Source organism: Mastigoproctus giganteus, chromosome 11, assembly GCF_048544385.1.
Source record: "Mastigoproctus giganteus isolate SK-2022 chromosome 11, ASM4854438v1, whole genome shotgun sequence".
Taxonomy (NCBI): Eukaryota; Metazoa; Arthropoda; class Arachnida; order Uropygi; family Thelyphonidae; genus Mastigoproctus; species Mastigoproctus giganteus.
In genome coordinates, this window is record NC_143585.1 from 102,380,835 (window position 1) to 102,448,134 (window position 67,300).

Sequence of the window (67,300 nt, forward strand, 5' to 3'; positions counted from 1 at the left end):
ACACATTTCACCATAATAACATAAACACCCACAATTCAGCTATCGGTATTATCGCAAATGCAATTAGATCGAGTTTACTACCCGTTTGTAACAGATTCCGCTAGCAGGAACGCAACTGGAAATTGTTTTTATTTTTTTATGGTAGTGACCTCCAGAAATGTGTTTTAGTAAAATGCGAGCTGGCGAGAGGTGATAATAGTGTGTTTCTGTCGTTACTGCTTTGTTTATTCAGTCGCTACACGCGGGCAGTTTTGTTTATGTGTATCAAGTGTGCATCCTCAATTTTGCCCTTTTTACTGTAATTGTGTTTTATTCCCTAAAAATGAGTAAAATACTTGAGAAATGTGTGAAAAGGAAGCGTGCTACTGACAACAGATTCAGATAGAAAAAGAAAAGCAGTATCGGTAGACTGTCAAAATTTCTTACAGGGAAAAACTTGTAGCAGCCTTATTTTTATTATTATTAAACATATGGTGCAAGGAAGCCTGAGGCTTACGTTGCACCAGCCAAAAAAAATTTCTGAGTTATCGCGCGTGTGTGTGTGTGTCTGAGAGAGAGAGAGAGAGAAGGAAATCACCAAGAAAGAGAAGAATGATGATATCCAGCTGAGGACCCTGGGTGTGCCAAGCCCATTACTCACCAGATGTGAGCCCCTGAGGTTAAATACTAGTGTTTATGGCCAAAATCACACCAGCCTCCGGCCCACCGTGGTTTTCCGGGTAAGGCTTATGGCCAGTCCGCCTCTGTCTATACAGGAATAAAACGAAATTGTGAAACGCTTTGAGTGAAATGAAGAACATGTGATATTGCGCTTATCGTATTGAAAGAAGTTCGTTAGGGCACAAAAGGTGATATAGTTGTACACGTTGGCACTAATGATATTAAGAGTAGGAGACCGGCGGAATTACTTAACAAGTACAGGTCACTGTTGAAAAAAAGCCGTGAATTAGGGTTGAACTTGAAAGTGTCTGCAATTCTGCCCAGACACGATAGGAGGGAGTATATGATGAGAGCCTTGTCGATCAATTCGGCCCTGGAGGGATTGTGCAAGGCTCAAGGGGTAGAATTTTTTTCAGCCTAGACTGTACTTGTTAACAGGAGAGATTGCTTCTACAGGGATGGGATACACTTAAATAGAAAGGGTGCAAGAATTTTTGCTGATGCTGTCGAGGCAGTGTTAGGTGGGTCGGAAAACTGCTAGTTGGGGGGGATACAAGGACTAATAGATTAACAGTAGCCAGTGGCAGAGGTGGAAGTGATTCTTGCACTGCTTCTATTGAAATGAGCAGAAGTCTGAAAAACAAGATGCAGGATATTTCAGATGTTAGAGTAGCTAAGAATAGAAACAGGTGCATGTATACCTGCGTGTACACCAATGCTAGGAGTTTGGTAAATAAATTTGATGAATTTGAGGTATTGCTCAAAACATCAAAGGCAGATATTGTTGGGATATCAGAGACGTGGTGTCACACAGATATAAGTAATGCGGCACTGGAATTTGGGGAATACAATGTGTATAGAAAGGATAGACAGGACAGGAGGGGAGGAGGGGTTATGCTATTAATTCAGAAACACATAAAGTCCAAGGAAGTGAAGCCAGTCGACATCGATGGACAGGACAGTGTCGAGTCAGTTTGGTGTGACATAAGCATAGGGAAATCAAAATTGAGAGTAGGAGTGTGCTATAGGCCTAATGACTCTGATGAGTATAATAAGATATTGTACAGGGAAATAGAGTGGGCCAGTAAATCAGAGAGTCTTATAATGGGGGACTTTAATTTCCCAGATATTGACTGGAATTTGTGGGTTGGTCACTCGCACACTAGCAAGGCTTTTGTGGATTTATTGGATGATTGTTTTCTACATCAGCATGTTCGTGAGGCAACAAGAGGGAGCAATACTCTTGATCTGATTATCAGTAGTGATTCTTCATGCATTAAGAACCTGCAGATAAATGAACCACTAGGTGGCAGTGATCACAGTGTGTTGAAGTGGGATTTACTCAAGGAGGTAACTACCATCAGAGGTAAAGGGAAGGGTTTTTGTTTTCGTAAAGGCGACTATGATGGTCTGAGACAGTATTTAAATTCTATACAGTGGGACCAACTGATGATGTTACCAACAGCAAACTCAAAATGGGAAGCATTCAAGGAACTAATCTTGGAGGCTACCAGGCTTTACATACCAACTAAGAAATATTGTTCAAGGTTTAGGCCTAAATGGTTGTCAGATGAACTAATGAGACATGTGGCAGAGAAGAAAAATGCATGGGATACATACAAATTAATGGGTGACATGGAAGCCTATGATAGATATAAGTTGGTCTGTAACCAAGTCACAAAGGAGATTAGGCAGGCAAAGGCAGACTATGAAAAATCCTTGGCAAAGGATGCAAAGAAAAACAGAAAAGAGTTCTTTACATACTTGAACTCGAAAAGGAAAGGGATGAATCAGATTGGTCCACTGGATATTGATGGTTCAACAGTTGAGGATCCTGCTCAGGTGGCTAACAATCTAAACGAGTATTTTGCATCTACATTCACGCATGAGGAGTTATTGAGGAAGGAGAATGATGTAGGTAAAGTAAACATTAGCAGTGAGCTGGATGATTTTGTAATAACTGAGAGGAAAGTGGAGGAGAGATTGTTGAGGATAAACATAAAAAAGGCACCTGGGGTGGATGGGATCTATCCAGTTATATTAAAGGAGGCAGCAAAGGAAGTATGCAAACCCCTAGCCATAATTATGAGAGCTTCTTTGGACTCAGGGGAGGTACCCATAGACTGGAGATGTGCAAATGTAACCCCAATTCACAAAGGAGGATCAAAGGCTGACACAAGTAATTATAGACCTGTTAGTTTAACTTCTGTTCCAGGTAAATTAATGGAGGCACTGGTTAAAGAAGCACTGCAGGATCATCTAGACAAGAATTCAGTTATAGCTCAGACGCAGCATGGTTTTGTTAAGGGCAGGTCTTGCCTGACCAATTTGATTGGATACTATGATGTAGTCACAAAAGAACTGGATGCAGGGAATAACTTTGATATTATATATTTGGATCTTAGAAAGGCTTTTGATACTGTTGCACATGGAAGACTGCTGCACAAATTGGAGCAGTGTGGCATTGGAGGCAAATTGCTGCTATGGATAAGGGGATGGTTGAGTGGCAGAAGACAGAGAGTGGTAATCAATGGACACTGCTCAACGTGGACTAATGTTATTAGTGGAGTTCCTCAAGGTTCAGTGTTGGGTCCGTTGTAGTTTTCGGTGTTTATGAATGATATTGATGATGGGATATCAAGTTTAATGTCCAAGTTTGCAGATGATACAAAGGTTGGCAGGGTCGTTAAGGACAATACTGACGCTATGCTGCTGCAAAAGGATCTGGAAAGGTTGAACAGATGGGCTGAGAGGTGGCAAATGAGGTTTAACATCGACAAATGTAAAGTGCTGCATATGGGAAACAGTAACCCCAGAGCAACGTATCAACTCTGCGGTACTACACTGACTGTGGTGGAGAATGAAAAGGACCTGGGGGTAATTGTGCAGGCAGATATGAAGTTCTCTGAGCAGTGCAGACGAGCTGCAAGAGTAGCTCATGGTGTCTTGTCAATGATATACAGGAATTTTTCTAGCAGGGATAAGGAGGTGATTATTCCCTTGTATAAGGCAATGGTAAGGCCACATCTTGAGTACTGTATACAGGTCTGGAGGCCTCATTTCAAGAAGGATGTAGAGCTGCTGGAACGGGTACAGAGAAGGGCAACAAGATTAGTAAATGGAACAAAGGGTTGCTCTTACGAAGAAAGGCTTAAGTTTTGCAAATTACAGAGTTTGGAGACTAGGCACCGGCGAGGTGATCTGATAGAGGTGTATAAGGCTTTGAATGGTTTGAGCATGCTCAATGCCAATGGGATTCTTCATCTTTCTCAGAATAATCACCTCAGAGGGCATAAATTCAAATTGAGGAAGGACGGATGTCGGATAGATGTGCGGAAATTTGCCTTTGGCCAGCGGGTGGTTGGTTGGTGGAACCGACTTCCATCACTTGTTGTTGAAGTTGATAGCCTAAACAAATTTAAAGCTCAACTGGACAGGTATTTCGAACGAACGGAGGGGTGAAATGGGAGTGGGTTTTTTTTTTTTTTTTTTTGGCTGATGCTGAATAAGCTTGCTTTCTTGCATCATATGCCTCTGCTAATGCTAATGCTAATGCTAAACAAAGGTCCGCTTGTATATGTCAAAAGGTTTTTTTGGCGCCCTCTTGAACTGCCGCCCGTAAGCGACGCTTACCTTGCCTACCTACTTGCGGCGGCCCTGTGGAAGGCAGTGCATTCACTCGACATCGGTGGCCAGTGCAACGTTAAATCAGTTTGGTGTGACATAAGCATTGGGAAAACAAAACTCAGAGTAGGAGTGTGTAATTGGCCTAATGACCCTGATGATTTAAAAAGAAAACTATAAAAAGGAGGGCGCTAATAAATCGGAATGCCTAATAATGGGGGATTTTAACTTTTCAGATATTGAGCGAAAAGTGTGAGTTGGTCCCTCACACACCAGCAAGACTTTTATGGATTTATTGGATGACTGTTTTCTACAGCAGCAGCATATTAGAGAGGCAACAACTTCTAATAATCAGACCAAGAGTATTACTCTTGATCTGGTTATCTGATGTTAAAAACTACAAATTCTAAAAGGGATGTATTCAGGGTAATAATCGTAGAAGCTAATTGGCTTTTCATGCCAACGGAGAAATACTGTTCAAGGCTCAGACCTTAATGAATGTCAGATGAAGTATTCAGACAGCTGGCAGAGAAGAAAAATGCATGGGTTGCATATGAATTATCAGATAATACAGAAACCTGTGATAGATATAAAGGCTATACTCCAGAATTTGGGTACAAGTTTCTCTGCGCAGTGGGTGTGGGCTTAAGCCACGCCAACTGGAGATATAGTACGGTCGAGTTCTGTGATTGGGTGATTACTGTGAATGCGTAATTTTTGTTTCATCGGATATGAATTTAGTTTGGTTTAGAGGGAAGAACAAAGTTATCATTTGCATGTATGTGAGAATTGATAAGGTGAGTTTTATTTGTATTCAAGTAGTTCTATTTGTTGGGTACCCTTCCTTTTGATCGTTGCGAGTAGCAGTAATTGACATGCCCAGCCCTCGCTATCTGCAGTCTTAGTTAGAGTGTTTATCTCCCTCCTTACCGCTGTTTTTATAGCGCAAAAACGAGTTCCCTATTTGAAAACAGAAGTAATGGATATTTTAACGAAAGATTATGCCCAGCCTCACTATCTGCAGCTTTCGTCAGGGTGTTTATTCCCCTCCTTACCGCTGTTTTTATAGCGGAAAACGAGTTCCCTTTTTAAAAACAGCGGTAACGGAAATTCTAACCAAAGATTATGCCGACCCCTCGCTATCTGGAATCTTAGTTAGGCTTTTTATTCCCCTCCTGACTGGTATTTTTATAGCGAAAAAAAAAAAGAAATCCCTATTAAAAAAGAGCTGTAGAAGATATTTTAACCAAATATTAGGTTTTTACAAAAATATCTTCTTTGTTTAAAATATCTTTTACTACGGAAGAGATTTAATAAAAAAAACGGACTTGTTTTCAAAATTGTAATTATTTTCGCTTATTTTAATAAGCAAATTTGTAGTTTCTCTTTATGTTTATTTTGGCTTTGATGTATTACGATATAAAGTGACTTTTTAGCATTAGTAGAGGCACTTGATGCAAGAAAGCAAGCTTATGCAGCATCAGCCAAAAAATTAAAGGAAAATAAATAAATAAAAAATAACCACTTCCACTTCACCCTCTGTTCGTTCGAAATACCTGTCCAGCCGAGCCTTAAACTTATTTAGGCTATCAACTTCCACGACAAGGGATGGAAGTCTGTTCCACCTACCAACCACCCGCTGGCTAAAGGCAAATTTCCGCACATCTATCCTACATCTGTCTTTCCTGAATTTGAATTATGCCCTCTCAGGTGATTATTCTGAGTAGAGGAAGAATCCCATCAGCATTGAGCATGCTCAAACCATTCAAGGCTTTATACACCTCTATCAGATCACCTCGCTGCTGCCTAGTCTCCAGACACTGTAATTCGCAAAACTTAAGCCTTTCTTCGTAAGAGCACCCCTTTGTTCCATTCACTATCTTGTTGCCCTTCTCTGTACTCGTTCCAGCAGCTCTACATCCTTCTTGAAATGAGGTCTCCAGGCCTGTATACAGTACTCTAGGTGTGGCTTGACCATTGGCTTATACACGGAATAATCACCTCCTTATTTGGCGTGTTACATGTGGGCGTGGAAAGCAGTAAGTAGAATTGTCAATCCCTGATTGTTTCTGACGGTTAGTCGAAATATGGACTTGAACCCAAGATCTGGAGTATTATCGACATAAACTAGTCTGCAGTCAAGACACAGAAGTTAGGCAAATCAAGGCAGATTATGTGATCTCTGGCAAAGAATGCCAAGAAAAGCAGCAAAGACTTCTTTGAAAGTCTTTGTTGCTTTTCTTTTAGATGGAAAGGGTTGAATTGGACGACTTGATATCTATGGGTTAACTGTTGATGGCCCTGCTTCATGTTTGAATGTAGACGAAAATTACCTATTCAGTTTGCGAACAAATTGAATAGGTATTTTTCGTCTACATTACACATGAAGAATTCTTTAGGAAAATGGATGCCAGAAGTTTATCGAACTCTAAGGAAGACCTAAATGAACGTTGATTAGGTCTTCCTTAGTTGTAGAACTGAAAGGAAAATTGAGGAGAAATTATTGAAAATGGACATAAAAAAAGCACCTGGGCGAATAGAATCTATAAATTTATATTAAAGGAGACAGCCAAGGAGGAACGAAAAAAATTAGCCATAATTACGAGAGCTTCTTTGGATTTTTGAGAGGTTCTGCTGAGAGGTTCCTGTGGACTGGAGATGCGCTAACCTATCCTCTATTCACAAAGGATGGTATGGGCAATTACAGACCTATTTGCATAATTTCTGCTACAGGGAAATTAATGGAGTCGCTGGGAAAAAATAAAGTAATAGAGTCCCTGGTTAAAGAAGTAATGTAAGACCATCTAGGGGAGAATGCAGTTACACTTCCGTCACAGCATGCGTTTGTTAAGGGGAGACCTTGCCTGAACAATTTGATTTGATATAATGATGCAGTAACAAAGGAACTGGATACAAAAAAATAATTTTGATATCATATGCTTGAATTTCAGGATACTATTTGCTTTTGATACTATTTGAGACCAAATAATTCAGCCACGTTGTGAAAACGACCCATACGAATCCCGCATCGTTGACGGGATTCGAAGAACTGAGGTCCTTTCCATCCAATGTGGGGAGGACGGCGATCCTATCAACTTCTCTACAATTGAGGGCCTATTAATTTTAGGAGACCTGAATAATTAAATTCATCTGCTCTGCATTGTGTATTACGTCCGTACATTGCGTGTGTTCTGTGGTCGATTTAGCTGTTTTGCTGGACGAAAAACCCGAGTTTACGGTGGGAAAAACCTTTTCATCTATGCATGAGGCCAAAACTCAGCCACGGAATGAAAATAGCCCATTAAAGTTCCTCGCGTTATCGACGGGATTCGAATCCGGATCTTTTCCACCAACGATGGCCTTTTATTTATATGTCTTCATGGCTAGCACAACTGGTATAATCACCGTCCTCCCCAAATGTCGTAAAAATAGCTGAGTTGGAAACCTGCGAATGATGCGAATAATTTTTGTGTCTTTTTCACAAAATGCTGAGTTATTCTGTCTCAAGTGAGGGTATGCACGGGTAGTACAGTGGTATCGTCACCGGGTGGGAAAGGCCCGGGGTCAAATCCCGTCGATGACGCGGGGAACTTTTTTGGGCTGGTTTTACTCTGTGGTTGAGTTAGTCGGTCTGAGGTGTAGATAGCAAGGTTTTCTTTTATCCCAGCAATACAGACATATCGACCATAGATATGTCTGTATTGCACAAAATTAACAGAATAAGACACAGCACGGCATATGAATTTAACTATTCGGGTGGCCTAATATAACAGTTTGGTCTGAAGTGAGGGTAACATGATTTTTCTCCTGAAAACTCGGGATTTTTCGTCCAGAAAATCCAAAATCGAGCAGAAAACACATGCTATTTATCCACATATTATATACGGCTGAATATGGCCTTAGTCGCTGATGTTCCTAAGGTTTTATATAAAAAAAAACGCACACAAACTAACTACATTATATAACTTAACCACTAAATTTCTTAACTATTGAACGAGAGACCAATTACTCAGTTATGACATCCTCTTCGGGCTATAGTATTTTTATTGTCCCATGCTTATAAGTTTTCTAAAAAAATCTTGTTGCACAGGACTATTTGAATGGCGAGGTCTGTTACTTCGCCTTTCAAATAGTCGTGTTATAACATGCAAAAAACATAAAACAGGCCTTAGATGCAACCAATCCAGTTGTCCCATCATTCCTGTCTGCGCGGGTAGCTCAGTGGTATCGTCACCGTCCTCCCCACACCGGGTGGAAAAGACCTGGGTTCGAATCCCGTCGATGAAGCGAGGAACTTTAATGGGCTTTTTTTCACTCCGTGGCTGAGTTAGTTGGTCTCAGGCGTAGATAGCAAGGTTTTTCTCCCCAGTAACTGGGGTTTTTTCGTCCAGCAAAACAGGCAAATCAACCATAGAACATACGCAATTTACAGACACAAATACGGGTTAATGTATTTAATTACGGGAAACCCTAAAATAATAATAATAATAATAGTCCCATCATTTCTCTTTTTAAAATCTCTGGCCTTCACAGTGTTCTGTGTTTCACAAACAGAGTACACAACACGGAGATGTGGGAAACCCCTTGGGCCGTTAGACAATGAACACTTTACACTTTGTCCTATCATTCCTGGGGAGTTGGTGGATCAAGATGTTTTGCAAAACCACAAATTGTAAATAATGTACAGTTACTCTTCAGCGGCGGATAGGGGAAACCCTGCAGCCCGCAGAAAATAATAAAATACTTTGTCCCATAGGAGTGTTTGGGCGTGTAGCGCAGTGGTATCGTCATCGTCCTCCTCACACCGGGTGGAAAAGGCTCGGGTTCGAATCCCGTAGACGAAGTGAGGAACTTTAATGGGCTTTTTTTCCCCTCCGTGGCTGAGTTAGTCGGTCTCAAGCGTAGATAGCAAGGTTTTCCCCCAGGAACTGGGGTTTTTCGTCAGCAAAACAGACAAATCGACCATAGAACGCACAGCACGGCAGATGAATTTAATTATTCGGGTGGACTAAAAATAATATATATAAATTTTTTTAATTCCACAGGAACGTCTGCGCGGTAGCACAGTGGTATCGTCACCGTTTCCCCACACGGGGCAAAAAGGCCCGAATTCCGTCGATGACGCAAAGAATTTTATGGGCTTTTTTCGCTACTTGCTGAATTAGTCGGTCTCAGGAGTAGATAGCACCGTTTTTCCACCGGGAAACTGCGGTTTTTCGTCCAGCAAAGCAGGCAAATCAACCAGAGAGCATGCAATTTATAGGCACAATACACATGGGTCGTTGAAATTGAATTTTCCAGGTGATTCTAATATAATAGTTTTTTTTTTTTTTAGGTCCCGCAGGAGCATGCTAATGTTTTTTTTTTTTTTTTTTTTTTTATGTGAGTGGTGAAGTTGGTTTTAGAATAAGTGCAACTGCATTTGGACGTATTCAGTTACTAAATATTTAAAGTTATGCAGACTGAAGAAGTTACACTTATTCAGCATTCACAGTTCGTGGGGTGTAAGTAAATTATCGCTGCGAACAGGTGTTGCTATGATGTTCATTTTGTTGAATGAAAAATCTGAACTACATGATGTGAAAACATGCAATCCTCGACCGAGGATTACATGTTTTCACATCATGCAATCCTCGGTCAAACATCATGCATTTTTAGTAAAGGTACGACCGTTTATCATACCGTCACTAAAAATTTAGTGAAGGTATGATAAACAATAAAATTTCTTCTTATCTGGCGTGCAGTGAACTTCGACTTTTTCCACTCGGTGTTGAAAAGGCAAGGGTTTTTTTTGTTCCAATGAAAGTACACTAGTCATCTCCAGTGCACTTTTCCCGAGGGTTCCCAACGTAGGAAAACTTCTCTACTGGTGTAAAATCACATTATCTAAATCAGATTGTTCAATTTAAATCCAGATTTTTATTAAGACAATTTTATTTAAAATAATTTATATTAATAAGATTTATATTGTTCAGTGTAAATTAGAATACCCCTGAGCCTGGCTCCCTGGCATTTATTATCAATTCTATTGTTATCTATGGAATTGACTACGCTTATCAATTCTATTGATAATAAGTGCAGCCAATTCCATCCAATTCTGATCCAACGACTGTATTACTCGTTTCATCAGATTTGGTGTAGTTGGCTCCACTTACTATCAATTGGAAGAAATGAAATATATGCCACGTGCACGTTGTATGTTCACTAACGCGAGAGACCTCTATCAGAGAAATAGATGAATATTGTTGCCTTCACGTTTGTGTTACCTGTATGTGTGCAAAGCTTAATGGTTATTCCAAGGTGGATAATATCTACTTTGGTACACAGATTGTGATCTGTGCATTGAGATAACGCCTGAGCATCGAAATTACAAATGTGTTATCAACGTGGTGATGTTGCTCGGTGGGAAACAGGTCACGAGGTCACGTGAAATTTTATTGCTTCTTAGGACGTTGTCTAGAATTTTTACAATTGAAATTTTGTTTGTAATCCTGGTATTTTCCAGCTTATCAGGTAATGGATCTATTGCCCTCACCCCTTCTTTTTTTTCTTACGGTCCTTGAGAAAGTGTGCTTCCGTACTTGGATACATTAGTATTGTTTGTACGATTGAGCATATTCGAATATTCTCAAAAATGCGTTTTAACTGTAACCACTACTTGTGCATTTTTGATTCTTAAACAACGAGATATGTGGGGGAGGAATGGAATCAAAGCTGGATTTATCAAGTGCAGTTACTCCAGAACCCGCAATATAGCATGAAATCATGGAACATTGTATATTTATCAGTGATATTGATGAAGATATATCAGGCTTAATGTCCAAGTTTGCAGATGATACAAAAGTTCGCAGGGTTGTTAATGACAGTATGCTACTGCAACAGAATATTATTATTATTATTAATACTCATATGGTGCAAGGAAGCCTGAGGCTTATGCTGCACCAGGAAAAGAAAAAGAGAAGAATGATGATATCCAGCTCAGGACCCTGGGTGTGCCAAACCCATACTCATCAGATGTGAGCCCCCGGGAAAAGTGGGCTGAGAACTGGCAACTGAAGTTTAACATTGACAAATGCAAAGTACTGCATATTGGTAGAAGTCATCAAAGGCAGATTATTGTTTGGATATCACAGACATGGTGTCAAACAGACATAAGCAGTGCAGCACTGGAATTTGGGGAGTACAGTGTGTACAGAAAGGTTAAGGTTAGTTAACAAACAAAATCTAAGGAAGTGCATCCAATTGATGTTGGTGGACAATGCAGTGTTGAGTCTGTTTGGTGTGACATATAAGCACTGGGAAAGGAAAAATGAGAGTAGGTGTGTGTTATGGGCCTAATGAATCTGATGAGTATAATGAGCAATTGTGCAGAGAAATAGAGTGGGCCAGTAAATTAGAGTGTCTTATAATGGGGGATTTTCATTTCCCAGATATTGACTGGAATTTCTGGGTTGGTCACTCACACACTAGCAAGGCTTTTGTGGATTTATTGGATGATTGTTTTCTACATCAGCATGTTCGGGAGGCAACTAGAGGGAGTAATGCTCTTGATCTGATTATCAGTAGTGATTCTTCATACATCAAGAATCTGCAGATAAATGAACCACTGCCGACCGGGCTAGCCAGGTGGGTAAAGTGCCTGCCGGGCAACCCAAAGGTCGCGGGTTCGATTCCCGCCTCGGGCTTGGATCAAAGTACTGCAAAAACCTTGGGAGGTGCACTATGGCCACAGAAGCCGATGCGCCAACAACTACCAAACCAAAAAAAAAAAAAAAAAAAAAAAAAAATGAACCACTAGGTGGCAGTGATCACAGTGTGCTGAAGTGGGATTTAGGGTAAAGGGAAGGGTTTTTGCTTTCATAAAGGTGACTACAGTGGTCCGAGACAGTATTTAATTTCTATACGGTGGAACCAGTTGATGTTACCAACAGCAAATTCAAAATGGGAAGCATTCAAAGAATTAATCTTGGAAGCTACTAGGCTTTCCATACCAACAAAAAAATATTGTTCAAGATGTAGGCCTAAATGGATGTCAGATGAATTAATTAGACATGTGACAGAGAAGAAAAATGCATGGGATACATATAAATTAACATATAACACAGAAGCCTATGATAGATATAAGCTGGTCTCTAACCAAGTTACAAAGGAGGTTAGGCAGGCAAAGGCAGATTACGAGAAATCTTTGGCAAAGGATGCAAAGAAAAACAGCAAAGAGTTCTTTACTTATGTAAACTAGATGGAAGGGGATGAATCAGATTGGTCCACTTGATATCAATGGTTCAACTGTTGATGATCCTGCTCAGGTAGCTAACAAACTAAATGAATATTTTGCATCGACATTCACACATAAGGAAGTTATTCAGGGAGGGAAATGCCAGAGGTGTATTCAACTGGCAGTAACCTAGATAATCTTGTAATAACTGAGAGTAAAGTGGAGGAGAAATTGTTGAAGATAAATACAAGAAAGGCACCTGGGGTGGATGGAATCTATCCAGTATATTAAAGGAGGTGGCAAAGGAAGTAAGCAAACCCTTAGCCATAATTATGAGAGCTTCCCTGAACTCAGGGGTGGTACCCATGGACTGGAGATGTGCAAATGTGACCCCAATTCACAAAGGAGGATCAAAGGGAGACACATGTAATTACAGACCTGTTAGTTTAACTTCTGTTAAATTAATGGAGAACATTACAGGATCTTCAGTTATAGCTCGGACATAGCACGGGTTTGTTAACGGGAAGTCTTGTCTGATTAATTTGATTAAATACTATGATGTGGTCACAAAGGAACTGGATGCAAAGAATAACTTTGTTATCATATATTTGTATCTTAGAAAAGCTTTTGATACTGTTGCAAATGGAAGACTGCTGCACAAATTGGAGCAGTGTGGCATTGGAGGCAAATTGCTGTTATGGATGAAGGGATGGTTCAGTGGGAGAAGACAAAGTGGTAATCAATGGATGCTACTCTTCGTGGACTAATGTTATTAGTGGAGTCCCTCAGGGTTCAGTGTTGGGTCCATTGTTGTTTTCTGTATTTATAAATGATATTGATGATGGTATATCAGAGTTAATGTCCAGGTTTGCAGACAATATGAAGGTTGGCAGGGTTGTTAATAACACTAATGATAGTACACTGCTGCAACAGGATCTAGAAAAGTTGAGCAGATGGGCTGAGAGGTGGCAAATGAAGTTTAACATTGAAAAATGTGAAGTACTACACATGGGAAGCAGTAACCCCAGAATAATGTATCAACTGTGTAGTACTACACTGACAGTGGTAGAGAATGAAAAGGACCTGTGGGTAATGGTGCAGGCAGATATGAAGTTTTCTGAGCAGTGCAGACGGTCTGCAAAAGTAGCTCATGGTGTCTAGTCAATGATATACAGGAATTTTTCTAGTGGGGATAAGGAGGTGATTATCCCCTTGTATAAGGCAATGGTCAGGCCACACCTTGAGTACTGTATACAGGTCTGGGGTCCTCATTTGAAGAAGGATGTAGAGCTGTTGGAATGAATACAGAGAAGGCAACAAGATTAGTGAATGGAACAAAGGGTTGCTCTTACGAAGAAAGGCTTAAGTTTTGCAAATTACAGTGTCTGGAGACTAGGCATCTGTGAGGTGATCTGATTCAGGTGTATAAAGGCTTTTAGCATGCTCAATGCTGATGGGATTCTTCCTCTTGCTCAGAATAATCACCTGAGAGGGCATAAATTCAAATTGAGGAAAGACGGTTGTAGGATAGATGTGTGGAAGTTTGCCTTTAGTCAGTGGGTCGTTGATTGCTGGAACAAACTTCCATCTGTTGTTGTAGAAGTTGATAGTTTAAATAGATTCAAAGCAGAACTTGACAAATATTTGGAACAAGTGGATGGGTGAAATAAGGGGTTTTTTTTTTTTTTTTTTTGGCTGATGCTATATAAGCTTGCTTTTTTGCATCATGTATCTTTGCTAATGCTAAGTAACCCCCAGAGAAACATACCAACTGAGCAATATTAGACTCAGTGGTAGAAAATGAAAAAGACTTGGGGATAATTGTGCAGTCAGATATGGAGGTTTCTGATCAGTGCAGACAGGCTCCAGAGCAGGTCATGGGGTTTTGTAAATAATATACTGGAATTTTGCTAGTAGGGATAAGGAGGTGATTGTCCCTTTGTATAAGGCATTGGTTAGGCTGTGCTTTGAGTACTGTACACAGGTCTGGAGGCCTCATTTGAGGAAAAATGTAGAGTTGGGGGAACGAGTACAGAGAAGGGCAACAAGACTGGTGAAGGGAACAAAGGGGTCCTCTTACCAAGAAAGGCTTAAGTTCTGCAAATTGTAGCGTCTGGAGTAGGCTCCTACGAGGTTATCTGAGGTGCATAAGGCCTTGAATGGGTTGAGGAGGCTGAATGCTGATGGGATTCTTCCTCTTGTTGAGTTACAAACCTGAGGGGACACAAATTCAAATTGAGGAAAGACAGTTGTAGAACAGATGTGCAGAAATTTGCCTTTAGCCAGCAGGTAGTTGATTGATGGAATAAATTTCCATTTGTTATCATGAAATAAATTCAAGGACCAACTGGACACTTTTAGAGCAAATGGATGTGTGAAATGGGATTTTTTTTTTTTTTTTTTGGCTTATGCAGTATAAGCTTGATTTCTTACATCATATGCCTCTGCTAATGCCAACAATGAAATTACTGTTGTTCCAAGGGTCCCCAAACATATTTGCATCAAGGTGCCAGATTTTCTAAATCCTGCACTGGGAGTGGGAGGGGATAAATATATAATATTGCTTAAAAATCAGATATAAAATAGATGATTCATAAATTACCCCTGTTAAAAATTAATGGAATCCGTGTGCTATTATATTATATTATAATTAACTGAAAAATATAATGTAATGTAATGAAGCTGCTGTAGATCTCTGTCATCTCTTTTTTTATACATCTCTTTGTTTATTTTGTCATGTTCATTGAATTTCAAATTATTGCAACTAAATTAAGTTCCCAATTATAGTGTGCTCCAACAAATTAGTAAACTGTTTTCGGTATTTCAAGCTCCTGGAAAGCTATTTTAACTAAACATTTTGATGTTATTTATAAATTGTGTTTCAGAAACAGTGCACTGTGCCAAATAAATGAATAATAAATTGCATTAAACAAAGAAAAGACAGGCAAACGTAATAGTTTATCAAATATTTATTTGCGTGCATTAAATCCAAGTAAAATTATTGTAATATTTAACGATCATTCATTTTTCATGATTTTTAAACAGGGTAGCTTTATGTTGCAACAATTACATATCAAAATATGGAAGACTGCTTTCTCAAGTACTGCAAAGAAGTAATTTAGGATGCCTAACTGCAAAATTACTAATTTTTGGACTTGTTAAATTTAAATAATGATGAATAAAAACAGATAAACAATTAAATGGTCATAAATTATATGATGCAATCTTTCTTAAGCTGCTTTCATGCCAAGCTAAAGAGGCCCTTTTTTTTTTTTCTTCTTGTTTTTTTTTTTTTTTGTTTTTTTTTTGCACGTATTTGCCATAAGCATAATTGCACAGCTCCATATATCAGTAGAATATTATTATTATTAGCTATATGGTGCAATGAAGCCTGAGGCTTATGCTGCACCAGCAAAAAAAAAAAAAAAAAAAAAATTCCCGAGTTACCCTGAGAGAGAGAGAGAAAAGTAGAAGGAAATCACCAAGAAAGAGAAGAATGATGATATCCAGCACAGGACCCTGGGTGTGCAAAGCCCATACTACCAGATGTGAGCCCCTGGGGTAAATATTGAGATACATTTTAAAAAATAAGCTAAAGAGTGGTCTGTTAGCCTCCTCCACACAGAGGATTGTAAAATGGATATAGGGTATGAATGGCAAACCAGTGGCTTGCATAGGAAAATGTATGGGCACAAGGTACTCTGGTGGGCAGGAACTCTGTGGCCAGGGTACCTGCCCACCTACCAGGGTACCTGAATACCAATGATAGGCCAATAGCTTTGAAACGGTGCCGTCTGGAAGTGTTACTTATTCGAGGTAGTGCAATACCATGGCAACTCATTGTGAAGGAAGAGCACAATATGAGATACAGAAAGCAGATGCCTCCCACATTAACCGATATTATATAGATATTTAACCTTAATATATTCAGTCCGCATTGTTTTCCACTTTTAATGCCTAATTTATTTAAATGAGAAACAAAAACTTATTTTGTTTCTTCTTTAATAAACAAACAAAACTCCTTTAATTTTAGAATGTATTGATGTGCTATCACTTTAATATTTGATTTTGATTCTCTGACTTTGGTTTGTTGTGATTTCCTTGTTAGATAGGATAGAGCCAGTTTGTCTTTTGCCAGAAACTTGCTGAGTTGCTTGAAGTGCTAACATTAATTCTTAATAAAGTAGATAACAAAGGCAAAATTTTACTTATGAACAAAAGTCAACTAGTTATTTTTCAAAATTTTCCATCAAATGAACTCTGAAATTGTACAGTTGGTAACATGCAAGGAACCATGTTAACTGGATGCACTGAAATAGATTTAATATGCTTCTTAACTAAGAGCATTACTCCACCCCTCCTGCCCTGTCTATCCTTCCTGTATACATTGTACTCCCCATATTCAAATTCAGCATCACTAATGTCTGAGTGACATCATGTCTCTGCTATCCCTACAATATCTGCATTTGATGACTTAATTAGTAATTCAAATTTATAAAGTTAATTTACAATGCTCCTGGCATTAGTGTACATGCAAGTATACATGTACATGTTCTTACTCTCAGTTACCCTTACACTGACCATATATTCACTTGTTCCATGATGACCCAGAGCAGGGCCTGAATCCCGAACACCTTGCTTTCCAGGCTACTGCATTTTCCAATAGAAGCAGTGCAAGAATCACCTTCACCTCTGACTGCGGCTGTTGTTGATCTATTAGACTGTGTACCCCCCAAGCTAGCAGTTTTCCGACCCACCTATCACTTCTTCAATAGCATCAGCAAATATTCTTGCATCTCTTCTATTTAGTTGTATACCACCCATGTAAAACAGTTTCTCCTGTTCAAGCATGGAACAATCCCACAAGCCTTGCACATTCTCTATATGGCCGAATTGATTGACAAGGCCCTCAGCATTTATTCCCTCCTATTGTGTATGGGTAGAATTGCGCACTTTCAAATTCAGTCCTAACTTATGACTTTTTCCTAACATTGCCCTGTACTTGTTAAGTCATGAAAACCTCAGTAACTTTGCACAGCACTACTGTTTTTCATGTCACCATCACTTAGCTTGTTGATGAACAAAAAAATTTCAACTAAAGATGACATGCTGTTTGTCACACTTACAATGTGTGTTATCATTGTGGTGTTTTGAATACCAAATTCTGTAGTGACTTTTCTGAGTGCTGAAGCTACCTGTGGCTGCAATTTTTTTTTTTTTTTTTTTCCCTGTCAATTGATGGCCAGTCCATTTTTTTTTTTTTTATCCAGAATTGGCCCGATATCATTTTAAGCGTCTTTGTTAAATCATGCAGAAGAGTATTCTTTTCATTGCAGATGTTTCATGCATTTCCTAGTCTGTGGACACTAATGAGACTACAAAACTCATAAATGAGCCACAAGTTTTATGAGCTCATAACAGGCATTGTCAGCCATCTGAAACAAAAAAGAATCAATTGCTGCCCCCACTTTCCATTCACAATGTCTAAACATACCACTTCAAAGAAAAATGAGGTTAAAAGACTTGGATCACTTTGTACAATTAAACATTACCCCCCCCCCCCCACCTCTCCATTTGAGTAGTAGCAGTAGTAGGAGGCATTCTATGAGTGTTAATTTTTAAATTACTAACTGGAACCAGTAATTGCCTATGGAAACCCAGAATAGTCAGGTCAGAAAAAGAAACAGTAATAGTTGCATGGGGATATAAGACACACCATAATTTTATTGAAGCTCAATTAATTTTGGGCCAAGGATCCCATTGAAAGGTTCATATGTGAACTGTTGCTTATGTTTTATTCTGCAAGGACTGGTAACAAATTTTTTTATATATTTTAATGAAACTGTTTTGTTTATTTAGTTCTCTGCGGTATTCATGTTATGTTCTCTGTAAATTCCATATTCTTTTTCATTTGATTCACTTTTAGTTTTCTTTTTCTGTCTCTATGCCCTTATCCTACTGGTCTTGGTGCATTATAGCCTTAGTTGCTAATGCACCAATCCACCCTTATCCTATCCATTTTTCACTCATTTTGATGATCTGGATTTGGAAATCAGAGTGAGGGGGACCCTACCTCTTTCACATTGGTTCATCACAGTTATCCTGACAATACTGATATGAACTGGGGCATCATGACCAAAGCAATGTTCACAAGGAACTTTTAAAATGCAACCAATGAGTGTGTATTCTCTAACAGCTTTAATAATTTCTTTTATTCTTTTTCATAATCTCTCATAGTCATATTGCTTTTTTTAACTATTTATTTACCTTGAGCACCTTTGCATTTTACTCACAGGAATAGTAATGTGGAATGTTTGATACTCCATATTATCTGCAGAAATCACATACAAGTTGTGCAAGTCCCAAAAAACAAATTACAGCAAAAATATGAAGGTTATGGCTTGACCACTTAGAAAAGAGCTTTGGAGGCATGGCCTACTTGGAATTGTTCAAATAGATGTGTTACAAATAAGTAGAACAAGAATATTTTGTTTTCTTTTGGTTTGGATTCTGTATATGAATGTGTAAATGCTTCTGTGACTGACTACAACAGAATGCCTAAAAAATTTCAATGTGTTGTCTCCTTGTGCACAACTGTTGTACAGTATAAGTCCTTTACTAAGCAGTCACACTATAATATAGTTTTAGGTAGCTCATTAGCACCGCAAGCCAGTTTTTAAGCATGTAAAAGTTGTAATGCATGGGGTGTCAAGCACCATACAAAATCATTACATTATTAGTGCACTGTTAAACATATTTGCATAGTGGGTCTGCAACTTTCACACATTTCAGAATTCCTCTACTCTAATGAGATTTTAACTGACCACCCCTAAGAATATCTTCAATTGGGACTGTACTAAGCAGAAAATGTATAGCCACTGTGAGCAGAGGAGTTTTCAGCTTCATTGCTTGCTGTTTTATTGCAGCAGGTAAACCAGCACAATAGTTAACGATCAGTTGCATATTATTTTGTGACAGTGTACAGGCTGGATCTCACAATGTATATACCTGTCCACATACATTACTCAGGATCACAGACAGCCCCTTATATCAAAGGACCTGTTTCAATATGATTAGAAGAGGTTAATGCACCAAGAAAATCCCCAAAACAACCATACGTTATTAGATAGTTTGTTTGCACATTTATTCTTTGTAAATTGAGCTGAAATTGAAAAATTATGAAACTTTTTTTTTTTTTTTTTTTTGTACCAGAACTAAAATCATGCATATAGATCAAATAACTGGTACAAATAAGCACACATCCACATTGTTGTATGTGTGCTCATTTGCATATAATGAGTACATATACACCGTATATTCATGCAAATATAGGTCGTTTTAAATAAAGAAGTCTGACTGTGCATTACAGATATGATTATGTTCAAATCCCAGGCATGTCCGAATAATGTTTCGTGGTCCAGTGGCACAAAAGCACTGACTGTTAGCTTTGGGGGATTAACAATTTCATAGATTAACAATAGCTACAGATAGAGGTGAAAGTGATTCTTGAACCGTTTCTATTGGAACAAGCAGCAATTTTGAAAGCAAGATTCTGGGGATTTCAAGGAATGCTGGGAGTCATCATGAAGTCAGTAAATACATGGGCTGCATTAAGAAAAACATAAAATCTAAGGCACTGCATCTAGTTGACATGGGTGGCCAGTGCAATGTTGAGTCAGTTTGGTGGGACATAAGCACTGGGAAAGCAAAATTGAGAGGAGGAGTGTATTATAGGTGTAATGATTCCAATGAGTGCAATGAACAACTGCAGAGAAATAGAGTGGGTCAGTAAATCAGAATGCCTTATAATGGAGGATTTTAACTTTCCAGATATTGAAACTTGTGAGTTGGTCACTTACAAACTATGAAGACTTGTGGATTTCTTGAATGACTGTTTTCTACAGCAGCATGTTAGAGAAGCAACCAGAGGGAGTGATACTCTTGATCTGATTATCAACAATAATTATTCATGCATTAAGAATCTGTAGATGAAAGAACTATGAGATGGCAGTGATCACAGTGTATTGATTTGAGATTTACTTAAAGATGTTATTACTATCAAGGGTAAAGAGAATGGTTTTTGCTTTCTTAAAGGTGACTACAGTAGCCACAGACAGTTTTTGAATTCTGTACAGTGGGACCAACTGATGATGTTACCATCAAAAAATTCTAAATGGGATGCATTCAAGGAATTAATAATGAAAGCTACTAGGCATTTCTTACCAACTAAGAAATACTCTTCAAGGTATAGGCATAAATGAATGTTAAATGAACTGATAAGACTCATGGCAGAAAGAAAAATGCATGGGATGCATATAAATTATCAGGAAAAACAACACAATATACCTATGGTAGATATAAACTAGTCTGTAATCAAGTCACAAAGGAGGTTAGGCAAGCAAAGGCAGACTATAAGACATCTTTGGTGAAGGATGCAAAGGAAAAGCAAAGACTTCTTCACTTATGTAAACACTGGAAGGGTTGACAAATAAAATTGGTCCACTTGATATCGATTGTTCAACTGTTGATGATCCTGCTCAGGTTGCTGACAAACTGAATGAGGATTTTGTAATAACTGAGAGGAAAGTGGAAGAGAAATTGTTGAAATTAAACATAAGAAAGACATCTAGGGTGGATGGGATCTATCCAAGTATATTAAGGGAGGCAGTGAAGGAAGTAAGCAAACCCTTAGTCATAATTATGAGAGCATTCTTGGATTCAGGGGAGGTCTCTGCAGACTGGAAATGTGCAAATTTATCCCCAATTCACAAAGGGGGATCCAAGGTTTACATGAGTAATTACAGACCTGTTTAACTTCTATTTCAGGGAAAATAATGAAGTCACAGATAAAAGAAGTAATGCAGAATCATCTAGACAAGGCTGCAATTTTACTTCAGACACAGCATGAGTTTGTTAAGGGGAAATCTTGTATGACTAATTTTATTGGATAATATGTGTTCACAAAGGAACAGGATGCAAAAAATAATTTTGATATCATTTACTTGTATTTCAGGAAAGCTTATGACACGTGATACGGCTGTACAAATTGGAGCAGAATGGCATTAAGGGCAAATTGCTCCTATGGATAAAAGGATGGTTGAGTGTAAGAAAACAGAGATTGGTAATCAATGGGCACTGCTTTTCGTTAACTAATGTTATTAGTCCACAACTCTGAATGAATGTGTCCATTATAAGAATGTTATTAGTCCACCTGGCAGCTAATTATGCAGTTGGATATGAAGTTCTCTGAGCAGTGCAGACAGGCTGCCAGGACAGCTCATGGGGTTTTGTCAATGATATGCACCGGGTCCTCATTATCCAAGCATAATTGATTTTAGAAAATTCCACTTAAAACGGGGACCAAATTTCCAAATTATTCTCATATATACGTCAGGTCTTTATCCAGGTGTCTAGTTATCTGTCCATAATCTCTAATAGTACATCACTCGTTTTTCTTGTCAATTTAACCTCAGAATGCTGAATCATATTCTTTGCTCTGCTTTCGGTATCTCCTTCATTATATAAGATGGTGTGAATTGTTGTTTCCAGGATCTGAACACGCGATATCGATTACTCGTTCTCCACTTCTTTTACAATGTATAACTTCTCTAATTTAACATCTAAACCATAACTTTCATGTTGTCTTTTTTCTTTTCTTTTTTTTTGTGATTTTTTTCCATCAGCACTTCGCTTTGAATGCATGGTTAATAGAACTAAGAAAACTAAGAATTCATTTAACACAAAAATTATCGAAAATATCAGATGTGTCTACTACAAGTAACAGTAAATAAGAAACTGACTGTATGTAGAGGGAGTCAAGTTAACTGGATGCTCTCTCAGGAAGAGTGGGCCAGAAACAGTTTAGTGTGTAGTGGGGGGTACTGCAACATAAGTCAAAACTAAGTACATAGATACTATTAAATTCTTTGTTTTGTATTTTTTTATATATTAATTGTCAGTCTCGTAACTGCGCAGACTCAGATACTGGGGATGCCCCCATACAGGAATTTTGCTAGCAGGGATAAGAGGTGATTATCCCATTGTATAAGGCAATGGTCAGGTTACATCTTGAGTACAGGTTTGGAGGCCTCCTTTTAGGAAGGATGTAGAGCTGCCAGAACAAGTATAGAGAAGGGCAATGAGTTTAGTGAGGGAGAACAAAGGGATGCTCTTACCATGAAAGGCTTCAGTGCTGCAAAATTTGCAGCATCTGGAGACTAATGATCTAATTTAGGTGTTTAAGGCTTTGAATGGATTGAGTAAGCTCAGTGCTGGTGGGATTCTTCCTCTTGCTCAGACTGCACACATTGGGGGGCACAGATTCAAAATGAGCAAGGATGGTTACAGAATAGATGTGCAGAAGTTTGCCTTTAGCCAGCAGGTTGTTGATTACTGGAACAAACTTCCACCCGTTGTTGTGGAAGTTGATAGCTTAAACGAATTCAAGGAAGAACTAGACAAAAGTATTGATGAGAATGAATAGGTGAAATGAGAAATGTTTTTTTTTTTTTTTTGGAGTGACACTGTATAAGCTTGTTTTCTTGCATCTTTTGCACTACTAATGCTAATTCACTGCAGTGAAGAATGAACAGCAGTATGAAGCAAGCCACAAGTAGATATAATGAACAGTCCACCCATATTTGATATCTTTTTTTGTGGTTCATTTAGAAAAAAGGCAAAGTATCACAAAAGTGGTAAAGAGTTAACCATGATTCATGCCAACTGATGATGGATATCTGTCCCTAACTGCCAGAATATGTAGGGAGATGACAATATATCAACTTTCTTCCAAGTTTGCTAGCACCTCAGAATGGAATGTTTCTTGCCAACACTATTCTGTAGGCGAAAGAGAGGCATGCATGTATGCAAGATGACCTGTGATTTTTATCCCTCTTACCTCATCATAGAGAAGTGCCTGTTTGCTGATGCCATGAATTTGTAAATTATGTCAAAGAACAGGGTTCTTTGATCTAGTGTTCATCTAGTGTTAGTTTGATCTCAGTGTCTTGAGAGAGAGAGAGAGAGAGAATGGGGTATCTGAAATCATATGATAGAAGTGATATGATGGTCTGGGCAGTTATGATCAGTGTATGCAGTTAACATGGACAACAACAACGGGCGCCTCTGTAGCCAGGTGGGCAGGAGTAGCAGTGCGTAGCACACACTTCTTGATTAGACCGGGGTTCGAGCTCGTGACCACCAAATATGGAGGATGCGGAAAGGTCAGGGAATGACCACCGCATATCCCCGGAGCAATATGGCCTTAGTTACTAATGCTCCTAAAAAAAAAATAACAACAACATGGACAAATGCCTCATTTTCAGTAAAAACACCTATCAATTAGCCAGATTATTTAAAGATGGATATTTATCAGGATATGTAGATTTTCTTATATTTCCTAGATGGCCATTTCTGTGCTGATTGGTACAGTACTGTATTAATGGGAAGCTGGGTATTTGAATTAAAAAGTTTTCAGTTTGTTTTAAAAAGTTTCAGTTTTGAGTGAAACACTATGAAGTGCTGAATTACAGTGCATCCTAAAGTATAGTAGGGAAAGAACTGTACATACCTAAAAAATGCATTAAACATGATTAATTAAACATAAAGAAAAAATGTTTCTTCCAGTGTAATGCAGACAAGACGATCACAATTAAAGCACACTTTTCTGTGAAGGATGGAAATATTCAATAGAAATTTAGCATTTCTGTAGTATTTTAACCTAAAAGTACTAAATTTCTGTTAATATTTCTATACTATCATAAATTTTCATTCCTTTTGTCTTTCTTATTTTCCTTATTTCCGATTTCCAGGCCATTTGAATATCAGACAATGAAGAAAGCAATCTATTTGTCTTATTTAAATTATGCTTCACTATATGGGATAGAGATAGTTAGTAGAAATTTAGTGTTTCTAAAGGAAAATTCTATTAAGTGTCTTTATCTGATGCAATGTGATAGATAGGATGCTTTCTTCACCCTCAAATCTATTAATTTTGAAAGTCAAAATAAGGAAAATATGAAAACCAAAAATAAAGGAGAAATGGAAGTTTACTTTGTTTGCAAATAGTGTTGTGTGGGACCACGACCAGAGGATCATTAGCAAGTGAGTAAATACACTGTTTACTCCCTGATCCTCTACTCATGGATATAAGAGGAGTCATTACTGCAAATTTAGTGTCACAAGTGAGTAACTGTATGTGTGTGTGAAGACCTCAATGTTGGGAGCCTAGTTGGCAGGAGCATGTGTGACAAAGACAGCAAAACTCGCTAGGGTATCACCAGAAACTTTCTTGAAGATGATGTTGGCATGGACAAAAGATGGGAAGACATCTTCATTGAAATGTAACGGTACCTGACAGTACACACTCAACAATGCGAATGCAACCATTGATCTGGATTTCAAAACACAACAAAAGAAATGAAGATCAAGTGTGTGTGTGGAAGTTAATCTGGGCTGTGGACATTGTTTCCATGAAAATTGTTAGAAGGAAGCCACAAAAAGCTGAATACTATTGATTGGGTTATTGTATACGAACTGCCAATAACACTTATCAATGCCTGATTGCACGTCCAGTGGTTGTTGTTGGAAGCTTAGGCTATGGAACACAGAGCAGTAGCAGACACCATCATCCTTTTTTTTGTGAATGCACTGATATAAGGGTGAAGTTACTCGCTTGTCATGGCCCTTTCAATCAAATGATATCAATTAAAAAGTTTCTGGAGCAGTGCCTGTGATTTTGGTTTTCACCACCATCCAGCCTGCCTGAATTGGAAGCTTTTCTTCTGGATACACTGTGAGAGATCACTATAAAACAGTTTGAGTCTTATGGATTCTGTGCCATGAGGGCCTTCCTAGCTCATATGTAGCACATCATACCAATTGATTTCCAGTTACTGTTTCCTTTACTCTGTCCGTTACTTACAGCAGTGTTATTAAACCAGTATTCGATGGAGCACTAGTATGCAAGCATTGTCCAAGTGTTTTGCTAAACGTTCCACCAAAAATTAGCACTTGTCTATATTGCAGTATTTTGTTGCACTTTAAAAAAATATATCTCCTGTATTTCAGGATACCAAAAATAAATTATTGTGTGTAATTAATTTGAATTACTTTCCTTCTAGTCATAGATAGAAAGATTTTTTTGTACTGAAAGTGAATAGTGAAACACCATAAAGTACCATACATTTGGTATTCATTAATTTAAGTTTTTTTTTTTTAGTTTTTAAATTGAGCACACATTTTTATAGGATCTGAAGCTACAAAAAATGTTAAAGAAGATTTGTATTTTGAAATAATAGAGCCAGAAACTTTACGTTATACATTCAAAGTCAGGCCAGCTCAGGATTTTGGAGTGCCATTTGTAAGTATTGTAAATTAATTGTATTTATTAATAGAAGTATATGCATGGATCTTTCATTTTATTGAATTATTTTTTTTCTATTGGTAAAGTAGTAAATTTTCTGAAAAATCAGCATTTTTAATTGATATCAGACATTGTAAGCATATATTTACAAAAAGAGATGTATTCATTAGGGGAGAAAAATAGAGAGCTAACTGACTGACTGTATATTCCCATGAGAGTACAGTATCGGTCGTGGGAAAGCACAGCTGACTGCATATAAAAGAGCACTGATTTGAAATTGAAAAGTCATGTGCTGCTTGGAAATTTTTTAACAGCCCAAGGAGATGTTATCCTACACAGAAGAACAGAAGTTTAAAGTTTCCTCTTGTGCCAACAGTAAAAATTTGGCACATCACTTTGCCATTACTAATAAGTGCAGTGGGTTGCAAAAATTTGCTGTGAAACTTGGTCATAACATGTTCAGAAGGTGAACCAGTTATGGCAGTAAAAACCTTCATTTTAATTCCCAGCAATATGCTACTGAAGTCTTCAAGGGAAGGCCATGGATGTGGCAGTAAAACAAGCTCATTGACAGATAAAATTCAGTTCCTTTTAGTAATTTACACATTTATTGAATGTTATTACTCCTTCAGTAAATAAAAACCAAATTTTCATTTGTTAAATAAGCATACCAAACAAAGTTTCGTGAAAAGATAATTATTGGTTCTATTATAGTTAGGGAAAGATATTACGTAGTTGTTTTCCATTAAAATTATTACTATATTTAATACCACTCTTATACCATATGAAATTATTAATATAGTTTATTAAACTATTCGCCTAAACTACTATACATTAGGGTGATGTTTCAGGTATCTTACCGATACCTATCATTAGACCATGCTGTTGGGGGAACAAAAAATAGAAAAGGTTACAAATTTGAATAATTACAAATATAATTACCAATATTACAATTGCCATTGTCCCAATTATCAATATTCTAATAAACAATTTTAAGTTTGAATTATTGTTATAATAGAAACCAGGATATGTATCAGCAGAATGTGATTTCCAGTCAGCGAAAGAAGGTGACTAATATACAAGAAGAAAAGGCAGGACAAAGAATTGAACCTTGTGGAACACTAGCATTAGTGGAGAATTTAGAGGCCAGAGCACTGTCTAACAGTGTCTGCATTGCGTGTTCAGAGAGAAAACTGAATACTATCTATGTTTGACTTAATACGGCAGATTGCTGCCTTGTCATTCCCATTTTCCAAAGTCTTGCCGGACATGGGCATCTTCAGTTTTCAAATTTCTTTTTCTCATGGCTGATAGTGCACCTTCCTTCCATGTTTTTCTAGGGTTTCCTCACCTTCTCTTCCATTGTGGTAGCCACTCATATATAATTTTAGGCCATCTCATTTCATTTATGTGCAGCAGATGTCCAAACCATCTCAACCTCCTATTTTCTATTCGTTCTATAATATCTTCATCTGCATGCATATGTCTTCTTATTTCCTCATTTGTTATCCTCTCTAGCCTAGAAACCCTAGCACTCCGACATGTGTAGTCCATTTATAGGACTCTAAGCTTCTTGTTGTCACCCTCTTTCAGTGTCCACACCTCACATCCATAGCAAAGTACTGATTTCATTAACAACTGTCCAATATGTTTTTTAGTTCTACGGGAGATATTGTCCCACCATATAGAGTTTAGGACACTAAGGATCTTCCTACTTTGATGAATTTTTGTATAAACTTCCTCTTTCCCCAATCCTTCTTTAGTTAATCTACATCCAAGATATTTGAAAAAGTCAACAGATTTTAAATGTATAAACTGTGTATAAACTTTAGTTAATCTACATCCAAGATATTTGAAAAAGTCAACAGATTTTAAATGTATAAACTGTGTAACTTTCAATTCATCGGGATGTTCCACTGTGCTTAGGTATTCTGTCTTTGTAAATTTGATATTGAGGCCCCATGTGTAAGATGCAATTTTCTCAACATGTATTCTAAATCATAAGCTTCTTGTGCAATGATAACCTGATCATTGGCAAAATTTAGACTCCAAAGATATCTGTCATTAATTGGTACTCCCATTCCATAACAGCTTCTTTTCCATTCTTGTAAAGAATGGAAAAGAAATGTTTTCCAAGAAAACATTAAACAATAAAGGCAATAGGCTACATCCTTGTCTCAGTCCCTTTGTTGAATATATTGGGTTAGATAAAGTATTCCTAACTTTAATATATGCCATGTTGTTATCGTACAATTCCCTAATCGGTTCCACAAACTCTGGATCAACTGACATATTTTGAAGAGCTTTCCATAATTCCTTTCTTGGAATGGAGTTAAGCCTTTTCTAAATTGATGAAGGCAAAGAAAGTATCTTTATTCTTTGCTTTTCTTTTCTCCACCAGCTGTTGTAGAACAAACAGATTGTCCACACAAGAGAGACCTGACCTATATCCACTTTGTTCTTCACTCATCTTATCCTTTACCTCCTCATAATTTTAACTGAAGCACTTTAGAGTATAGTCTGGACATAGTGCAATTAACACTTAAGATACTATAGTTTCCTGGATCCAGCTTAATTCCTTTTTTATATATGGATGAAATATAACTTACTTTCCATTCATTTGGAGTTTTCATCTTCCGAAAACTGAATACCCAATTGCAAAAAATAGTCAGCAGGCCATAAGATGAGAGCTTGTTTAGAAGACCACTATGCCAAACATGATAAAAATCTATAGTAATGTCAAGAGTAACATTTTCAGTTTCACTAGACTTTTCAATTCACTTTGTCCAAAGATGACTAACGTAAGCCAGTATATAACCAATGGATCAACACTGATGGAATCCATATTGGCAATCATTAATCAGATAGGTATCAAGATAGTTTTAACAAATGGTTAATAGATTTCTCCATTACTTTGGAAAGAGTAAAGATAAATGCAATTGGCAATAACTGGGAGGGAGAGATTTGTTAACCTTTTTTAGGTACTGATAGTATATGAGCAAATTTTCAAGCAGAAGGAGAAACACCAGTGGAATGGTAGTGAGCTCCAAGTAGTGGGAATTCTGTGGCGGCTTGGGGGCAGTTCTCCTACAAATCATGGCCTAATGAAATGTACTACTTGTGCAACGTTTGCAGGTAGACCTAACTGGAATGAGACATGATGGAGCCAAGGAGGGATGTCTTTGTATGTTCGGTGCAAACAGTACAAGAAAATTAGGCATGAGCTCAGTGTTCTGATGGACAGTTGTGAGAGCTTGAAGAACAGGGTGGATGCCCTTGAAGCAATTAAAGTGGCAGGCCCATCAGCCCAACTCACTGCCAAAGCCCTTAGTTGTGCAACAGGCAACACAGTGGCAAACCCCAAGGCAGAATGTACTGGTTCTGCAGGAGCTAGTTGTTGTCAGCGACTCTATTGTCAGGGAAACAGGAAATATATTGTGCAAAAAGGATAGGTGGAATAGGACCAGATTATGTCTGCCTGGAGCAAAAGTTGATGATGGTGTAGCGCATATATCTTTTAAGGGCACAAAATGTGATATTGTTGTACACGTTGCCACTAAAGACGTCAAGAGTAGGCGATCTGAGGACTTACTTAACAAGTACACAGAAATGTTGAGAAATTTTGTGAGTTAAGTTAAATTTTAAAGTGCAATTCTGTCCAGACACGACAGGAGGAGTATATGATAAGAGCCTTGTCAATCAGTTTGGCCCTGGAGAGATTGTACAAGGCTCATGGGATACAATATTTCTCAGCATGGTCTATGCTTGTTAACAGGATAGACTCCTACTACAGGAATGGGATACACTTAAATAGATATGTGCAAGAATATTTGCTGATTCTATCGGGGCAGTGTTAGGTGGGTCAGGAAACTGCTAGCTTGGGAGATACACAGACTAATAGTTTAACTAGAGCCACAGGTAGCGGTGAAAATGATTCTTGCAGTGTGTCTACTGGAATGTGCCCCAGTCTGGAAAGCAAGGTGTCGTGGATTTGAAGCCCTTCTGTGGGTCATCATGAAACAAGCAGACACATTGGAGGCAAATTGCTGCTACGGATAAAGGGATGGTTGAGTGGGAGAAGAAGACAGAGAGTGGTAATCAATGGACACTGCTCTTCCACTTCTAAGAGTAAGAACAGATGCATGTACACCAATGCTAGGAGCAGAATAAATAAATTTGATGAATTTGAAGTACTGATTAAGTCATCAAATGCAGACATTGTGGGAATATCAGAGACACAATGTCACTGAGATATAAGGGATGCAGAATTTGAAAATGGGGAGTACAGTGTGAACAGACAGGATAGGAGGGGTGGGATCCATGCTCTTAGTTATGGAGCAGATTAAATCTAAGGCAGTGTATCCAGTCGACATTAGTGGCCAGTGCAATGTTGAGTCAGTATGGTGTGACATAAGCACTGTAAAACCAAAATGAAACTAGCAGTATGTTATAGGCCTAATGATGGTGATGAGCATAACAAACAACTATACAAAAAAAAAAAAAAAAAAAAGAGTGGGCGAGAAAATCAGAATGTTTTATAATGAGTAACTTTAACTTTCCAGATATTGACTGGAACTTGTGGTTGGTTAATCACACTAGCAAGACTTTTGTAGATTTAATGCATGACTGTTTGCTGCAGCAGCATGTTAGAGAAGCAACAAGTGGAAGCAATACTCGTGGTCTTATTATCAGCAGCAACTATCGTGCATTAAGAACCTACACGTTTTTAATGCATGAACCCTTAGCCATAATTATGAGAGCTTCCTTGGAATCGGGGGAGTTACCCATGGACTGGAGATGTGCAAATGTGACCCCAATTCACAAAGGAGGATCAAAGGGTGACACAAGTAATTATAGACCAGTTAGTTTAACATCTGTTCCAGGGAAATTAATGGAGGCACTGGTTAAAGAAGCACTGCAGGATCATCTAGACAAGACTTCAGTTATAGCTCGGACACAGCATGGGTTTGCTAAGGGGAAGTCTTGTCTGACCAATTTGATTGGATACTGGATGCAGGGAATAACTTTGATATCATATATTTGGATCTTAGAAAGGCTTTTGATACTGTTGCACATGGAAGACTGCTGCATAAATTGGAGTAGTGTGGCATTGGAGGCAAATTGCTGCTATGGATAAAGGGATGGTTGAGTGGGAGAAGACAGAGAGTGGTAATCAATGGACACTGCTCTTCATGGACTAATGTTATTAGTGGAATCCCTCAGGGTTGGGTCCACTGTTGTTTTGTGCATCTATAAATGATATTGAAGATGGTATATCAGGCTTAATGTCCAAGTTTGCAGATGATATGAAGGTTGGCAGAGTTGTTAATGACAGCATGCTGCTGAAACAGGATCTAGAAAAGTTAAGCAGATGGGCTGAGAGGTGGCAAATGAAGTTTAACATTGACAAATGTAAAGTACTACATATGGGAAGCAGTAACCCCAGAGTAACGTATCAACTCTGTGGTACTACACTGACAATGTAGAGAATGAAAAGGACCTGGGGGTAATTGTGCAGGCAGAAAGGATATGAAGTTTTCTGAGCAGTGCAGACGGTCTGCAAGAGTAGCTCATGGTGTCTTGTCAATGATATACAGGAATTTTTCTAGCAGGGATAAAGGAGGTGATTATCCCCTTGTATAAGGCAATTATCAGACCACACCTTGAGTAACTGTATATAGGTCTGGAGGCCTCATTTTAAGAAGGATGTCGAGCTGTTGGAACGAGTACAGAGAAGGGCAACAAAAGATTAGTGAATGAATCAAAGGGTTGCTCTTACAAAGAAAGGCTTAAGTTTTGCAGATTACAGTTTTTGGAGACTAGGCACCTGCGAGGTGATCTGATTGAGGTGTGTAATGCCTTGAGTGGTTTGAGCATGCTCAGTGCTGATGGGATTCTTCCTGTTGCTCAGAATAATCACCTGAGAGGGCATAACTTCAAATTGAGGAAAGACAGTAGTAGGATAGATGTGTGGAAGTTTGTCTTTAGTCAGCGGGTAGTTGATTGATGGAACAGACTTCCATCTTTTGTTGTGGAAGTTGATAGCCTAAATAAATTTAAGGCTGAGCTGGATAGATATTTGGAACAAATGGAGGGGTGAAATCGGAGCTGTTTTTTGGCCGATTCTGCATAAGCTTGCTTTCTTGCATCGTGTGCCTATGCTAATGCGTTGCTAACTTAATACTAATGATTCCATATAATTTCTCTTAATTTAGCAATATCAATTTTCTTTACAACTACAACCAATAAGCCAACTCAATACTAAACATTTTCTTATTTCTCGTAATTTCTTCAATTTTAACCTTATTCTAAAATAATCTACCATTTTAAGTACCATTTCAATACAATACAGTTCAGACTCACAGAGGCATATCCAGGTATCATCGTAAGCAAGGGCATGGCGACCACGTTTTTGAGGTTTTTTTTTTTTTAGAATGTCTCCTGTGTTAATTTTCTTTAATTTCAAATTTTTGGTTAAGGGGTGCATATGCCCTCTCTGCCCACCCCTGAATACTCCCCTGATTCAGAGGATTTACCTTCCTTCTCTTTCACGGTAGGATTCCTTTGTGCAGATTCCTTCCACGGAGTGCGGTGATTTCTCTCTCCCTTCTTAGTTGAACTCTGTGTTCTGCTGTATAGCTCTTCCAGTAGTCTTATTTCGGGAACAGTTCTCTGTTAATACTGAAGGAAATTGCCACAGCAGTAGTAGAAGCCAGGGCACTCTCTGACTGGCTTGTTATTCAACTTCTGGATTAACTTCTATCAGAGGAACATGCCCGGTGGAACTCTTCACTATATAGCTGGACACTCCCAGAACTGGACCCCGAACTACCATTGCAAGTCTGCAACCCGTCCAAACAACAACCACAAACCTCTCTTTTGGCGCAAGCACCTTATTTATTTCCTTCTCATTTATTTATTTATTCAGTTGATTGCAAGTTACAATCGCCCCTTGTACTACTTTTTTTATACGCAAGGTTATGTGAAAACCTCTCTGGAATTTGCACTTATTTACGTATGTCTCCCTATCTGATTGATTTAAACCTGACTCCACTCTTCTTCCTTTGGTGGGAAAAGCAGAATATTTTTCCCACAGAACGAAACACTTTCATCTTTTACCTCTAATCACCTGTTCCCAACACCTTTGATCTGCTCCATACCGACACCCTTTCCCAAAATGCACTAATCCTCAAGTAACGGTGTAATAGAGAGATTAAATTATTGTTCAAAAGCTTTTAATTTTAACCCTTCCGCACCTGCCATACCATTGTTCACCACATTCCTTGATTGCCCTACCAAGCCTACTCCCACTATTGGAAATATTTCTGTAATGATGTTTTCATTATTCCTTAAGTGCTTTACTTCCACACGCACTATACTTACTATATTTGTATGAGAGAAGTATATTTGTAAGATTGTCTTATTTTCATGACGTTTTCAGGTTTCCGTTGCATTTGTATTGTGTATAACAATCCCTATCTAACAAATTCTGTGATATTAATAATTTATTGTTGTCAATTTTATAACCTTTATGTGAATAAATCATAAACAATTATTTTTAAATTAGTACCGAAAAACCGGTATTTTTGTATCAATACTGGGATTTCAAATCCTAAATAAAGTGACCGGTATTCGGGATCCTGGAATCTCAGTATTGTAAGCCATAGTAGCAGTAATCCCAGATTAACATGCCAACTGTGTGGTACTATACTCAGCGTAGTGGAAAATGAAAAGGATCTGAGGATAATTGTGCAGCCTTATAGGGAGTTCTCTAAGCAATGCAGACAGGCTGCCAGGACAGCTCATGGAGTTCTGTTTATGATATGCAGGGACAAGCATGTGATTATCTTGTTTTATAAGGCATTGGTTGGGTCTCATTTTAGGAAGGATCTACATGCACTGAAATGAGTGCAGAGAAGGGAAATGAGATTGAAGGAAATGAAAAGGTGGTTTTACCAAGACAGGTAAACTGAGAGGTAATGAGACTAGGCACCTGTGAGTCTGATCAAGGTTTTTAAGACTTTGAATTGATTGAGCAAGCTTAACACTGATGGCATTCTACTGCTTGCTCAGACTACACATGAGGTGGCATGAATTTAAATTGTGGAAGGATGATTGCAGTATAAGTGTAAGGAAGTTTGCATTCAGCCAGTAGGGTCACTTACTGTTGGAACAAATTTCTATCTGGTGTGTGGAAGCAGTGGACAAATGATGCGAGTGGGATTTTTTTTTCTTTTTCTGATAAGCTCAAGCTTGCTTCCTTGCATCATATGCCATAATAATAATAATTGGTGCAAAAATACTAGCTGATCAAAGGAAGTATACCATATTACAAGTAGAAGCCTCAAGTCATACTAGAGACCTCTACTCAGGCTATACTGGGCCTGTGCCATAATACCCAGACAAGGAGATCCTGCACATCAGACCAGACATAACCCTCATCGACAAGGAGATCCTGCACATCAGACCAGACATAACCCTCATCGACAAGGAGATAATGGCTACTTACCTGATTGGCAAAGTGGTGCTCAACACCAGCAACCTCCAGAAAACATACAAGGAAATGATCCGGAAGTACTCAAACCTAAGATAGGTAGTCAAAGATATGTGGCATATGGAACAGGTTGTATTGTGTATAACAATCCCTATATAACAAATTCTGTGATATTAATAATTTATAATTTATTTTTGTCGATTTTATAACCTTTATGTGCATAAATCATAAACAATTATTTTTTTAAATTAGTACCGAAAAACTGGTATTTTTGTATCAATACCAAAATTTCAAATGACCATCCTGATCATCATGTCAACCACTGGCATGGTGCCAAAGAGCTCCGTAAGAACCTAGCAACAATAAGCCTTCCACAAACTATAATCCTGAATACCTGTAGGATAGTAAGAGAGTTACTCAACCAACAGTAACAATATATATATATATATATATATATATATAAAATAAGAAAATGTAAAAAAGGCAACACAGAACAGGAGCACAAGTGGAGAAATACCATCAGTATCTCAAGCCTTCTTGGCATCAAGATGGTTCAGAATTCTTCTAACATCCTTCTATCTGAAAATCATAGGAAGTATCGTGTGTAGTATGTTTGATATGACAGCAGGTGGTTTATGAAGATTGTTGATACAAAAGTTAGAAAAAAATAGTTAAGTCAGTTAAGTGCTAGTTAAGTCAGCTTTGTCTTTGGCTGAGGATGGATAGATCTATCAGGTATTAACAGAGATGGGAGTATAAATGGACAGAAGTTGCAGCCAATAGCTTTGGCAAGAGACTAGTATGCTCAGCTACCATTTTGACAAGAAGCTAGTTTTCTATTCTTAGCCTGTTCAAAATCAAGTTTAGGCTGATTTACAGTTGTTGCGAACTGTATGATAGGCAGAAAATGAAGCTGAGATTTTTTGAAAAGTTAATTGTAGTATGTTACATTCTTATCTTGAAAAGCTTTAGCACATTTATTGAAAAGCCATGGTTTGAATAAGTGAAGATTTTAGGGTTAAATGTAGATTAAAGAATTTCATCCCTACAAGAATAATTGCACTCATCCAATCTGAACAAACAGAAGATTTAAAACAGTGATCCAACCAAGAAAGAGGAATATAAATCGCATGAGGTATTCCTTTTTGCATTCCTGTAATGCCAAACAACACTAGACTGAAAATGGTCGTGAGAGATAGAAGCTCCATTAGAGAAGAGACTATCACCAAGACCTAAAAAGAGGACCACCAATGTCGACTGTATACTTTGAAGGGTTGTTGGTTGGAAAAAGGTCAAGGATTTTGGGTGTGTTGTATTGTCTGGTATTCTGGCAGGTAAATGAAAAAGCTGTGTAAGGTCATTATTAACTAGTACACTGAAGCCAACAGTTGTAAACATTAAAATCACCAAGGAAAATAAGGGAAATTATGAATTGTTAGGAAAGTTAGATTGGAGAAAAGTGTATTTCAAAGAACAGAGGTTAAATACCTCCGAGTCATTAGTGGAGTTGAGAGAACAATAGAGGCAACATATTTTCCATCTTTTGAAAAGATGGAAACTGACTGCAGTTCATCGTTGGTACTATCTCTTACTCATAAAAATTGGTTTTCTGTTTGAAATGCATTCATGATGGAATTGGACTAATATTCTCACTGAACTTGGATGATATTTGTTAATTCCCCTGATCATTGTTTATAGCAGCGTTTCTCAAACTGTGTTCTGTGGAACACTAGTGTTCCATGAGATGTGAACAAGTGTTCCACAAAAAATCATAATTTTAATAATTAAAAAAAAAAAAAAAATTTGTATATTTGTAGCAGACATCACTTTTATATTATTATAATCTTTAACTTTTTTTTTTTTTTTTTTTTTTGGTTATTAATATACTGGAATAGATGGTCTGCAAGAGTAGCCCATAGTGTCTTGTCAATGATATACAGGAATTTTTCTAGCAGGGATAAGGAGGTGATTATCCCCTTGTATAAGACAATGGTCAGGCCACACGTTGAGTACTGTATACAGGTCTTGAGGCCTCATTTTAAGAAGGATGTAGAGCTGTTGGAACGAGTGCAGAGAAGAGCAACAAGATTAGTGAATGGAACAAAGGGTTGATCTTACGAAAGAAAGGCTTAAGTTTTGCAAATTACAGTGTCTGGAGACTAGGCACCTGTGAGGTGATCTGATTGAGGTGTATAAAACCTTGAATGGTTTGAGCATGCTCAGTGCTGATGGGATTCTTTCTCTTGTTCAGAATAATCACCTGAGAGGGCATAAATTCAAATTGAGGAAAGACAGATGTAGGATATATATGCGGAAGTTTGCCTTTAGCCAGCGGGTAGTTGGTTGTGGAACAGCCTTCCATCACCTTGTTGTGTGGCGGCGCCTCCGTAGCCAGGTGGGAAGGAGCAGCAGTGCGTAGCAGACGCTTCTTGATTAGACCGGGGTTCGAGCCCATCACCACCAAATACGGAGATTGCGGAAAGGTCAGGGAATGACCACCGCATATTCCCGGAGCAATATGGCCTTAGTTGCTAATGTTCCTAAAAACCAAATAACAACAAATAACAAAATCCCTTGTTGTGGAAGTCGATAGCCTAAATAAATTTAAGGCTGAGCTGGACAGGTATTTGGAACGAACGGAGGAGTGAAATGGGAGCATTGTTTTTTTTGGCTGATGCTGCATAAGCTTGTTTTCTTGCATCATATGCCTCTACTAATGCTAAAAGTATCTAGAGCAGTGGTATCCAAAGTTGTGTGCACACCCCTAGGGGTGCGCGAGATAATCCGCAATAAATCAATATTTATTAATTATGAAAACTAGTTTTTCAATAAAAATTATAAATTTTTTTTAATACTTCAGTATGTGGCTTTATTTGATCGCGTGCCTTTATTTGATCATGTCATCAGTCATGCACATTCAAGTATGTGCATTTTGCACTTGAACTTCAATTTAATTTAATTTTGTTTTGTATTTTTTTTTTTTTTTTTTTTTGTGATCTTTTAAAATTATATGTGATTTTAGATATAATGCCTTCCATGTAAATGATATATAAATTTAAAAAAAAAACATTAAACTTATATATTTAATTTTTTTATTCCAATGTGCGCACTAGTACTTTGAAGTAAAATAAGGTGACCGACTAAAAAATTAAGACCCACTGGTCTAGAGGACCACCAGCATTGACTGTGAACATTGAAGGGTGGTTTGCTAGAAAGAGATTGAGGGTGTTGGGTGTATTGTTAGGGTTGTCTGGTGTTATTTTGGTGTTATTTTGGCCACATTTGCACTTTTCTATGAAAGAATTAATAAAACTGGTTTAACATTAATACCAGTACTGTCAACTGCATAAAAAAATTATTTTAAAATTCTTAAGTTATTATTAAAATTTTCTCCATATATGGAAACCTTATACAACTCCATACTTTTTGATTTTGAAAATTTCCAAAATTTCTGGACTTGTATTCAAGTATCTATGGTATGTGGTAAATAGTGAGCTTTAGGTGCTAAGTATAGAATGTAGGAACAGTCATCAAAATGACAACTAAGAACAAGTCATTAAAAATACCTTTGTGATAAATTGTATAAAACTAAACGTTACTTTGCAACAATCATTACTGATAGGCCATAATTGTATTATAAAGTACTACAATTCTTACTTTTGTTTATTTATTAATTTAATTTTTTGCAAGCATACTTTTCTGAATCATTCTGAATCACAATTGCAGCCACCTGCTGCAATCAACAAATTGCAGCAGGTGGCTGCATTTGTTGTTTGCACTGCTAAACATTATTACAACAATAATGTTAACTTTTTTCTTTGTCTCATTTAAAATTTCCCATTTCAGAATGAAACCCTTCACAATGTAGGCCTTGTAGTTGTAGAACCCCATAGTGCTTGTAGTGCACCTGTGAATAAGCTGGAACTTCGAAGTAATGTAGCTCTGGTTGAAAGAGGGTAAGTTTTTGTCATTTATCTATTTTATCATAAGGATGGAATTATACTGATATTCTTACTGAACTTAGCCTATTGATGTTTTAACACCAAGAAGCTTATTGAAAATAGCACACACAAACCAAGCTTATTATAAAATTATTAAAGAGGAAGAAATACACTGAGTTGGCTTTGCATTAGAATCTCCCTTCCCTTTTGTGTCAGAATGGACTAGTCTGTGATTCGGGTGAAGGCTCAAAGTTGGAAATAGCTGATGTAAGATTAATTCGCACGTGGCAATTCGTTTTTGAGTGTGTGAGGGAGCATCTTTCAGTGTCTTTCCAACTTTGCACATGGAATGATGGTGGAGGCAGAATGTGTAGGCACCAGTAGCTCAATAATGGGCAACGTTGTTAAGTGCTCCTCATCTTGTGGTGTTGCAAAGTCTGCCGTGATCAGCAGCGGTTGAACTCCCAGCCAAAGGTCACATGTGTGGTCCAGGCCTATGGTGAGTGTTGTGTGTGTCATCTAACCACCCAGTACAATGTAGCAATAGCAAGGCCAATGTACACATGGACTATGCACTGGACTTTAGGTTGTGGCAGTTGATGACCATCATGGATACCCATGCTCACTGCAAGACAAACTGGGCCACTGATTTATGGATATCTGTTGCCTGGTCTGAAGAATCCTGTTTCCAACTCTATCGTGCTGATGGGTGTATCTGCATTTAGGGCACCTAGATACACCGTTGCCACGCTAGATCCCAAATCAATACACTATGATCACTGCCACCTCATAGTTCTTTCATCTGCAGATTCTTAATGCATGAATAATCACTGCTGATAATCAGATCAAGGGTATTTACTCCCTCTGGTTGACTAGCAAGACTTACTGGATTGTAGAAAACAATCCAGTAAGTCTTGCTAGTGTGCGAGTTACCAACCCAGAGCTGGCACTAGTGTTTGTGACACCTGAGGGAAAACCTTGTAACAGCACCTAATTCATATCCTAAACACACATATATATGCAGTAGCACATCTAGCAGTGCCTGTGGCAAGTGCCTCACTTGTGCACCCCTAGTGCTAGCCCTCGACCAACCCACAAGTTCCAGTCAATATTTGGAAAGTTAAAATCCTCCATTATGAGACATTCTGATTTACTGGCCCACTCTATTTCTCTACAGTTGTTTGTCAAGTCAATTAGAGTTATTAGGCCTATAACACACTCCTACTCATTTTTGCTTTCCCTGTGCTTATGTCACACCAGGCTGACTCAACATTGCACTGTCCATCCAACTGGATGCACTGCCTTAGATTTTACGTGTTTCTTAACTAATAGCATAATTCCCCCTCCTCCCTTCCTCTTTTGTCTATCCTTTCTGTATACATTGTACTCCCCAAATTCAAATTCTGCATTCCTTATATCTGTGTAACACCACATCTCTGATATCCCAAACAGTATCTGCCTTTGATGTCTTGACCAATGCTTCAAATCCATCAAATTTATATACGATACTTCTAGGATTGGTGTATGTGCAAGTATACATGCACCTGTTCTTACTCTTCGTTATCCCAACACGGCCCATGTATTTACCTGTTCCATGATGACTCCCAGCAGTTCTTGAAATCCCCAGTATCTTGCTTTCCAGGCTGCTGCTTAAAAATACTGGGTGGTATTAAAGAAAATCATAGAATCTCAGTGATTTTCTTTAAGAACCTGACCTTATTATTTTTATCTCGGATTTTTTTTTTTTTTTTATAGAAAAGTGGTAACTGAATTCTTAAATGTATATTGCAGCATGCTACTATTTTTTTTCTTTTGGTTTTATGGGCTTCTAATCTGCCCCCTTAAGTGGCATGCAATGCATTTTCAGTGTAATATGTGGCATGTTGTAGGAAAAGGTTGGCCATCACTGTTGATATATATGAAATGTTTGATAAAAATGACTAGTACAGGTCGACTGTCATTAATTAGGCACCGTTGGGACCTGTAGGATGCCAGATTGGTGAGTTTGCCGGATCCTGGTAGTTTAGCACATACAGTTTACCCAACAGCTAACTACCTCATCCTACCTTTAAAATACCTTGTAAATCAGTACAAGTTGGTTAATAAAGGAAAAAGAAACATTAAATGAAAAGCAAGCGAAATTTTAATGAAGAACAGGTAAAATAAAAGGTACAGGTACAGTAATTCTCTTCACTTACAGGTCATTCCATGTCAAGTGGCCTAGGGGTCCCTGCTCGACCATCTTCAATTTTGTTGAAAATTGGTGTGGATGTTTAAGCAGATTTAAAATGAAGCTGTGCAAAATTTCAGTTAAAAATATAGTATGCATCAGGCACCAGCACCTTTTTTGTGGAGTTCACTTGTGTTATGTGGAATAAATCACAAAAATTTTTCAAAGTTTTAAGTGTTATTGTTATACAACAGTGAGAGGTAGTGCTCTGAAACTTGGTATACCTAGTTAACTTTTGGCAGAGGGAGTGGGGCTGTCAGGATCACCATCTTCATCTTGAAAAGTGACTGAAACATCAGGAACTGGTGATGAAACTGCACAACATCTTCAGGAACTGATGATGATATGATGGTGGTGGCAGCACACCTGGGTGAGCAGAAGTTGATGGCACTGGATTTTCAAATGTCAATTCCTCTGTTGCACAATTTTTAGCTTTTTTTTTTTTTTTTTTTAACATATCTTGCAGGCTAAGCTGTTTCATATATTTTGGTCTTTCTTTGATTAATTTATCCTGCAGCATGTAAACATTCATTATTTCTTGTTCAGTTATAAAACTGCATTGCTCTAGACGTTTTAGCACTTCGCCTGTCAACTGAATTAACCTATCAATAGAGATTCTTTCTGCTGAATTTTCCTCATTTTTAACACTGCTTTCTTCTCCACTATCTTCTTTCTCCAGACTTACAACCATCTGCACAATTTCTGAGTCAGTATAATGATGAACAGTAGCTAAACCATCTTCATCCATCCTCAATGCAAGATCCTTGGCAGCAGGATTAGTTAGATCATGAGCGAAAGAAAGCAGTTCATGTATAATTTGCTTTTCCTTTGAAACCCTAAATCCTGTAAAGTCATTTGCAGTGTCTTCACCAGATGCAGATTCAAACATTAAACCTGGCCACAATTTATGCCATCCATTTTTTAGTGTGGGTGCCTCTACAGACTTCCAAGCATTGGCAACGCAGTAAACTATTTCTCTCAGATTAAATTCTTTAACAAACTACCGGTCTGCCAGAGTTAACAGCATTCAGTAGGTGCCTCATAAACAGGGAGCGATACTTAGACTTAAGAGAACGTAATATGCCATTGTCCAGAGGTTGAATTAATGACATACAGTTAGGTAGGTGGTAGATACTGAAAACATTATTTTTTTACCAGAAGTTCTGCTTTCGGATGTGCGGAGCAGTTGTCTAAAATAAGCATTATCTTACAGTTGTCCAGGCCAACAGTCACCGTGAGCTCTTGCTTCGGGAACAAAATATTTTTCAAACCATTCCAATGTAATGTTAGTTGTAATCCATCCCTTCTTGTTGGCATGGTAAATCACTAGAAAATGTGTCATACTTTTGAAGGCCCTGGAACGTAAACTTTTGCCGATGACCATCAACTTACACCTGTGGGTTCCCGCAGCATTAGAGCAGCCCAGCACAGTGACACGGTCTTTTGATGCTTTATAACCTGTTGGTAATTCTGCATCCTCAGTTGTCAGAGTTCTTCTACATCTCCAATACAAGGCAGTCTCATCGGCATTGTAGACTTGCTCAGGACTTAATTTTTCATCAGAAACTAACTTGAACTCGTCAACAAATGCAGTAGCTGCTTCCTTGTCCATTGAATGTTTTTCACCACACACTACACAAAACTTTAAGCCATGTCACTGCTTGAAAAAACATTGAAGCCAATGTTCACTATAATCACACTCGTAATCTAGTCCTAGTTCTTTATGAAAAATTTTAGCTTGTTCCTTCACCAGATCCCCAGACAGTTCAACACCTTCACTTATGCGGAGCTTAAAGCATGTTATCAGCACTTTATCCAGTTCTGAACCTTTTCCATCTTTCATTGTTTTCCTTATGCCCATCTGTTTTTTTTGATCCACTGTTAGCAAAGAACTGGAGCAATTTTTCTTTGTTTTTTAATTAAGTTTCGAAGAGCCAATGTTGTATAATTCACACAAGCTTCCCACACACACACACACTGCTGTCGAGCTTCTTCAAAGTTCAACTTTATCTGTTTTGGATAATGTACAGTGTTGTGCTTTACACCATAAGAAGCACCTCCTTTATGCATTGGAACCATGGCTGGGGCTAAATGTGATCAGGTTATAATAATAAATGTAGAAAAACAGGCAGGAATGGCTTGGCCAGTGTTTACGAGTTCGCGCCAAGAGCTGATGCTGCAACCAATGCCACCAAAACAGCAGTGGCACGTTCTGTGTGCCAACCCAGAAAATTTTAAATTACTCTCACGGAAATTATGTCCGAATTAGCAGTGGAACCAGATTACCAGTAGCCCAGATTAGTGATGGTCGACCTGTACTAGAGAAAAAATTTGCAGATCTATAATTAATACCAGCAGAGTCTTGCTTTTTTTTTTTTTTTTTTTTTTAACTTGTTATATTTGTTCTTTTGGTTTGTTTTTTTTTTTTTTTAATTTTTAAGCTCTGAGTCTGTTCTAGGTTTTCTTATTTAAAATTATTAAACTTTACTGTTTATAGGAAAAACTTTTGGTGAAAAGTAAGTCTACTACTTAGTATGTCACTTAAGCATGCATCCCAAAAAAATTAAATCAAACTTAATTGAACCCTTTGTTCCTTCCCTTGTGCAAGCCTTGATCTTTTGACAGCACACACTAGACTCTTTTCCTTTCTTCTGTGGAATATAAGTACAATTATATTTTTTATTATTAATTTGTTGGCTTCTAATAATTTTGTTATCACTTTAATAATTCAGCCTTTGGAGAAGGTAGCAAGGTAGCATTATGTTCTATAACGTAATGTTTTGTAAATATGGAAATTCTAAATTATCCTAGCAGTGGTGATACTTGGCCTGTGAGATGCCCCCTTAAAATAACAACCTCACATGTTGTTTAATGATTAAAATCTGAGATTTTTGCTACCTTCAGTAATGGTTTTTAAGTGATTTTTCTACATTTTTCACAGGATAATTACATAAGAGAATCTGTCAGGTGTTGTAGCTATTTTTTTCTGAGTAGGGGTGTGGGATCTGACTGGTTCTAGCACTATAAAGTTTCACATTCTGTGTTTGCTCCTAGTTCAAGGTTACTTGCTTTTACTCTCCTAATAGTTCAATAAATATAAATATCTAGTTTTGAATGACTTGTTTTTGAAGAGCATATTATTGTTTTCACATAAAAAACAAGAAATGCGATATTCACTCATGTTGTTATTCATCAATACATAAGTAACAATTTGTGTAATTTTCAAATTTGAAATAAATTTAAAAAATGGAAATGACTAATGTGGATTTTTAAAAATATTTATATACAAAATAAACAGAAATGTGTCCATGTGCAGGCTTATTTTGCATGCTTAACAGTTTTTTAAACTATAAAATAGAAGAGACTATAGTTCTTGTTTATATTTTGTCTATAACTTTTCTGATTTTCAGAAAAATGAATAAAAGTCGTTTTTTTTTTTTTTTTTTTTTTTTTATCAAATAGATGTAAAAAAAAATAGCATTTTATATATAAAAATAGCATTTGCTATTAAAGATTAATTAAAGATGCAATATTGGTATACTCCAAGCATAATCCAAAAAAAAAAAAAAAAAACCTTTTTGTAGAAATCGAAATGGAAGTTGTCACTTTCCATGTCCATTGCCACTGTTACAACTGCATCCCTGCCAGGTTAATAAATCCAGTCAGTAGTCTATAATGCAAAGTTATGTTTTTAATCTGTTCTGTCCATTTAGATATATACTTTTAAGAAGCAATTTAAATTGAAATAAATTGACAGGCACCCCCCCCCCCCCAAAAAAAAAAAAATTTCTCAAATTATTCATGAAAATCAGTCTTTAACATAAGAAGGGTGGAGAGAATGTATCTGAAAGAATGTCTAAAAAGATTTAAGTTAGCTCAGAAACACTGACCAGGCTAGCCGGGTGGGTAAAGTGCCTGCCTGGCAACCCAAAGGTTGCGGGTTCGAATCCCGCCTTGGGCTTGGATCAAAGTACTGCAAAAAAAAACCTTGGGATGTGCATTATGGCCACAGAAGCCGATGCGCCAACAACTACCCAAAAAAAAAAAAAAACTCATAAACAGGTCTCCAAAATTAGAGTAATTCTTTCAACAAAGAATTCTGTGAGCCCTCCATGAGCTCTATTTTAATGAACGTACTTGAAAAACAAATGAAACTTGTCCGAAAATCATATAAGCTGTGAGATAATATAGGGTGTGGGGGCAAGGAAACAAGTGATTTAAAAACCAGTTTTTTTGGGTACCATTGTGGTGGGGAGGATTGCATCACCCTACATACTCTTGTCCACATCTTGCCATTTAGTAACAATGGACCATAAAGGAATTTTACAAAAATAGTGACAGTTATGAGGCTGCTCAATGTTTATTTCAAATTCACTTTAAGCTTAAATGTCAAGGTCCTATATCATCTGCTCGTGTCGTTAAAACATAAGTACATAAATTTGAAGAAACTGGTTCTGTTCTCAAAAAGAAGCCTCTTGTTGGATGGAATATGCCTCAGGGCCACTCTCGTACAGAATCCAAAGCATTCTGCAGTTCAGCATACACTGTTGTTGAACTTATCCAGTCAGAGTGCATGGCAATTTTTGCACCAGGACTTAATTTTCCATCCTTACATGGTACAAGTACTGCAAGAATTAAAACCTGTGATCTCCTTACTCATAAAAATTTTTGTTAAGAAATGCTAACTCAAATTGATCATGATGAAGAATTTATTCACAACCTATAGATGTCTGAAACTCACTCTCACATCCAAATGGTTTCATGAATAAACAAAACTTTCTTTATTGGTTGGAAGAAGAAAACCCTATCCAATTCCACCAGCAACCAATTCACAGTGACTGGTTAATAGTGTGGTATGCAATTTTTCATCTCACTGCATTATCAGCCCATATTTTTTGCAGATGATAATGGAATGGTAACAACTGCGGCATCAAGTAGCTCTGCTAATATAATCACAACTTTTTTTTTTACTAGGTTTTTCCTCGTGTTAACAAGATCAAATAGCTCCCTGAAGCTTATATTCAATATCCAATTTCTCTGATCATGTCTGCCAATCCTTGAAAAACAAACTGCATTCCTTAGCAAACTCCTCCTCCTCTGTTAGCCCATACTCCATTAAATTTCACTCATATAATTCCTTCAATAAATTCCCTTCTGCTAAATCTGGATCAATGTCTTTAATCCGTTGGAAAGGATCACATGGTGAGATCGCAACATCTTGAAAGGATCATTAGCAGCATTTACTTCCCTCTTTTGATGCATTCTGGAAAGAGTTGGCTTATTAAATGTTTGGTATTCAGGCATACTCTAGGTCCCACATTACACACAAATGATATGGTAGCTACTTCCTTTTGTGTTCCATTACATAAAAGAATTGACCACATTTGTTTGGAGGCAACTCTTAAGCAGTCTGCTAGAAGGATTGACGCTCCTCTATTCTGAGATGTATGTCAGTGGAGAATCTCAGAATAGCCCAGTTCTGCTAGTGATTAGGGACTGTCTTGAATTTGGGTGCAGGTTCTTCTTGGTGCCAATGCTTGAAAAGATCTTCCAGTTCAAGGTTGATATAAAACATTCTGTGAATATGCCTGAGTGGAATTCCACCATAAGAACTATATAGGAAGTCTGTGTTATAGAGATGATGCTTTTGTACTACTGGACAACCATAAAATTTGCCAGATATAATATTGTAACTCTTATACTTTTTTTTTAAATTATTTTATGATAATTTGTTCATGTATTCACTTCTTTCATCTAGATACTGTGTATCTAGGAGCAATCTTTAATAAAAATGCTAACTTTCTGAGTTTTGGTTATTTAGTTTACACTATAAATTTTTCTCGAGTCTTGGAAAAAGGTTGCATGGTCTCTCTCCCAGTAACTCAGGTTTTTCATCCAGCAAAACAGGCAGACAGACTAGAATATATGCAGTTTATAGATATATATATAGATATTTCATAACTTTAGTTACTTTTTCCATGTCATTGGTGGAAGATTAGAAACACCTATCAGTACAACGCCTACTAATCCAATTGGTTAGAAAACTCTTGCCTCTCTGTAATCCTCATTGTATTTGCAAGGTCTTTAGTTACAGAAGTTTACTTTCATTATGCCTAGTTTTTAAATTATATTTTAATTTTATTTTCTGACAACTATCAGTGTCCCAAAGAAGGACACTTCTTAAAAAAATGCTACTTTTAAAAAAAAAAAATTATTTTTTTAAAATTTTATTTTATTTTATTTTTTTTTTTTTGTACAAGGTCCTAAAAGAATTTAAGGTCCTTACAAATTCTTGGGTATCTTAAATAAAAAATTGTAAGCTCTTACCATGAAACATTTAGTCATTTATCAGTTGGTATTATAAGGACTGAATTAGTAATGCACTTCTGATGGTGGGATCATAAATGAGGAGGAGGAAAAATTAAACAAATTTGTTACTGCATTTTAAAAAAATAAATAAATACAATAACTGCTGTGTCAAATAGTCATCAAATAGCAAAACTTTTCATGCAAGTGTATTATTTTATGTAAATGTATCATATATTATTTAAAATATTGGAAGCCATGCGCAAGGAGATTAAAACTTAATTACTTTTAATCTGAACACCATTTTAAATCTAAATAAAGATCATATCTGATTTCTGAGACATCCTAATGATTAGTTTCTTGATGCAAACCTATTTTTTTTTAATGTGATTTTTCTTTCCCCTTTTAGAGGCTGTTCCTTTTTAACTAAATGTATTCAAGTAGAAAGAGAGGGAGTCCTTGCTATCATTGTTTCTGATAATGATATTCATAATGATGAACAGTATATTGACATGATTGATGATAACACAAAACGGAACTGTAGTATACCTGCAGTTTTTCTTTTAGGAAAGGATGGGTAAGTTGGTCTTTATATTTCTCACAACTGAAGTTTTATCAATCAGGCATCTTTTTGACATAATACACAGAGTAATCCTGATATTTTAGTCATACAAATAAACATTTTTTTTTTAAATGTCTCATTTTACTAAAAATTTGTCCAAAGATGGCTAATTTCCATTTCTTGTCAAGAGTGCTCAGGGTTGTTATCAAATCAATAAGTCTATTTCAGACTAGGTCAGTGAGAATTACAGTGATGCTCATTCTTTGAGCTACCATAATACACAGTGTTCATGTTCAATCCTGTACTTTTCATAGGAAGGAGGGTTTTTTTTTTTTTTTTTTAGTAAAATGCTCTTCTCCACATATTTAGCTTCATTCATCAATCTTCTCCATGTTACTCTAAAAAATTTTTATTAGAGCATGGATTCCTCAATAAAAGCCCTGTTCCACTGGCTGCTATTGTTCTCTTTGTAAAAGTAATATTCCCTCATAAATTCTGGTTCACTCCTCTATTTTATAACATATCTATGTTGGTTGCAAGTGTCCACCATAATGACATTATGAAAATCGAACAGTACCTACAATTATTTTTCTCTGTGTAGAGAAATAGAATATGCCAATTTTTTTTTGTCTCTATTATATGTTTAATTATAGGATCACGTGCTGATTTACTATCTTAGTGAATATCCTAGATGCAGAGAAAGAATTTTATACAGTTGAGAAAATTCTTGTCTTTAAAATTATGATGTATATTCATTATATATCATAAACATATGTAAAAGAACATTTTGGACTGAAGTTTGAAAATGTTCTTCAGAATTGCAGTTATCTTAATACAAAATTACTTTAAAAAATGGCAAATGTTTAATTTGCATTTATTTTAGATATTGAAATTTTTGATGATAAGTTATAAGTATGGTTGTGAATTTTTCACTGGGTGCAAAAAAATTTGTGGAAGCCACAAATTGAATTTTTAATATATCTTTTTATTTTTTCCTTTCCCAAAATTTGACATAATTTTTCTTTTATATTTTCCAGTTGTTTTTTAAACAAGTAGCTAATAGAACGTAACATATAATTTTATTGCAACAATTTGATTATTACATGGTACACATACAGGAATACCTCGCATAGCGCGGTTTCAAACAGCGTGGGTTTCGCTATAGCGCGATTTACGAATTGAAAAAAATTAACTGCGTTACAAACTAATATATTTAATATGTATGTATTATAAGGCCAGTACATTATGGATTCAAGGCCATAACGTACTGGCCTTGAATCCAAGGCCACAACACACTAGATTCTGAGCGGTGAGGTCGTTGATTGTGCGTAAGCTGTATAAATATTTTTTGCTGTGTATTTTTATTAATTATTATTTTTTAAAAACGTTACACCTTTATATGCAAATATGAGTGGAAAGAAGAAATGTAATGGCGCCGAGTGTTCTTCTAGATCCAAACATTGAATGAGGTATGAAAGTAAGGCAGGCTTTGCAAAATGACATTCGATGTTATAAAGAGATGTATGCAGATAAAAAAAAAAAAACTGTGCAAACTAAGCTGATCAGTTATTTTTCAATATAAAAATACAGTACATACTTCACTTATATTCTTTTGGTATATACCTACTGCAATAAAAATCATTTGTACTGTATTTACTAGTATTTTTCATTTTTATCATTTTAGTTTCTTTTTTTTGCAAGAATTTCATGTGCATCAATTTATAGTAAACAAACACCTATATATTTTTGCAACTTGACCCATATAATCAAATTGTTGGAATGCATTACATTAAAATACATACTAATAATACTTCGATCAGCACGGTTTTGCATAGCGCAGTATTTTTTTGGCACGAATTAACTGTGCTATGCGAAGTATTCCTGTACTGCCACATAACAATCAAATTATTACTTTAAATATATTAATGTGTTAACTGCTGCTTGAGAGAGAGAATTCTGTGTCATAATTTTTGGAATGATGAGGATCATCTTTAATATCTGCCTAAAAGTAATTAATGGTTGAAAAGTAAAAGTTTGGAATTCAGAGTGAGCTCCTTTGGGCTGAGCTGTCAATCAGAACTAACCTCAACACAAGTAAGAACAGCACTGTGTGGAAAGTCTATAAACCAAGCATTGCTGCAAATAATGTAGTTTAATACATTCACTGCCACCTAAACTTGATAGAGCCTGTTCAATGTGCAGAATGTTGAAAAAAAAAAAAAAAATCAACATTCCGACATAAGTTCCAAAAATTTGTAAATAATGGTTGAAAATTAAAAGTTTGAAATTCGTTGTGAGAAGCAAACACTTGCTTTTGTCCTGAGCTGTAAATCAGAACAAATCTTAAAATTTTATAAAAAGCATATTCATGTACATAAACTAACATCAGCACAAACAAAGAATAAATAAATCTGTGCTATCTATAAACAAAAGCCAAGCATTGTTGCAAAGTGTTCAATCAGTGTGCCAATACTGAGTATAGTCAGTCCTTGTGTTTACACTACACGAATTTGATCATACACGATTTATAAATAGGAGAACGATATCATGTACCAACGAACCAAATTCGCTTATGCACGATTCACCTTTGTGTTTACAAGAAATGGCAGTCGAACGCAGAATCAACCCAACTTAACGCAACACGATAGCAATGAAGAGAAGATTCTGAAAATGTATTTGTTTTTTATATCAGTGAAGGGGAAATACATTTCACCATAAAAACCCACACAATTCCAGCTATCGGTATTATCGCAAATGCAATTAGATCAAGTTTACTACCAGCTTATAACACCATTAGCAGAAACGCAGCTGGAAATTGTTTTTATTGTTTTATGGTAGTGATCTCCAGAAATGTGCTTTAGTAAAATGTGAGCTAGTGAGGTGTTAACGTGTCTTTGCCTTTAGTGTTGTTTATTCAGTTGCGCAGCTTTGTTTATGTGTATCAAGCATGCCTCCTCTCCTCACTTTGTAATTGTGCTTTATTCCCTAAAAATGAGTAAAATACTTAAAAGGTATGAAAAGGAAGCGTACTGGTGAAGACACTACAGATTCAGAGAGAAAAAGAAAAGCAATATCGATAGATAGAGGCAGATTGGGTCAAAAATTTTTACCCGGATAAATTTGTAGCGGCCTCATACTAGCGTTTATGGCAAAAATCACACTTCTGACCTCTGGCACACCTGGGTTTCTCCAGTAAGACTAATGGCCAGTCTGCCTCTGTTAGAGAAAAAATATGAAATAGTGAAATGAAAGAACATGATATTGCACATGCTACAGGCCTAAATGAGGCAATGCCCAGAATTAGAAAGAGAAAATGCAGAGAAAATAAAAAAGCTTTCATAGCAGTAATAACTCAAAGTGTAATAAAATCCATTAGATCAAGACAAAGAATTGGAAGAGATGGAACCGCTGTCATCTGTTTGGATAGAAAATCAAACAAAGAACAAGTTTGCTTATGATAGAAGCAAAAGCATTAGCAATATTTTATTACGTAATAGTCGTAATAAAATACATAAGTATTTTATTATGATTATTTGTTTGGTAATGATTTGGTTACAAATGTGTGTTCAATCTTGGGTGGTCGGCACCTAACCCTATTTTTCCCATCGGACCTGTTATTTATATTGCACGAGGTTTCTAGGAACACAACTATCGTGCTATATGAGAACTCATAGTTGTTAATTTCATGTCTTTACATTTATGGCACTCAGTTGAGCACTAAAGAATTATGCTTCAATGCATTACAGCACATCACTTATAGTACCGTTTTATACTTATATAAGTAAAGGCAGCGAATGTATTAGGCTGTGCCAGTATTGAACATATTATTGATTTCTTTACTTTTCCAGTACTTGATTTTTTTTTTTTAATGAAAACCCCAAACACGAGAGGTATTAGAACTTATAGTACTTAGTACCGTGCTTGAGTTGGAGGTTGAGAAGACGAAAGAAGATATTTGTTGACATTAGACTTGAACTTCTGTAGACCAATTTTCAGGAAATACATATGAAGGAAGGTTGTTCCAGAAAACAGCAGTTGAATGAATAAACGAGGAAGATGAAAAGTTGGTTCTGTGAGTTTGAAGTTGGACAGTAAATGGATATTGGCAGCATGTGTTTGAACTGTTTTGAAAGAGAGAGCGGGACTTATAGAAGCCCATGGAAGTAACTGTAGAAAACACATCTATGAGACACCGAGTGGAGACAGTACGTCTATGAGACAGCGAGTTGAGAGACTCAGTTAGAGAGGAGTCATTAATTAACTTAACTGCCCTCTTCTGAATGGTATCTAGTATCCTGAGAGAGGTTTTGGGGCACCGTGGTAGGCCGGATTTGTGATTTGTGCAAACACGAGAGGTAACGGTGAACAGTTGTTTGGAAGAAAAGTAACAGCGAGAGCGAAACAGAAAACCAAGTTTTTTAGAGCAGAGAAAGCAATATTTCTAACGTGCTTGTGCCAAGAGAGATTAGAAGTCGGTAATCCCCAAAAGAGATATATCATTTTGCCTAGAAATTGGAGTGTCACCAAAGATAAGCATAGAAGCAGAAGGATCCTTTTTGCGGGATATAAGACAAGACTGAGTTTTAGAAGGATTAAAATCAACTAAGTTGTCTTAGCCCCACTGGAGAATTACCTGGAAATCGGCATTTAAGAATTGGTAGCAGATATTCGAGAAGTTGAAGCTGATTGAGCAGAGCAAGGTTTCTCAAAATGGAAAGTGGAATGCAATGTGCTGTCATCAGCAAAACTATAGATAGGATTTCCAGTCAATGGAAGAAGGTCATTAATATACAAGAGGAAAAGAGTGGGGGAAAGAATTGAACCTTGGGGGACACCAGCATTAGTGCAGAAGTTAGAAGACAGAGAGCCATCTACCACACCCTCAGTGAACGATCAGAGAGAAACTGGATAACCAATTACAAAAAAAAAGTTGGCATACCATAAGATGGAAGCTTGTTTAGAAGACCTTTATGCCAAATACGATCAAAAGCCTTTGAGATGTCAAGAGTAACTGCTTGTGTTTCACCAAACTTTTCCATTGAATTCGTCCATAAATGGGTAACATAAGCCAGATATCACCAGTGGATCGACACTAATGGAATTCATACTGGCGATCATTGATCAGACGGAAGGATTCTAGGTAGTTTAAGAGTTGGCGTTTGATTGAGTTCTCCATTACTTTAGAAAGAGTAGAAGTAATTACAATGGGACAATAATTGGATGGGAGGGATTTGTTACCCTTTTTAGAAACTGGCTGGATATGAGAAAATTTCCAAGCAGAAGGAAAAACACCTTTGCAATAAGAAAGTGAAAAAAGGCGGCAAAGAACAGGAGTAAGTTCAGGAGCACAGGTTTTGAGAACAAGTGGAGAAATACCATCAGGACCTGGAGCTTTCTTAGCATCAAGATTCGTCAAAATCCTTCTAACATCCTTTTGACAGAAGGCATTGATTGGAGCGTGCTAGGAATGGTGTGAGGTGTTTTAGCATTATCATTAATATGTGAGTTGGAAGAAAAATGGGATGCTAGCAGGTCAGCTTTATCCTTGGCCGAAGTACAACAGAACCATCTGGTTTAGACAGAGGTGGGAGCAGAGATGGGCAGAAGTTGTGGCCAATAGCTTTGGCAAGAGACCAGAATGCTCGGCTACCATTAGGGCAAGAAGCACGTTTTCTACTCTTAGCCTGTTCAAAATCTAGTTTGGACTGATTAATAACTGCTTTACAATTGTTAGTAGGCAGAAAGTAAAACTGAAAAATTGGAAACAAGCCAATTACAATATGCAGTGTTCTTCTCTTGAACAGCCTTAGCACATTTATTGGAAAACCAAGGTGTGGAATAAAGGATTCCATTCCCACAAGAATAATTTCACTGACACGATCTGAGCAAACGTTGACATCAGAAGTTTTGAAACAGTAATCCGACCAAGAAAAAAAATCTAGCAGTTCATCCCATTTTGCTTTCTTCTCAATGCCAAACAATACGAGGTTGGTAAAACCCATGAGATAAAGGCTCCATTGGAGAAGAGACAATCACTAAGTTGTGATCTGAGATGCCTAAAGGACCACTCACTTGGACCGTGTACTTAGAAGGGTTGTTTGTGAGAAAAAGATCAAGCATGTTGGCTGTATGGTTAGGATTGTCTGGTATTCTTGTAAGTAAATGAACAATCTGTGCAAGGTCATTAGTAATTGCAAAAGCCTCAGCATCTCGACCAGCTGGGTCAGTGTGACTAGAAAACGGAAGCCAGCTGGAGTTGTGAACATTAAAATCAAGTTGGAAAGAGAGGAGGTCAAAGAACCCCAAGTGATTAGAACGGTAGAAACAACAGATGAATTTGACACAATGAAGTAGAGAGATTTTAAGCCAGAGAAGATCGAAAAGAGATTCCAAATTACCAAGTCTCCGACAGGGAATATCGGAATGGACATATGCACAAGTACCACCTTTGAGGTGAAAGGAATCATACAATGAATAATTTGGGCAATTGAGATGAGCAGTAGTTGACTCAACTGATAACTGAGATTCTGTCAGAAAAAGTACATGGGATTTGGCAGACTGCGAGTGGAAATGGACGTCGTTGAGATTAGAATTGAGAACTTGTATATTTGTGAAATGAACTAATAAGTGTTTGGGAGGTTTAGATCTTTTCACAGTTAAGCTTACTCTATTAGTTTGACAATTCATGGTGTATTCAATAGTAAGAAAAAGTGGAGGGGGGGACATACTGTATGAAATAATGAAATTTTTGGATATGGCGCACACATGGTAAGAATATACCCAGATTCTTGACATAATGTGGCCTCAACAATGCCCCTGCATACACACTACTCGGACTCCCTCCAGTCACTATCTGGCAGAGTAGAGGTAGCAAGATTATACACTAGCTGATCCGGCAGCCTCCTAAGGAGTTACTAATTGGTTTGGTCCGGTGTGCTAACTAGCAGCCGGCCTGCGAACACCGTTTTAGAGCTGTACTCTCAAAATGTAAGGAAGATTGGATCTCGCCATGATGTTCATCATAACCTCAAAAGTCATCAGTCATACTGCATGATGGAAGAGATGGGGAAGGGTTGATCGGAACTTAGCTCTGGAGACTAAACATGGGTTCCACCACTTCAAGCCTGATTGCTTTAGAACAGCCACATATATACACTACAGTGGACCCCGCTTTGCGATTTTAATATTTTCCAGAGACACCATCATATCATGAAAATATTGTAATGCAAACCCAATAACATTGTTTTTTAGTAATTCATTCCAAGACCTTGGAAGTTGAAATTTTCACTATATATCTAAGCTGTTTATCTCCCTAAAAGGTGATTTTTAAAAAATTTATTAAAACTATATTGATTAAAGCAGAAAATTTGCTTCAAGTAAAAGATGCAAATACAAAACTCTTCGCCGACACATTTACAAATGCTACTATTAACTGAGAGGAAGGACCACGTGGTCTAGTTGGAGACGATCGTAAAGTGATATAAATAGACACCGGTTAACATGATGATCACTGGTTAGTAGAATCAGCCACTTTAAAGAATCAAATTTCAAAAAACCATTTCAGATCATTAAAATGCACTACATTTTCATCATTATCATATGCGTGGTTATAAGAATCAATTTTAAATACCTTTGTGATATTTTTCTAAAGCACATTTCTGGAGGTCACAACCATAAAACAGTTTCCAGTTTATTGGACTTTTGTGCAATCTGTTATAAACAAGTAGTAAACTCGAGCTAAATGCATTTGTGATAATACCGATAGTTGGCATTCTGTGGGTTTTTAAGTTATGGTAAAATGTTTTCCCTTCCATGAAATCTTCAATCATATAAAAAACAAATTTTTCTTTTTTCCTATTTTTTAAGAAAACTTCATAAACTTGTGACTCCGTATTTCACTTGCGCGTATTTTGTTAGTTGCAATTTGTGCATGTTATTTTCTTTGTTATTGATTGATACTTATTTATTTTTTTTTTTTTTTTACTGTTTTAAATTTTACAACCAAAAAAAAAAGTCAGTGAACAGAAATATCAACTAGTGTGTACAGAACTTAAATTGTATTAATTTAAGTTCTGTACATAAGTGTAAATTTATTTTTATTTTGCTGACCTTTGGAAAATATTCTGATATTTGTGTATCATTTAATTTTGTTGATTGCTAAGGTAATGAAGTGTAAATTTGTGCTTAATATATCTTTACTTTTATAGGCTGTGGATAATATTCCTCCTATTTTCACTTGTTAGAATAGCTGTTTAATAGAATTAAAATTCAATTTCCAAAAGTGATCACAATGACTGATGCTTACTACATATTGTATAATGAACTATATTTTATGTAAAGTGATTTGATCATACTGTGAACCAATCATAAAGCGGGATCCACCATACTTGGGTGCTGTTTGATACATGTACACATCTGTAGCAGCGAATGTTAGACATTATAATTCATTTGTCTGTGAGATTTGTATTTTTAAACAAATGGACCACAGAATTCCCCAGGATATTGATTATGCGAGTTAAAAATGTCATTAATTAACCACTTTAATGCGTAGTCAGTGTTCTCCCCGGGGACCTATCGAATGGGTGCACCACCTGGCTAAAATTAAGTGATTCTCACGGTACCGTATGGTACTGATCTCAATCAATATTAATTCGAACATACTATGCAAAGTATTACACTTCCTCACCCAGCTGGAAAAATTTTATGGGGAGAATGCTGTGTAAATTAATTTTCAGCTTTTCTTTTCTCCCATAACACTAGCTGTTTCTAAGAATAATCTGAATGAGCAGAGAATGAGATCCATGCATCCCCCCCCTATTAATGTGGCATACCTCTTTGTAAAAAAATTGCATATTGCATATCTTAGCATTTTTAGCTATAAAGTATGCAGAGAAGTCTTTTTTTTTTAAATGCAGTGATGAGATAATTGGCAAAGTATAAAAGAGAATTTATCTACTTAGTACATCAAAAAAAGTTCTCAGAATAATCCCTAGTATTTAAATAGTTTGCATCTGTGGTTGTAAAGTTTTATAGGGTTTGACATTGACCTTAGGGTGCACACATGCCAAGTGGGAACTGGTTCAACCACTTCACTTGTATGTCACAGCTGATTGGTTGGAGAATGCTACACTTTGAACAGTGTGCTATCATAAAGTTCTTTAAAATTAGGAAAAGTGCTACAGCGACTACAAGCATTAAAATTTATGGAGATGGTGCTTTGAAAAAAACAGCAATTTACGTGGGTTTAATCAGTTTAAAAATGGACAGGAAACACTGGAAGATAAACCTCAAAGTTGACATCCTTCAATATCATCACAAAATGACGAAAATGTCATGAAAGTGAAAGAACTTGTGAAACGATAGGCGAGTGACTGTTGTTGAGATTGCTCATGAAGTTGGACTGTCTAGGTTCAGTACATACAATACTGATGCAAGATTTGCAGAAGCGGTGTGTGTGCAAAGTTTGTTTCATGCTTGCTATTGGATGATCAAATGGATTGGAAGAAAGCCATCGTATGATTTGAGCATCCTAAAAAAAAGTGGTGACTGGGGCTGAGATTAGGTGTTCATGTATGACCACAAGGCCAAGTTGGAATCATCTAAATCATACAAAAATATGCCCATGGTCCAAGCAGTCTCATGCAACAAAATAAGCATTACAGAATTTTTTCGACAATAAGGGCATAGTGCACCCAGAATTTGCAACTAGAGGGAGGATTGCGGCTTCTTACTACACTACATTGAGGTTTTGGCATAGTTGTTTGATAATGTGGGGCGAAGATGATCTCAAAAATGGAGGGATGGCTTGATCCTGCACCATGACAAAGCATCTAGTCATTGGCAGGTCAGCAGTTTGAAAAATCCAGTCATGCAGCAGCCTCCCTATTCTCCTGACCTTGCACCATCCGACTTCTGGCTGTTCCTTAAACTGAAAATGGGACTACTAGGTCACTATTTTGCTACTTTGGATGACATCAAAGAAAATGCTGAAGCAGCCTTACGTGTGCTAAAAAAAACCCACTATTTTAAAAAAATATATCAAAGCTTGGGAAGACAAATGGAGTGTGTAGAAAAGGAAGATACTTTGAAGTTGATTAGATTAGTAAACCTAACTGTTAACTCAAACTTTTATAGTAAAATTGTGGGAAAAAATTCCACACAGGAACTTTCGGAATGTGCCTCGTTATATGTATAATGTGCTATATCAAAAAAAAAAAAAAAATTCATCTTTATGATTTGTTATGTAAGGTATGAAAATAAAGCAACTTGTGTCATGTTTTTTTCTGAAGCAGTTACCCTGATTCAACTACAGTATTGCTGTTTTGTTGGCATGAGCAAAACCCAGTTAACAAGATACACGAAGTTCAAAGTCTGACTTTTTTCCCCTGAAAATATTAGTTTTCCCACAGAAAATCGCAATTTAGTTATAACAGGATGCAACAAATAACCTCAGTATATTTTACAAGTATAATTATTATTATTTTTTTATATTTTAATTTTTTAAGCTGTTTATAACATGATTTATGATTTTTAAACTTGCATGTAATTGTAATTTTAAAAATCAGTATTGATATTTAATTATGTACCTCTTATAAAAGCAGATAAGAGAAAAGTTGCATTTATAATTAATAAATAAAGCATATATTTAATTAATACAGTTTTTACCTTTATAGATATATGATAAAGAACAGTTTGCAGACCCATGGGTTAACTCGTGCAATAATCAACATTCCAGTAAACATCACCATGGTGCCTCTTCATCAGCAGAAACATCCACCTTGGTTATTGTGGTGACAGTTGATGTGTAAAACAGTTCATGTACAAACTGATTTTTTTGTGTGTTATATTTGAACTTCAATGAGTTTTGAAGATGATTAATCTTTTTCTTTTTGATTATTAATCTCAGACTCACCCTTTCACTTTGAAGGGGGGAGAAATAAATAAATGCCTGTGATCCTTAATATAAATCAAGGAAGTTTTTTTAATTTTTTTCCAAGAGGCAGATGCTGTTTCAGTCAAAGCAAAAAAAAAAAAAATCCCCAGTTTATTTTCCATGCCTATAAAATTATTTTACTGGATCTTTATATAAGACCATTTCACTAAATGAATAACATCAATTTGAATATTCATATGAAAATATTTTCAGCATGGGAACTCCTGACATCCATTACAATCAGTACTGTTCTTTAGCAAATTTTGGTTAACACAGTTTCCAAATCCCCTAAAAATAATTGCCAAGGTAAAATAAAGTGAAAAGCACCCTATGAAACTTAAATATGTTTTCAGGACTATAAGCTGCACGAGTTTTAAAGTCAAATTTATTTTTTTGCATGGTAATTAAAACATTCAAAGTGCTTACTATACAAAATGTCAGTGTGGAACAAAACTTTTACTTGTCATTGCTGATGTTTTGGTCTGCACTTTCTTTAAAGATCACACCAAATTTGCCATCAAGGGCATTGCTGATTCCACATTTCATGAAAGACTTGGCAGCTGTGTCATGTTTTATTAATTTTCACCCATTTACACCTGAAATTGTTGTTCCCTTCATTGAAACTCTTGGTGTAAAACCTCAAATTTTTTTTTTTTTTTTTGCCTCTATTCATTTGGTCCACTCATCATGCATGAATGATTTAAGATGTCCAGTAGCTGCAGTTGGCTATGGCATAGAATTACAGCTCACTCTGTGATCTCAGTTGCTCATAGTTACTCTGCATTCTGAATTATTTTCTCAGTTATTACAAATCTGTGACCTTTCAACGTGGTTTTAAGTTTGGGGGGGGAGTACAAGGAACTAAATCTGGTGAGTATGATGGTTGGCATACTAAAGTGATGCAGTACCAGGGTTGCAATGTAAGTGCTAAGGTATCTGAAGATCACTTTTCTGGCTATAAACAGCCCCATGCTTTATTGTTTTGTAGATTTGCCAAACCATCTTTTGTTATTAACACAAACAAATGATCATGAATAATTTGACAGCTATGTTTAAGTAAACCCTGAAGTGAGATACACTCAAGATCCTGACACAAACACTTCATTATGAAAGTTCAGCTCAGTAATCAGAGGATTTGCAGTGTACCAGAAAGAACAGTTTAGGAATAACACAAACATTCACACATGGTTCTTAATTGTAGACCATCCCCCTTCAGATCAATAAATTTATGTGAGAGTATTTCTTTCTAACTAAAGAGTACAAACTGTTCTGTATGTGGCTGTGGAGTTGCAAATGCATCAAAAACTTTGCATATCTAGATCTGGTTGGCTTATGTAAGGATAGTATTAGTAGCAACATAAAAAGAAATAATAGAGGGTAACATAATTAGAAAGTTCATTAGTAACTTTTGTTTCATTGAAAAAATGTTTAATTTACAAAATATGCACTTACTCTTAAACGAGTTGTTCAATGTGCTACTAATAACTATGGTGGCCATCACAAAATAGCTAGCAAAACTAGCTTAAATTTTGCAATAATATTTTCCATTTCAGCATGTGAAATCTATAAGAGTAGTGTACAAATGTTAACTTTGCTTTTAAATGCTTGCAGTAAGTCCAAAAAATACTATTTGTTAGCAGTGATTGAAAGCACTTGGCTTTCTTTTAAGAGTTCTAACAGTGAGCTGTTAAAGCCTACCTTTTCAGCCCAATGTTGATGGCATTTTTCCTCTTGCTCAGACCACACATACGAAGGAGCATAAATCAAATTGAGGAAGGATGATTGCAAAATAGTTTAAGGTTTAAAATGCAGATTGAAGCATTTTCTTGTGATTTTTTAATTATTAATTGAAAGGTATATAAGCAGTTAATTTGATTCAATTGGAATTGAACAGAATAATGCCTTGTGAGTGCGAATTAAAAAGTGAAAGACTACTGCTGGAATGATTTGTAATAAAGGTAAAGGCTTTCGAAAGGTATTCTCTTCATGATTAAAGTTAGTACAGTGGATTCCGCTTAATCGGGGCAGCTGTTTATTTGGGGCAAATCTTAAAAAACAGAAACCAATCGCCAGGGTTTACTTTGCTTAATTGGGACAAAATGCCGTTTAATCGAGGCAGGAGACCACAGCACTGGAGATTACCCTACGATTGTCTCCGGCGGTACCACGTGGTTTGATCGAAATTCTGGAGGTCACAACCATAAAACAATTAGCAGTCAGCTGTTTATTGGGCTTTTCTGTTAGTGAAATCTATCATAAACGGACAGTAAACTCGATCTTACTAAATTTGCGATAATACCGACAGCTGGAATTCTGTGGGTTATTATAGTGAAATGTGTTTACACTTCCATGAAATCTTCAATCATATAAAAAAATTAATTTTCAGATCTTCTCTTCATTCATATTTTTAAAGCTTTGTAACTCGTTACTCGGTTCTCACTTGCACATATTGTATTACTTGCAATTTGTGTGTGCAGTGTTCTTTGTTATTGATTGCTCATCTTTTTACTGTTTTAAATTTTAACACCCACCCACCCACAAATGTCAGTGAACAGAAATGTCAACTAGTTCGTATGTACATGTTACAGTACGTATTAATTCTTCCGAATTTCACGTATCATTTAATTTTTTAATTGGTAAGGTAATAAAGGGTAAATTTCTGCTTAATATATCTTTGCTTTTATAGCCTGTGGATAATATTCCTCCTATTTTCACTAATTAGAATCACTGTTTAATAGAATTAAAATTCAATTCGCAAATGTGATCACAATGACCGGCGCTTACTGCACATCGTATAGTGAACGGTACTTTACTATGTTGAGTTTGTCGTAACGTGATTTGATTGTACAGTGAACCAATTGTAAAAAAGGGGGGGGGTACATTGTATTTTTAACTATTTACGTGAAACTTTGGATAATTGGGGCAGCCGCTTAACCGGGCCAAAATGCACTAGTTCCAATGTGTCCCAAATAACCGGAATGGACTGTAATAGAATTAGTGATTAGCTGATCAGTGAATTAGAGTGGTTGACTGTTGGAACAAACTTCAATCTGTTGTTGGGGAAGTGGGCAGTTTGAATAAATTTAAGGAAGAACTAGATAAACTGTTGGAGGAAATGGACAGGTGTGGGTTGTTTTTTTTTTTTTTTTTTTTTGGCTGATTCTTTATAAGCCTTCTTTCTTGTATCATTTGCTAATACTAACTTTAATCATGAAGAGACTATCTTGGAAAGCCTTTATTTATTACAAATCATTTCAGTAGTAGTTTTTCACTTTTTCATTCACACTCACAACAGACATTCTGTTCAATAGAGAAAATCTTTATTGTACACTATAGATACAATAATGTGCCCGCCACAGCTAGGAGGCCAGGGGCTTGACAAAGATATAGGGTAATATAAAAATATGTACAGTATAACAAAAAAATAACATAACATAACATAAAATTAACTTAAAAACTTAGCATTAACCATTCAATAGATATGAGTATAAGGCAGATATACACCAAGATATGTACACATTCATATGTACAAAGCACATATTTCAGAATATTCACACAAGTCAGAATATTTCACAGTGCCAAATTGATGTTCGGTATAGCATTTTCTTGTGAAACAGTTCATCGATTTGCCTGTGACGTGCCGTTCTGCGCCTTATAGGAGATAGCAAGTGGATATAACAATAACAGTCGACATCAGGGGCCAAACAAAAGGGGAACGAGTTCGGCCAACAAGCGCCTGTAATTGCGATCCGAAGCGAATTTCAGGAGATCAACTCCAATCGTTAGCATCGTTGTATTGTAGGAAGTACTTGGCCAGGTAGGAATCTGTCACTGATCTTCAGCCTGTTTCGTTGTAACTGAAGAAGAGGGATGGCTCATAAGGAAGGAAGTGGAACATGCCACTGACATATATCCCAGAAGTCAGGGGAGTTGATTTTGCCAACCAGCATTTTGACTGCGGTCACAGTTCAATTCTCCTCATGCCGATTATTTGAGGCTGCCGTGGGATTTGAAGTTGGTCGGCCATGCTGGTGGTCCTCTATTGTGGGGGGGGGTGAGTCGATGTTTGCGGGTTGCCCACTTCAGTATCCATTATTCACTGGTGAGGATGGGCTTCATGAGAGAAAGTACTGTGGAGGCCCATATTTCAGAGGCATACAGAAAGGTAGAATACACAATGGTTTCCAGATATCTGATTGTGGTTCTTGCATCTGAGTTATGAAGATGTTGATGGGCAATCCAGCACATTCGGCTGATCTTGCATAGAACACATTCGATGTGACAGTTGAACCTAAGGTTTGGGGTCAAAAGTTACACCAAGATCTTTGTGTTTAGTTACACTTGGAATAACTGCACCCTCCAGTGAGGGTTGTATGAATGTGGGACACTTGAGAGAAAAAACCATAATAACGGAGTTTTGAGGGTTCAGTTTAAGACCGAAATGGTTGAGATGGCTACAGAAAGCTGATCTTATTACAGATTTCCGAGGTGATCACTCCTCTGTCGGCTGATGGTGGTATTTCTGTTAGGAACTTTATATCGTCAGCGTAGATAATATCAACAATACCAAATGAATCAAATTAACTGCTTACATAGCTTTTAACGATTTATATAATCTTGAATATATAAATTTATAAAGCAAAATGAATGTTACTGTTCTGTTTTAACGTTCAATGGCTTAATGCTAATGCTGCAAGAATATATCTCTCTCTCTCTCTCCCCCTCCCCCCCATGTGGAACACTACCATATGTACAGACTTAGTGACAGGTAGCAGTCAGTTCCATAAGCACAATGAATTATCTTTGAAAATGGCAAGTGTGGGGTAAATGAATATGTCAGCAGTGAATGTGAAATATGCATGCAGCAGTACAAAATGATTTATAATTAGATCATATGCAAACTATGCTAGATCATCAAAATTTCAGTGAGGTAAATAGTTTACAACTCATCTAAAAACTAATTATCAATTATACACATTTCTGGCCTGAATTAGCTATAACTATAGCAAAAGCATGCACCATAAAAATGACATAATTCACACTATGGAAGTAGCAATATACAGTAGTGGATAAATTGATGGAAGAACAATAAAACAGCTTTTATTAATCCTTAAGGCAAGAAAGTTGATTGAAATGATTCAGTTCCTGTGAGAAAGTTTAAATATGCCTCAACTTTTACAATATTCCTGGTTTGCTGTTTGACCGTGCAGAATAAATTCATAATGAACAGTGCCCTATGAGTCAAAAAAAAAGTACAACAGACACGATCTCCACATTTGATCAAGGTTGTCTTGGGGTTTTTTTTTTTTTTTTTCTCTTGGATAAAATGGGAGTCTTCCATTAAAAAGGACTGTTCCTTTGTTTGTTAGTGATAAATGATGCAAAAAAAAAAAAAAAAAGAGCTTTGCCCATCCAAGAATTTATATTAAAAAAAAAACATTGTTTAAGCTTCTCTCAGGTGATCGGTACAAAGGTATTTGAAGCCGGGACCTGCCTGAGGCAAAACTTTGTTACCTATGGGATAGCATGTCGGGACAGATCCATACCTGTAGTAAGGACAACAGTCCATATACTGTTCATGTTGTAATGGACTGAACTGGATCAAGTACATGTGAGGAGAGTGCCCAAAAAAGAGCCGAAGTGGTCACAGCTATGTTTGAAGGGCAAATACCAGATGTGTGCTATTCAGTATTTAGAGGGCAAAAAAAAGCAGAGGACATTTAAAGAAGAAAAAAAAAAACTGGTGAAGAGTGGTCCACAGACTATTAAAGGTTTCTTCACACATTTTTCCTGTAAATAAAAGGTTATTTGTAGATATACTGGTGTCTGGATATTAATAGCAGGGAAGTATATGAATAGCTGTAGTCATGTCACCTGGACCTAGTAGTCTGATTATCATCTTTTTGGGACCTTTAAAAAGGCATTTATCCAGTTGCTTGTCTGATATGTGTGGAATGCATTCAGAAGTAGGGCTCATCTCTTCCTATATTTTTTTTCAATTAATTCCAGTCCACAGATATGAACAATCCCAGAAGTATTCGGTTAAAATTTACTACATCATTGAAATGCTTAAGAAACAGGTTATCATTAAATAAACTTACAAAATTTATTTAAAGTGAAGTTCTTACACATACTTATGTGTATAATAACACATAAGTATGTGTAAGCAGTTAAAGCCCGTATTAGCAGGAGGAGTTTACGACTTTGTTATAACTGTTTTTATGGCAGCCAATATGCCAGCATTCTGTTCACACTGAGTTAGAATATTGATATATATTTCATGGTAGCATACAGGTTCCTGAATTCTGCAAGTCAAATGGTAGTCCATGTCAGTCGATTGCACCCATCCCTGCTTCTTTTAGGTGTAGGACTGTTCTCAGAGGGAATACTGTTTGTTTTGTCCTCAGAAATCCAGTTTGGAAAAATCAAAAGTTTTATCCATGATTGGGTTCAGCCTTCATGTTTTTTGTTTGGATAAGTTGTAAGAAAATGAAACATCCAAAAATATCTTTGACTATTTCATTATTACAAATGGAATAGTGTGTACTTTTCATTATCTTCCCCCACTCCAGATCAGACTTTGCCTATTCTAAATAAATTTTTTTTTTATGATTTGAAGCAAGGAACAAATGTGCAGTCGATGAACTTCACTGTATATTTATTTTAGTAGTCAGGAATAATAAAATAAATGAGGGCTGTTCAATAAAGAGTGATCAACATGTACACACACACACACAGGTAACCCCCACTTAACGCTGATAATTCGTTCCGGAAAAACAGCGCCAAGTGAGCACCGCATTCCCATAAGGTAACATGTATTTGTGAGTTGCAGTCTGTGCCATAGGATATTTCCTAATCAATAAACAGTAGTGAAAAGATGCACAAATGTCGGTCAAAATATTTATTATTCAAATATGTGTACATATAAAATATTCTGCATTACGTACGTATATAATTATGAGGTAATGTATCAAAATTAAACTTAATTCCAATTAAAATCATGAATTTAATTGATCTAAATTGATTTAATTTAATTGATGAATTTAATCATGAAAAATGTGTTGATTTTGGCCTTCTTGGTAAACTAAAAGGGGTATTAATTTTAAATCCCCCACAGTGTTACCACCCAACAATAAAGTCAACCGATCCTTTGCCACTTTGAAACCTGGCATGTTTTTTTCTTCTTTCAATATGAAACTTCTTTTGGGCATTAATTTCCAAAAAAGTCCTGCTTCATCTAGGTTAAAAACTTGAGAAGTATAACACATAATACCCCTCATCAATAATTTTAACTTCTTTTTTAAAAGTTTCGGCTCTTTGATCTGCACTTGCGGCTTCTCCCTGGATTTTAAATCTATTCAACCAGCCCCTACTAGTTTTAAATGGTTCAACATTTTTTTGCTTTTATAGGTGAGTTTTCTTCAGCTCATCATCAAAATATTTACTTGACTGGAATTGATTCACTTTGAAACATCTAATTTAACATTCAAATTAAGTCTTTTTCTTACATTTATAGTCTTCATACTGCGTCCAGTCATTGCTTTTTCATTCTTATTCCACCATTATTAACTCTCGAAAATGTAAATGCATTGGTTGCATTAATTATGATACAATGTTCAAGTAAGCTGTCCACTATGCATGATGTCTAATACTGTACTGAGTGATGACTAGACTTTGGATAAATGCATATAACACAAATATTACAAGCAATATACTTGATAATTTTTTAAAATGTTGATCTCGGAACTACATAATAAGTCACTGTACTGCAATTAAATTAGCGTGCGAGAAAATTTCACTGAGTGTGGGAAGATTTCTTAAGGCAGCATGGGAAGCGTTTTAATGCTGTTTTGCTATTCATTTTCAAGCTATCGACTCCATCAAATGAAACGATTTCGTTAAATATGCCAAAAATGCAATCTGTAAAAGAGTGTTATAGTCAGATATGGGTTATAGTATAAGAACAGTGTTATAGCGAGCGTAAAGCAAACCTCATTATAACGAGGGCCTGCTGTGTGTGTGTACACATTTTTATTATTATTTTTTAACAACATACCTTTATTAATCATCCATATTCTGATGGTCCTTTTCATAGTAGTCTCTATTTGATGAAATCCACTTGCTCCGTTTCTGCCATTCTTAAAAAACATGGTGGAAGCCATTTTTTAACACACATTTGAGAATCGCATCTGATATCTTTACAACTTCTGATGACTGGAAATCTTTTTCTCTCAGCACCTCTTAACTTTGGAAATAAAAAAAACTGCAAGGTCAGGACTAGTGTGGATGAGGAACACATTTGACATTGCTGGCGAAGTGCTTGATGACAGTATGACGTCTCACATTTTCATCCACCCACCTGTGTGTGTAGTCATTTACGACAAATGTGATCCCACAAAATAAACAGTAAGGTCCTGTAAAAGTCATGACATGGTCAAACATGATGGTAAACTGTTCCTTGTAAATTGAGGTAAACTGTTCCTTGAATGTCAAAAAGAAAGATAACCATAACCTTTCTTGCAGAAGCCACAACTTTTGCTTATTTTTTGGTGTTGGCAATGACAGACTTCCAAACAGCTTTATTGCTTACTCTCGGTTGAAATGATGAAGCTGTCTCATCTGCCATTATCACCTTGTGCAGAACCTCACCATTTTCAGTAACCATCCATTGCAGCTCCTGACAAATCTCTGGCACCTCAGTAGCCAGGTGGGAAGGAGCAGCAGTGCGTAGTACACGCTTCTTGATTAGACTGGGGTTCGAGCCCGTTACCACCAAATACGGAGGATGCAGAAAGGTCAGGGAATGACCACCGCATATCCCGGAGCAATATGGCCTTAGTTGCTAATGCTCCTAAAAACCAAATAAACAAACAAACAGACAGACAAATCTCCATGCAAACTTGCTGTTTGCTCAGGTGTGGGTAGTCTTGGAATGCTGCATGCACAAACATGTGTCTGTGCAAATGGTCATG

The 67,300-nt window shown here is 36.8% G+C and overlaps 1 protein-coding gene across 1 annotated transcript; it reads left to right on the forward strand.

The window, feature by feature from the left end:
• Positions 1–10,507: 10,507 nt before the first annotated feature.
• LOC150078307 (protease-associated domain-containing protein 1) lies at positions 10,508–58,299 on the forward strand. The gene is made up of 5 exons (XM_090384812.1): positions 10,508–10,797; positions 25,747–25,859; positions 38,203–38,312; positions 47,243–47,410; positions 58,069–58,299. The coding sequence occupies exons 1-5, from the start codon at positions 10,677–10,679 to the stop codon at positions 58,187–58,189; spliced, it is 633 nt and encodes a 210-aa protein (XP_090240938.1). The 5' UTR covers positions 10,508–10,676; the 3' UTR covers positions 58,190–58,299.
• Positions 58,300–67,300: the final 9,001 nt, after the last annotated feature.

What these genes read in the sequence shown, in the direction of transcription:
- LOC150078307 (XM_090384812.1), top strand. Translation starts at nt 10,677, where the DNA reads ATGTTGCTCGGTGGGAAACAGGTCACGAGGTCACGTGAAATTTTATTG. An exon ending in GGTATTTTCCAGCTTATCAG is followed by an intron (nt 10,798 to 25,746) that starts GTAATGGATCTA and finishes ACATTTTTATAG; the next exon opens with GATCTGAAGCTACAAAAAAT. An exon ending in TTTCTTTTAGGAAAGGATGG is followed by an intron (nt 47,411 to 58,068) that starts GTAAGTTGGTCT and finishes TTACCTTTATAG; the next exon opens with ATATATGATAAAGAACAGTT.